The sequence below is a fragment of the Culex pipiens genome, chromosome 2 (genome assembly GCF_016801865.2).
Source record: "Culex pipiens pallens isolate TS chromosome 2, TS_CPP_V2, whole genome shotgun sequence".
Classification (NCBI taxonomy): domain Eukaryota; kingdom Metazoa; phylum Arthropoda; class Insecta; order Diptera; family Culicidae; genus Culex; species Culex pipiens.
The window spans coordinates 34,383,532-34,455,620 of NC_068938.1; the positions used below are offsets into that span (position 1 = coordinate 34,383,532).

Here is a 72,089-nt window from a genome sequence, read left to right on the forward strand (position 1 = left end):
ACTTTCTAGAACACGAAAAAATTCCAAAAAATATTCCTGAAAAGTGAGATTTTCAAAATAATTCTAACCATAATTTTCAACCAAAACAAAAAATGCCCCTATTCATTTGCAAGAACTCTTCTGAAGACATCGAAGCAACAAAACTTCACCATTTTTCGTAAAATTCATTTTCCACTTAATTTTGCGATCTGGACCACTGTGCAATGAACAATCTCTAAATAACATTTATGCCAATTTTTGAACACCACTTAATTGTTTTCAAACCAATATTTCAAGTTTGATAGTTGTCTTTGAAATTACTCCACAGGTTAATGATTTTTTAAATAAAATAAAAAACTTTTAACTGCACAACTGATTGTAAAGATACATTAGAGTGTAACCCGAATACTAATTTTCCTAACTTGGAAAATTTTACCAAAAAACTACTAAATAGCCCATGCGATTTCAGAAAATAAAATCCTCGTACCCGATTAAACTATGGCATTTATAAGCTTTATCTATTACATCAGAATGTAGAAAAGAGTTTGCAGAATTTTTTCTCGAAATAAAATAGGTATCCATTGTTTGATGTTGGCAGAATTCAACGCAATTTCGTAAAACTAGTTATTAATAAAACTTAAAAAAAAAAAAATATTTCTCTAAATTCCTAGATTTAAGTTTCAATGCACTCAAAATCCTTTCATTCAAATATTTAGGTTCAGGTAAAATCTTGACATAGACCAGGGGTGCCCAAAGCATGGCCCGCGGGCCAAACGTGGCCCGCGATGTGATATTTTGTGGCCCGCGGACCCATTTTTAATGATCATGTAAAATGGCCCGTTGACCACTTGTAAAGTGATTTTATACTTTTTTCAAAATTATGGTTTATTTTAAGTTTTTATATGCTAATCTTTTTTATTTTTTTGTTAATAAAAAGAAACTTATGGTTTATCAATATTTTGATCCCCACTTAAGGATACAAATAATTTGTTCAAAATATTTTATAATTAAAAAAAATTCACACGTTTCAATATGAGTGAAACTAGTAAATATCGTCAAAACTTTCATCAAACATTTTTAGAAATATTAAAAAAACGTTTAAGTTTGACTTAGGTAGAATTCTGTAATAGTTGCAAAAATAAAAGTTTTCTTTATTAATTAACAAGTCACCCTCAAACTTACATTGCACTTCCTTAGGGATTCGAGCTCATTACAGTTAGATAACGAATCTGATTGACTATCAACTGATTCAGGCAGACAAGCAGACGGACAAGTTTGCAGCAATTATTTTACAAAGCTTTCGTCGATCAACCCACCCTCCACCATTATTAAAAAAATGACTCAAAAAACCAGGAGCATAAATGTATTTTCAAAAAAACTTAAAAAAAATGAAATTTAAGTGCATTTAGCTGAAATTAATTAAATATGCATTCCCTTGCATTTAAAATCATTTGAGCATGTTTGGGTTTATTAAAAATAATTTGAATTTTAGTGAATTTTCGATTAAATAAATAAATGTTGATTCGCTTTTTTTTGAAAAAAATGATTGCAGGTTAACTATACGGAAGCTTAAAACATTTTCTAAAAGTTGTTTTTCATTGAAATGTTCAAATTCTGGATCTCAACGATTGTTCATTAGCCACACTTAACTTATAGAAGAATTGTTCAACATGTTATGTCACAACAATTTTCGAAATATAAAAACAAAACTTTATTTTTTTTTTGAAAACACAAGTACATTCAGCTAAAAACTTTTTTTTTCAAATACCAGAAACAACAATACCGATAGTAACTCGCTATTTTGTGGTTTCTATTATTTTGAAAAGACATTACAGAAATGTAATCTTTTACATTAAAATAACGTAATTTATTTTTTTAACAACCTTTTTTTGTAAATTTGGCCCGCAAGCTCATTTGAGCTTCAAATTTGGCCCGGCCTTCAAAAACTTTGAGCACCCCTGACATAGACCCTATGGTTGTTAGGCGAATCTTCTAGTTTTTATTTTCGTTAGTCCAATAAAAAACTCAAAAAACACACCAGAATCTCTATTTTTTTTCTTCAAAAGAAGCTCATTTTAAATAGCAAGCAAAAATGAGCGTCTCCTAAAAAAGAGTGATTCATACATGATGTTTGCAAATTAAAATACTCAAAATGAATCAAAAACAACAGAGCAGTTCTCTACGGAATCGGTCTTTTTTCTTTAATTTTAATTTTTGTATTTTTTAATCCGGCTGAAACTTTTTTGGTGCCTTCGGTATGCCCAAAAAAATCCATTTTGCATCATTAGTTTGTCCATATAATTTTCCATACAAATTTGGCAGCTGTCCATACAAAAATGTTATGTGAAAATTCAAAAATCTGTATCTTTTGAAGGAATTTTTCGATCGATTTGGTGTCTTTGGCAAAGTTGTAGGTATGGATATGGACTACCATGAAAAAAAATGAAACACAATAAAAAAAATTTGGTGATTTTTAATTTAACTTTTTGTCACAAAAACTTGATTTGCAAAAAAACATTATTTTTAATTTTTTTATTTTTTGATATGTTTTAGAGGACATCAAATGCCAACTTTACAGAAATTTCCAGAATGGGCAAAAAATCTTTGACCGAGTTATGATTTTTTGAATCAATACAGATTTTTTCAAAAAATCGAAATATTGGTCGCAAAAATTTTTCAACTTCATTTTTCGATGTAAAATCGAATTTGCAATCAAAAAGTACTTTAGTAAATTTTTGATAAAGTGCACCGTTTCCAAGTTATAAACATTTTTAGGTAACTTTTTTGAAAAAAGTCGCAGTTTTTCATTTTTTTTAAATAGTGCCCATGTTTGCCCACCATTGAAAAAAATATTTTTGAAAAGCTGAGAAAATTCTCTATATTTTGCTTTTTCGGACTTTGTTGATACGACCCTTAGTTGCTGAGATATTGCCATGCAAAGGTTAAAAAAACAGGAAAATTGATGTTTTCTAAGTCTCACCCAAACAACCCACCATTTTCTAATGTCGATATCTCAGCAATTATAGGTCCGATTTACAATGTCCGGTCTTTTCTTAAAAAAAAAATAAAATGGGCGTAATATTGAATGTTTGGCCCGATTGAAATGTTAGTCTTGATATTAAATTTTTGAAAATATTTTTTTCGAAAAGACCGGACATTGTAAATCGGACCTATAATTGCTGAGATATCGACATTAGAAAATGGTGGGTTGTTTGGGTGAGACTTAGAAAACATCAATTTTCCTGTTTTTTTAACCTTTGCATGGCTATATCTCAGCAACTAAGGGTCGTACCAACAAAGTCCGAAAAAGCAAAATTTAGAAAAATTTCTCAGCTTTTCAAAAATATTTTTTTCAAAAGTGGGCAAACATGGGCACTATTTTTAAAAAATGAAAAACTGCGACTATTTTCAAAAAAGTTACCTAAAAATGGTTATAACTTGGAAACGGTGCACTTTATCAAAAATTTACTGAAGTACTTTTTGATTGCAAATTTGATTTTACATCGAAAAATGAAGTTGAAAAATTTTTGCGACCAATATTTCGATTTTTTGAAAAAATCTGTATTGATTCAAAAAGTCATAACTCGGTCAAAGATTTTTTGCCCATTCTGGAAATTTCTGAAAATTTGGTATTTTATGTCCTATAAAACATATCAAAAAATAAAAAAATTAAAAGTAGTGTTTTTTTGCAAATCAAGTTTTAGTGACAAAAAGTTAAATTAAAAATCACCAATTTTTTTTACCGTGTATCATTTTTTTCAGTGTAGTCCATATCCATACCTACAACTTTGCCGAAGACACCAAATCGATCAAAAAATTCCTTCAAAAGATACAGATTTTTGAATTTTCACATAACATTTCTGTATGTACAGCTGCCAAATTTGTATGGAAAATTATATGGACAAACTAATGATGCAAAATGGCTTCTTTGGGCATACCGAAGGCACCAAAAAAGTTTCAGCCGGATTAAAAAATACAAAAAAAAATCGAATGACCGAAATCTCAGAGAATCGCTCAACATAGAACACGATACGTATTTTTTCTTTGTAAAACAATAGTTGCTCAAAATATCCTCATGAACACGGGAAAATGAAAATTCTAAAAAAATGGGCATAAGAAGGTTAAATTTTATAGGATTTAATGAACTTTACTTTAAATACCAATCATTTGAAAATCAACCAAATCTCATGGGTCAAATGAAACTAAAATAATGCCCAAAACAAAGAAAGAGTCAAAACAAGTCATCCGACAGCGTTACTTGCTCGAAGGAATCAAACTGACATGCAACAATTGTGGAAGTGGACATTTTTAAACATGAAGGTACTTTTCGAGTTTCAAAAAATATTTAAAATAATGATTTTATTTTAAAGTTACTTTTTGCGTTTCTCTTTGTTTCGTCGTTCGTGTCTATCGCAGGTGGCGATGAACGGCTATGAACGAGGACGATCATTTTTTTCAAAACATTTTTTCATAAAATCGCGATACTCGTGATGTTTATAAGCAAACCCCTTATGTTTATAAATAAAAATTATGGTAATTGTCTGCTCTACAACTTTGAACAACACTGTTGCACTCTAAAAAAGAACCCTTCAAAGTCATAAAAAACAAGAAATTTTAAAATGAAAAATTGTGTTCTAAATGAAAAATGGCCTTTCTGGGTTTTCCCTTAAAATAACATGTTCTAATTTTTTTTACAGTTGAGTAACGGAAAATGGCAGAGTATTTAAAACTTTTTAAGTATTTTTTTTAATGAAAAAAAAAAGGAATTCTGAGTAAGCCATCAAATCGGGCATCTGATTTTACATAAAAGTCCCTTTGACACCAAATTTGTATCTCATCACCGTTTCAGGCCGCAAATTATTGAAAAACACCTCTTTTTTTCGCACGTTCAAAAATGAAAGGGGTCATACCGCCCTTCGTCACGAGATATCAAAAAATGGAATTCGGATTCGTGATCAGGGACAGAAGTTACCCCTTAGGGCAGAGTTTCACGCAAATTTGCCGAGCTTCCGTGGCCGTGTGGTTACGGGTTTCGCCTTGTAAGCGGAAGGTGATGGGTTCGATTCCTGTCTGGCTCGGCAAAGTCAGATCCCTTCAAAGAGTAATTCTACTCACTGGGAATACTGACCGGTAGGGGATGGGTTTCGACTAGCGGCGTGCTGGGTTTCCAATCCAGAGGTCGTGAGTTCGATTCTCGTACCGCGATGATGAAGTTTTCAAATCGAAGAGGGGTCGGGGCAACTGCTGTGTGATTTATTTCCCATTACACATTGTTTTTGCCACGAAATCTGTCACCATTTTCTGATAAATCATTTTTTTTCTGTGAGATTTAGTGGCTTGTGGTTTTTAAACAACGATATCAAAACTAGATGAAACAAAAATTAAATTACGATCCACAATTTCACATCAAATTATTTACATCGCTTTGCGTAAGGCAACATTTTGTTTTATAATTCAAAGAGGTTTGATTCAAATTTCGTTTGCTTGACAGTTGAATTGCTTTAGTTTCACAAATCAAATAAATTTTACCTCATTGAAATGGGATACCAACGGAACAAACACAATTCACTTTTGTTATCTCGATTTCCCGAAACTCAACACTTTTTACCAGATTCAATTCCACGAAAAGAAAACAAATTCCACACCATCAAACAGCAACACGGTACTTGTGCTTCAAATTGAGTTTCTCTCCAGAGAAATTGCACACTTGGCCCATTTCTAACGAATTGAGACAAAGCTCAAAACGAGACAAAAAAAAGACTGCGGCCGACGCCGCCCGGCCTCCCCGTACAAAATACACATTTAACCAATGCTGACAGATTTGGCATTTGCCTGACAAGTTGCGATACGTCCTCCTCCTTCGACAGAACGACTCAAATGCCTTTGCTGCTGCCAACCACACTCTGCGGTTTGATACCTAATAAATCTTGTTTCGTTTGCGCTCTCCCAGGCTGTCAGAAGGAGGTGGCGGAATTTCATTTCCCTAGACACGTGAATGAAGGTTCCCTGACGGGCCTGTGCGACGCCCCTCCCTCGCAAAACGACGCCTCTACGACGACGTTTGACGCACACGGAAACCGATCGTTTGCCCTGGCCATTGCAATGGAGGTGGAGGCGGAATTCGGTAGTCACTTGGACCTGGCATGACATGACATGACGCGCCGTTGAGTGAGTGTGTATTGAGCTACTGAGGTGAAACTGCCGATGCTGTTTGACGAGACGGTTTATGACAAGTGACGACAATTAGGCGTATGGACCACGGTTATGAGTCAGCTAATGGTGTTAATTTTCCGCGGAGAGAGTGCCAAGTGGCCACATGGGTTCACTCGAGTATCGTTTGGAGGCAAATTGAACTAATTAGTACATATGAATGATGGGTTTGGGTAATTTTGGTGAAGAGGAAAACTATGCATCGACACACAGTAAATCAATGGATTTTCGAAGGTTGAGAATTTGAGGGTTGAATATTAGATACCTCTTTTTGTGTAATTTTACCCCAATTTATTTTTAAAAAGTTAATCAACAGAAAACGACGTAGACTTCAACAGAATTACTAAAATAAAGTTTTCAAATTATCTTAATTTGACAAGTATATCAACAAGAGATGTTTTAATGAGATATTGTTCGCCGATGGCAATTTTAAAGCTTGAAACAAATTCCATAAAAGACGAAAAGGCTGAAACTCACTCTCCAGCGATGCACCCACAAGTTCTCACATCTCTCGCACATCGTCACTGTCCCCAAACAGCTACAGATCGATTGTGTAACGGCGGACACAACAGCACAAATGCTGTGTACGGTAGATCAGCTCCTGAACTTCCTTGACAGCATTATTCATAGAGAATGGTGGGTGTGCCGCTGCTGGCGTTGCGTTTTCCACAGCTACGTTGTTTGCACTCTATGGTATCTCTTGCTTCTGTCTGTTCAGTGCCAATGAATGGGATGTTGCCATGGGAAAGGGGGGTCTCTCTCTAGTGCAGCCATCAGTAGTGCTTGTTCCCGGAAATAAGAGCAGAACATATTGGATGATTTATCTTGCTCCTGGTATCTCTGGTACAATGTTGCCAACATTCGCACCCACAACAACGGAGTCCTCACTCCCACAGAAATATATAGTGTCTCGCTAGTAGCATCAGCTTCAATGAGAAATTCTCCGGGAGTTTGGTACCTACTATATTTGACAACACACTTTAAAAAAAAAACCCTTGCTTATCACATGGATCTTGAGGAAACAAAAAACCATGAATTTCCATAGTAGTAATGCTTGTACTGAAAAAAATGTTGGAAAAGAGAAAAAAAAACATGATAGAAAATGCACTTTCCATAGAACATCACTATTGTAACATCATCACTTGATGCAGCTTGGAAGCCACGAGGGAATGTCATTATTCTTGTCCTTTGGTATACGAAGAAACGGTTATTGTTGATATTACGTGCAGAAATGTTCGTAACGAAGCCAGGAGGCTAACTAAATCATGTTCGAGTGTTTATAGATGGCAAATGCTTTAAAAGCTTAAACTTTAAAGCTAGTTTGTAACAAGTGTAACCACAACACCACAGTTGACACAGCCATTTAAAGGATGAATGTTTCCGGCCCTCATCCTCCGTTTCATCCCGGAATCACTTTTATGGTTCCCATAAATATTTCCAGCAACTTAACGGTGGCTCTCCTGACCTGGAAAACCAAATACCATAAATCAGCGGTTGAAGCCATAGCCGGGTGGGATCCTCGGCGATACAACCGACATAAAACTACCGTACACAAAACGAAAACAACATCGCTTTATGTGACAGTTGACTTTTCCCTTTTTTTCTGGAACCCTTGAAGCTTCCAGCGGGCACTTATCGGAGACATGTTGCTGGCGTTTCTTTTTCCCTTCATTTTTCCTTAAGAAAAGCGAATTTCAGTTTATTTGCGCCGTTTTGACTCGTTATCCTTTCGGCGTGGTCGGTCCAAACCAATAAACCGAAACGCACAATATCCCACCTACAATTGGCGCGCACACGGAAATGACGCTCTCGGGAGCTCAAAGGCAATTTCAACGGCTCAAGATAAATTGAACGGTTCGGAGTTGCCTGCTGCTTGCAGTCGAGGGTCCCACTGGGAATTGACCAGTGAGATTATCTTTATTGTTTAATTTAAGGAGGGGATGGGCGTTACCCCTTTTTTATCTCCTGAAAGGGACTACCACATTTAGAATAAAATTCAACAGGCAGAGGATTTTGTGTTAAAAATTGCAACTTTTTTCTCAAGCAATTTCTCGGACTTACATTAATTTCTCTACTAATACTCAACTTTTTTGAAAATATACAGCCTAATCTGCAGTTAGGAGCAAGGGTCCTGATTTTCAGTTCAAAGATCAGAAATCACTCACTCATCACCGAATGAATCTTTGCCGACTGGAGCAGGCAACCATTTGTGAGCGAACACTACCCGCTCTCTGCTAGCGGCTTGCTCAATCGCTTCACTCAGCAAAACAAATACTTCGTGAATTTCTTTTTCTACTCCGTCCGTCGACCCGAGTCATACACGAATGTGCTCAGAGAGGAGAGAGCCAAAAAATACTAGCGCGGTGCTCATTTGGCCTGCACTACCACAGTTTCCCGTCAATTAGAATTTGTTATGATGGAAATTGCTGCCAAATGTGTCTTTGATGTTGTGTAAACTACAAAATTGCTAAATATTATTGATATCACTGATTTTAAGCAATTTCTTAAATGATCAAAGCTAAGCCGATCGCAAAGTATTCTCAGTCAGCATTGAGCGACTTAACGAAATCGGTCTCTCCGAACCATTCGCTGTACTACCCGATTTGAATGAAAGGGAGAGCAAAGAGAGAGTGTTCGGTAGCGATTGGTTTGGAAGTGACAAACGGTAGAAATACATCAGAGCAGTTTTTCGTCGCTCTAGATTTGTGCTCGCGAGTGACTGAGTCTTTTTGTAGCAATCAGGACCCTTGGTAAGGAGTACTCAAGTAAAATTTATAATATCTTATTTTTGATAAAAAAAAATCGCTTATATATTTTGGTGCATAATTTTAATATGAAAAACCTAATGATTTTTTATTTTACTCTTTTCTCTAATCAAAATTTTCTAGCACTTGTTTAGCCCATACTGAACTTTTTATTGTGATTTTTTTTAAATATTTTGTGAGTTTTTAGCGCAAAAATTGTTCTTTAAAGAACATCACTTGTTTAGCTTTTTTGGTTTAATTTTATAGGTTTGCATTCATCTTTTGATTTTTATGTTTTTGTTTTTTTTTATTTCTTTAAAACGAGGGACACAAATTTGGAAGGTTCAAAAACGTCAAAAATCATTAAATGGTTGTAAATATCTTTGGCAAATTTTAATAAAATTTCAATATTCAACTTGCACGGAATTAAAAAAAATAACGAAATTAAAAAATGCAACAAAATTAGGGTTGAAGCATCCCAATTTTTTATCTCAAATTAAAATTTGTTCCATCCAGATATCATCCAGATTTGAACTGGAGCTTGTAGAGAACATCTGGGACTACCGTTTGAGACTTAGAACGCTTTGGGTAAGGCAGTTCACCATATAAAAAGACACTTTTTCAGTGAATTTTGAGTGTGTAAATTTTTGATCGGGTGTCCCCTTAGAACTAATTTTCTGGTAGAAATTTTGCCATATTCATGTTTCCGATTCAATTTCACTATACAAACATGCTTAAAAATATTTATTTTCATTATTTTAACCATTTAAAAAATGGAGGCAAAACAAATTTAGAGGTTTCTTTTTCTGGTGACATCGGATACTTGGAAACGAGCCAGATTTTCAATAATTGTGATTCGACGTTTTTTTACATTAATTTAGACTCACTCTCAGTTTCGTCGGAGAGTTATTCAATAGTTCTGGCACTAGTCATAATAATTTACCCTATATAGTTAATATTTTAAATTGAACCAAAACATAGTGTAGAGAAAACATCACAGCAAAGTCATTCAAAGTTGTTTCCAGGTCATTGATCTTTTATTTTTACTTTACAAATCGATTTTAATCCAAAGACCTTTAAAATAATTTAAAAAAAATAGTATTATATTAAACATTGTGAATTTATTGAAATGTTTAAGAAATTTTGACATTTTTCAGTTTTCCACAATATGGAATTAAAATTATCAACTCTTTTTATTAAATACCTTTATTAGGGTTGGCATTGGGTATGGGGGGTGAGATTGGATCATACAAAAATACTGAAATTTGTCTGACCGAATCTCACCCCAGCCCCAATGTCATGCAAAATGGACGGGTTTTGTATGTTCACTTCAGTTTTTTGATTTTTGCAATCAATTGCTCTAGCGCACAAGATGCTTTTTTTAGTCCTCTAAATCATACTCGAAAAATTAGTAAAAATTAACTTTTTACCATGTACCTATTTCATTTGAAAAAAATACCTACAACTTTGCTGGAAGCACACCAATCATGGATGGAACATTGTATAGAGAAACTGATGTTGCAAAATGGCTTCTTTTGAAATAGAGAATGCATGGACAAAGTTTCAAATATAAGTTGATAAGTGAAAACGTAGTGCATTCCTTAATTAATAACATATTTATGTGTCGTTTTCAATTTTCCATTGTTAAATTAGACATTAATATTTTTTTACACTTTTTCAAAACCACAAGCAAACTGATTGGCCTGAAAATGTTGACAAATTTTCAGCTCAACAACAACAATGTCGGTGCTAATCTACACAACATACAAGCAATCACTTATCATTTGATCCCAAAACACAGACCTTGTTTGGTGAATGATGACATGCACAGTGACGTTGTATTTTTCAGTATTATTATTATTTTTTATTATTCGCCTAAACATTTCTACATAGAATTGTTGCATTTTGCTCTCATTTTTACATATTTTATTGTATCATGTAAAAAATATATAAAACAAAATACGTGTTTACCCTACTCACCAACACCTATGGAGTCATCTCCCGGGGTGGCATCACATCCTTCGTTGAAGAGGGGTTTCCACAAATTAACCTATTTATCGCTTCCCTTGTGGGACGTACATCTCTTTTTTTTTTTGGAGACATACAAGAAGTGCGTGTGGAAAATGGAACGTCATCATCATCAGGAAGAGACAACATATATACAGACACTGTAGGAAATTTTTGGTTTATCGAGTAATTGTAATTTTTTTTTTTATTTTTGATCTTGTCGAAATTTAGTATTTTACTATATCGTTTTAAAAATAAACATGTATTTTTTTAGAGTTAACCATATTTCATATTATCACCAACCTTTCAGAACGCACCCACCCACAATTGGGACCAAAGTCGGGGTACTTCAACAAAAAGAGTGAAAGAAAAAAATCTGTTTCACCAGCAGGTGTGTGTGCTGAGGTGAAACATCGATTTTCGCTTCAATTGGGTTTGATTCACCCCGAATCAGGCAGGGTCTGTCACCAGCCAAACAATGGAGCCCTAATCACGGTCCTCCCTGCTAACCCCGGGGGTTTCTCCATATATTCTGGACTATTTACTGCTAGATTGGTCGCCAGTATTTATGAGATTCCTTTGTGTTGATACTCACTTGATGGAGCAAATGAATTTACGACCTAGGTCATAGATTCAGGAAGAACTCTCTTGGAGACGTTTGGAAAGGCATTTATTTGAGCTTTTTTGCTACCGTTGTCCGATTTTTATGGTTTTATCTTCACCTAATCAATCTATTTTACTATTGCGAAAAAGCTCGTGAAATGTTTGAAGTCTTCATTCTAGAGATTGATCTTCATTTTTCTTGTTGAGTTGAGTAAAACAATAAACTGGTTTATAATCACTTCAATTATTTTGATGCGTCTCAACTGAATTGATTAAGTCACTTTTTATACTAACAAAAATATGAATATGTCTATGAAAAAAAACAAAGCATAAATCATAGAATTTTCATTTTTTGAGGAAGAATTACTTTCACCTTGTATTGTATACAGATATGGTTACTTAAAACTTAACCAAATTAGAGACAACATTAGTTTGCAGGTAATTGATTCAAGGATTATGACAGATTGTGAGAAGGATCAAGAAGGATATCAAAGCTTGATTCAGAGTAAGCCTGTCACAGCCGTTTCTCTTCATAATCCGAGCCAATAAAAATTAATTAAAATTTTCCTAATCCCTGAAATCGTTTCATCTTACATCGAAATTGTGTCTAACAAAAATGGCCTGAGGCAAACTCTGGAAAGGGGGCAAAACTTTGTTTGCCTTCACAAAGACACATACCAGGAAAATTGGCTCCGGTTATGTTGCTCGGGATAAAAGGGGAGGAAAACTTCTTGGTGAGTGAGCGCTGGATGTCTGGAGGGCCCTTTCGCTTACAACAGAGTTGAGCATGCTGCTCAAGAAACTACTTTTTAATGGTGTTGTTCACTTTGCGTTATAATCCCTAAGAAGATGATGACATTTCAAGGGAAGTCTCTTCTTTTTCAACTCCGGAATAAATGACAAATATAACAATGTGTCTCTCGGTAACGATCTTACTAGAACAAAGAGCCATCCTCCCTGCCGTGTTTAATTTTGACGTTATCCCCGAAAACGTGGCCCGGGGTATCCGATTTCCAGGAAAATTGTCGCACCATGAAACGAAACTTTTCCGCCGCAATGGGCTATGGACGATTATTACTGCCGTATCATTTGGGGACTATCCCGCTGAGTTCGACAGAATTTGGTCACCACCGGCAGACAGGGCAAAGTTTTGAATTTACCCAGGCCAGGCCAGGCCGTCTTCCTCATTGGTATTTGCTCGGGAAAGTTTAATTGAAGCATCGATTCGGGGGGGCGAGGGTCATAACCATTGGGATAATCATTTTATGAACTGGAAGTTTTTAGCCTCTAATTAATGGTATCGATTCTAGAGCTCGTAATTGATTCGCGTGAATAATCCAAAATTTACTGTTAATTTGCTTTTTGGAAGAACTTCGGTTGAAGTTTTGAACACCTTTTGAAAATTAGAAGGGTCACAATCTCATATTTAATTCAAATTCTATTTAACTTGGAGATATTTGTTGCTATAAGATTGATTGAAATCAATCATTTTTGTCCAGATTCCAACTTAGTGTGAAATTTAAAATCAGATAGCATCTCAAACTTTAAAATCATGAAATATTCTAATATTGATCGAAAAAAAATTACCACAATTTCAAGAACATCAGAACACAATAAAAAGATGATAAAAGATAATTACATTTTAAAAGTAGAATAGTATTTGTAATAGAAAAGTGCTTCATAAAAATTTTGGTACAGTGAACCGTTTTCGGCAAAAAGCGCAACGAAAAAATAATTTTCTTAAAACTTTAAAATTTTTATCTATTCTCGTTCGAAATAAAAAAAAATAAAGTAAGGTATATTTTTGATAACATTTTTTAAAAATTGGTTCTATTTGGATTTTAGTAAAAAAAAACGTTACTTAATCCACCATTAGCCACCTTCCTGTCATTTATAGAGTGATTCAAACCCTCATAAAGTGTCCACATGGTCCATGGATCTCCTCTACCGTGATCGAATGAAAAAAAAATATGAAGGTAGGTTTAGGAGGTCTAAATCAAATTCAAAAAAATCAAATTATTCGCTCAACAGCAATATATTGGAGGTCTAATTAAAAAGTTCATTTTTCAAGTGATTTTATGGCTTTTCCTTGGTAAGGTGTGGAAGGCAAAAAACAATGTTTTTTTTTTCAGAGAGATATAGCAATTTCAGAATTAAGCCATTTATTGACTTAAAAACTAACTTAATCCACCTATGTGGTTGGTGCCTTCCTCACTCTTTTCCAACAATGGGTGATATGTAATATGATGGGTTTGGACACAAATTTGGTCCAAAAAAACACACATATCACTCAAGGGCTCATAAGTGGCATCATAAGTGGTCAGAACTCTAGACAGGGTTGCCAGATATTTAATGTTTTGGACTCGTTGGATAGGTCTTTCGATTACCTAACCAACGATGGGTCGGATGATGGATCTGGACATCGTTAACATACATTTAAGAGGCAGTATTTGTAGATTCTGCTCGGTTTGTTCTAGAGGTCGTATCGAGGTGCTCCGATTTGGATGAAACTTTCAGGGTTTGTTTGTCTATACATGAGATGAACTCATGTCAAATATACACCTCAATCTAATGTAAAATTTTCTGAGGATTCCGAATATGTCAAAATTGAGACCAAAAAGTGCCGCTGTGGAGGCCTACAGGACAAAAACTAACGTTGTAAAATGTTTGTTCTAGAAAAATAGTAAAACTATGAGAAAAACTGCGATTGGCCAAAAAGTTAATACCGTAGGCTTATAGTCCATGAAATCCCCTAACTTTTGACCTATGGGAGTATGGGTGTTGGAGGCTGTTGCCAAAAGTTATTAAGGTTTTAAAAAAATCAATTTTTAACAGTAATTTGCAAAAGCTATGAGAAAAAATCAAACCAATCCTGGATGTCTATAGCACATTTTGAAGGGCTTCAAAAGACCATTCGAATGCATCTACGAGAGTTGGAATTGATAAAGTTTTACGGAAATGCGAGCAATTTTAAGATTTTTCATATGTTTTGGACCTCAAACTTCAATGGCCGTTTTACCCCACTTCCCTTTGTCGTAGAGGGCTCATATTTGGCATGAGTTCATCTCATGTATAGACAAACAAACCCTGAAAGTTTCATCTAAATCGGAGTACCTCAATACGACCTGTTTCACATCGGTGAAAAACTCGCTCTTAAGTGAGATCCGGCTTCAAAAAAGTACATAAATATCACTTAAGTGGTCAGAACTCTAGACAGGGTTGCCAGATATTTAATGTTTTGGACTCGTTGGATAGGTCTTTCGATTACCTAACCAACGATGGGTCGGATGATGGATCTGGACATCGTTAACATACATTTAAGTGAGATCCGGCTTCAAAAAAGTACATAAATATCACTTAAGTGGTCAGAACTCGAGACAGGGTTGCCAGATCTTCAATGTTGTGGACTCGTAGGAAAGGTCTTTCGATTACCTAACCAACGATGGGTCGGATGATGGATCCGGACATTGTTTACATACATTTAAGTGAGATCCGGTTACAAAAAAGTACATAAATATCACTTAAGTGGTCAGAACTCGAGACAGGGTTGCCAGATCTTCAATGTTGTGGACTCGTTGGAAAGGTCTCTCGATTACCTAATCAACGATGGGTCGGATGATGGGTCCGGACATTGTTTACATACATTTAAATGAGATCCGACTACGAAAAAGTACATAAATATCACTTAAGTGGTTATAACTCGAGACAGGGTTGCCAGATCTTCAATGTTATAGATTCGTTGGAAAGGTCTTTCGATTACCTAACCAACGATGGGTCGGATGATGGATCCGGACATTGTTTACATACATTTAAATAAGATCCGGCTACAAAAAAGTACATAAATATCACTTAAGTGGTTATAACTCGAGACAGGATTGCCAGATCTTCAATGTTGTGGACTCGTTAGAAAGGTCTTTCAATTACCTAACTAACGATGTATAACATGATGATGTTTGGTTCAGTTTACTGCCATTTATTTATCTTCCGAAAATATGCGAAAACACATTTTTATACATAACTTTTGAACTACTTATCGAAACTTCAAACAATTCAATAGCACCGTATGGGACCCTAAACCAAGTCAAATGCGACTGGGAAAACTGAGTGACATTATTGGTCACATACACACACACACACCCACACACATACACACACACATACACACAGACATTTGTTCAGTTTTCGATTCTGAGTCGATATGTATACATCAAGGTGGGTTTTCGAGCTTTAAATAAAAAGTTCAATTTTAGAGCAGGATTATAGCCTTACCTCAGTGAGGAAGGCAAAAAAATAGTTTTTTATTAGTTGCAAATGTTTTATCCATTGCGTACCGTCGTCAGGGGAGACATTGGGTGCACATTAGGATGTAACAAAAATGACTTTTTGGCGGGCATTAAGGGGTTTGTTCCGGTGGGCACACTGAGCCCATATCCCAAATATGAGCTTGATTGGACGTAACAGAAGCTGGCGCTTTGCACTTGAATTTTAAATGGAATTTAACACTTTAAAGAGATTTTTTCAAAAATGACAATTTTTGAGGCACTTTGGCTGATTCAGCTTTGGTATATATAACATTCATGTTTGGAGCACCCTGGAGCTCGGTACAGTCCTTCAAAGTTCGGCATTTTTTTTCGAAAAATCGGCCCAGCAAAATCAAATGGCGTCTCGGGCGTCGCGAGGTGCGACGCATACCTTTTTTGCCGTGGTTGATTCATCGAAATAATGCCAAACTTTGAATGTCTGTACCGAGCTTCAGGGTGCTTCAAACTTCAATGTTATATATACAAAAAAGATGCGCAAGGATCTGGCCTATAATTAACGCTTTAGTGGCCAAAGTGCCTTAAAAATTTACGTTTTTGAAAAAATCTCTTTTTATGAGTTAAATCCCATTTAAAATTCAAATGCAAATCGCCAGCTCCTGTATGCCAATCAAGCTCATATTTGGAATTTGGGCTCAGTATGTCCACCGGAAAAGACCTCTGAAAGCCCACCAAAAAGTCATTTTTGTTCCACTCTAGTGCACATTTTTTGGACATAAGTTTTTTTCTTCACGTTGTAATACATTCACAAAATTAAATTAAGACGTGACAATCACTCATAATGTTACAATTGATTTCCAAATTCTCCCTATAATACAAACAGATGTGTGGAGACCATAAATTACATTTTTGAGATTTTCAATGTGCAAATCAATCAAAATAAATAGGGTTTTCTTTTATTCATAAGACTAAATAAAACATGCATATATTTGAACATAATGAGCTATAGTTAATGAAATCTTGAAATAACATTACCAGATAATATGGAATTTTTAATGTTATTAAAATTAATGTCATTTGAAGTATATTCCCGATTATTTTATTTAACAATTTTCGTTCCCGATTCCGTGGGCATTTTATTTGTCAATTTAACATAAATAGAAAAAAAATGTTTATGTTTTAATCGTTCAAATCGCGTTTATTGTTGTCCACATAATTCAATTGCTGGACTCTGTCAGCTATTTGTCTAATTGATCATTTTGAAGGTCTTTAACTTCAAACATAATTTATCGCAAACGTCTCGTTAGTAATATTGACCGAAGCACCCTTCCCTTGAACAAAGAAGAAAAATTGCCCTTTGCGAGGAATTTTCATTCATCAACCTTTTCAGAAAAAAAACGTTCCAAACCACCTACTCTCTCCCAAACAAGGATACCCACAAAGAAAGGTCACATTGACTCCCCTTCGTCTCCCCCTGGAAAAATCTCGACATTGACCGCAGCTCCCGGCAGCTGCAACGGCGGCCAAGGTTGAATATTGGCAACGAAATGGACCGTCTCGTCGTCGTCCTAAAAATAGCCCCCGAAATCGACTTTTGCCTCAAGGGCTTTGGGGTGGTCATTTCAGCTAGGGGCAAAACCGCACTTTTCTTTTCGCTCTCTCCAGTTATGTAAAGCTGGGAAAGTCCATTCTCAACTCTTCAATACCTGGAGGGGTAAAGGGAGGCATTCGCCGTCCGTTTTTATTTGGCTGATTCAGCTTAGAGATTTTTGCTTATGCTCAATTCAACTTTTTTTTCTTTGAAGAGCATTGACAAGGCTGCTTTGATAAGTTCTCTGTGAAATTATAATTTATATTTTTATCAATTGTGTAATTTTAAATTGGTCTCTTTACGATTTCATACTTTTTGGTAGTTATTAACTCAAATAGAAAATAACATTTTCCCAGAGATTTTTAAGGTTTTTCCTAGTGCTAACCTTCTTGTTGAGTGGGCAGCAAAAATTTCACCCGACGTAACTTGAATGGCACCAGAGGGAAGCTGGAAAGCTCACTAAAAAAACTCAAGTCTCGCGCAAGTTTCATAAAATGATAAAACTTTTTCCATCTATTTTGGCCCGGGACCGACACTCAACACCACTCATGGCTTGTTATCGATTTTATTGCACTGTCCGGCTGGGGTAGGGGAGAATTTAACGTTGATTAAATTTTGAACACACAATTGGAGGGCACGTTTTAATGTGATAAATGTTTGGCGGAGGGATCAAGTGCAACAAGCTGAACGGGACACACTGCAAGTGTAATCAAATGATAATTTATTAAAATTTGGATTGGAATTATGGAGATCGAAAATTTGTACATTTACATAACGTTCTACATTTAGAGGATGCTGGAGCGAAACAGTGAGAATAAGTTCATTTATATAAAAGCATATTAATTTTTAAGTTTGCACTCAACAACTCGCTTAAGCAAAATCAATATCCTACTGAATTCAAAGTTTCAAATTCAAACTCAAGTTACCGAAACTGCTATATACAAATAGAATTGTCGTTTCAGCTGTACTACCAATCAGCCATGCGTTGGTGTGGAACATTACGGCCTCCACCAAACCAGTAATGAAATTAATTCAGAAACATCAGAAACAGCTGCGTAGCCGGGCTTGAGCCAAACATAAAGTGCAGAGATCGAAAGCTCATTGCAATATTCAGCCCGGGGTGGAAGTTCCACCTCCTTCCCCTCTACCGTGACTGTAAACGTAATTAAAAGCAAATATCACGTGTCAAGTGCCACCCACTCTGTGGTAATTGTTGTTTGTGAGTGCCACGTGGCTTACGCTGAATGGAAATGGAAATGGCAAATCAAAGGATCAAGTGGATTATCCGGTAATTGTTTTAATCGCTGACTAACCAAAGAAGGGGGATTGGCGTGGGGTGCTACAAACGACAGCTGGACATAATTCGATTAAATTCGTGGAGTTCATGTTTTTTTTCTACATGTTCTGTAAAATGTAATTTGAACATTCCTTCTTTCAGCAAATTGCTTCTTCGTAAATTCATCCCTTTTCAGCAAATGACTAACATCAATTTATCAAGCTGCTACCACCAGAGTCGACCGTCCATTGAAGGAGGAAGATTTTCACACCTCATAACTCAACGGCAGGCTGCTTGCCCTAGACAAAACCCCTTTAAAGGAACTGGATCCTCTTCCAGAGGGGCATTAAAAGTGAGTAATCGCTCAAAGTTTCCGATTTTCGAGGTCTCTTTGTCGACTCGGGAGGTTGTGAACTTGAAAGGAACACCATAATTAATGTCCCATACCCAAATTCTACACAAATATGCTTTCCCTGCAGTAAACAGATTTTGACCCAAGTAGCAAGAAAAACATCGCTATTTATTATTTTGTTGAACAATTGCTGCACAAGCGTTTTTATACGTTAATTATTGAACAAGTGTCATAACAATTGGTAAATTGTTCAAATTTTGATCAAAAAACCATTGTAAAACATGGTTGTGTAACATAAATGCAAAATCTAGCAACGGATTACGAAAAGTTCATTTTGAAGTTTATTCTGACATAAATGAAACATGCTTGTAGAACTCGGAGAGCAAAATTACATTTGCAGACATGATGTTTCATTTCAGTTTGCTAAACAGGATAATGTAGTAGATTTGACCTTTGGCTTCGGCTGGGATTCCTCGCACACAAGTTGTTTATGTGTAGTTTGCTTTCGTGTTTTAAAACCCAAGAAAGAACATGTTGACGAAACAAGCACAGATAGTTCTAAAAATAGAAACAGCTTATGTTCAAGGGAAGTTTTAGCAAACTGTTAGTGAACTTGGTAAAAGCTAGATGACCGCAGACTTCTAATTGACGTTCAGGCCTGCTCATTCAACATAACCCTTCGTGGAAAGATGCAGACGCGCGCCTGGACTTGACATTTGGAGTGATCGAGGGTTCGATGCTTGCAGTGAGGATTCTTCATCAAAAAGGGAAACTGAAATTGCAGCCACCGGGGAGAACCAGCAGCAGAGTATATAGCATCAAGCGATGTTGATTAGTACTCACAAATTGAAAAAAAAATATCTCCAAAAGCATAATACATTTACATGTATTTACATTTTTATTATTCATCGTATCCCTGTCAAAACTGATAAATCACATTACTCAGAAATAAAGTTTAAAATAAAGAAAAATATATTTACAGCGAAAACATGGGACGTATATTATGAAAAGTCTCTTTAAATTTCTTGTCTGCCACGATATGTTCTTGGACGGTTCTCAAAACGTTTTCCTAACTCACTTCTGAATCTTAAAGGCAGGATGTTGTTAAAGGGTTCTGACAACGTTCACCTAACCCAATTCAGAATCTTATAGTCAAGAGTTCTTATGACATGTTTAACAAACGTTCTCTATGCAAGGATGATTTGCATTTGCAAAATTAACTTAAACCACGCTCATTTCTGACGGATGAAGAGATGTTCAACAACAGAAAAACGTGCGCTTTTTCCAGCGTTCAAGAGTCCTCAGGGACGTTGGGAAAACATAGTAAACGAGTTCAACAAGCAGTTCGGAAATCTCTTAGCGAATAAAGTGTGCTACTTGGGGATGCTGTTTCCAGTGGAGTGCTTGAAAATGACAAATGTTTTTATTTTTGAAATTTTGCAAATTATTGGAAATTGAAAGCAAAAAAGCAAAAAAGCAAAAAAGCAAAAAAGCAAAAAAGCAAAAAAGCAAAAAAGCAAAAAAGCAAAAAAGCAAAAAAGCAAAAAAGCAAAAAAGCAAAAAAGCAAAAAAGCAAAAAAGCAAAAAAGCAAAAAAGCAAAAAAGCAAAAAAGCAAAAAAGCAAAAAAGCAAAAAAGCAAAAAAGCAAAAAAGGAAAAAAGCAAAAAAGCAAAAAAGCAAAAAAGCAAAAAAGCAAAAAAGCAAAAAAGCAAAAAAGCAAAAAAGCAAAAAAGCAAAAAAGCAAAAAAGCAAAAAAGCAAAAAAGCAAAAAAGCAAAAAAGCAAAAAAGCAAAAAAGCTAAAAAGCAAAAAAGGAAAAAAGCAAAAAAGCAAAAAAAAAAAGCAAAAAAAAAAAGCAAAAAAGCAAAAAATCTAATCTAATCTAATCTAATCTAACCCTAGCGCAGCCAGTCTTTCGACGGCATCCTGGAAAATGCCTTAGGTTGATTAACGCCTAGCATCCTCTTGTCATTATTAACGATTGCAGTGCCCAATGCAATAAATTGCTTTGAAACATCACCAACGTTAAAGCGGCCAGGCCAACTGCGTAAAGTTTACCGCAAAGATGATTCTTTGAATTGGATTGAGTTTGAACACGAATGTTCAAACAACAACACATTTCTGAATCGACAGGGGAGGAAGAAACGTGGGGATCCCCCGCTCACGTTCCTGTTTGTAGGAGCAATAAATCGTTGGGAGCCACCAGCTAAGAAGTTTTGGTGCTCCGGGACCCTCGAGGATGGGACACTGTATTTCCACAAATGCCCTGGACACTATTTGCCGTGGTTATAGCGCCACAACTCGCTCACTGTTCGTGACAGAAAGAGCATTAATAAAACTCTTATAAACACAAGATTTCAATTGATGGGATGACAAGATCATCTCACAAAGACCCAGTGCATATTAAATATGAAATGGTTTATTTTGATTAGGATACATTATCGGATTGATCTCACCAAATTAAAACAGCCCTCTGAGAAATGTAACGCCTCGATCAGTCTGATGGCTGATTCGCAAAAAACCAAAAAAGCAAAAAAGCAAAAAAGCAAAAAAAGCAAAAAAGCAAAAAAGCAAAAAAGCAAAAAAGCAAAAAAAGCAAAAAAAGCAAAAACGCAAAAAAGCAAAAAAGCAAAACAGCAAAAACGCAAAAAAAAAACAAAGGGCAAAAAAGCAAAACATTAAAAAAACGAATCAGTTCAAGTGTAGGAGTCGTTTTCATGAAAAAGGTGAGCAGTTCTCTAGGATTTCGGTCATTCGATTTTTTTGTATTTTTTAATCCGACTGAAACTTTTTTGGTTCCTTCGGTATGCCCAAAGAAGCCATTTTGCATCATTAGTTTGGCCATATAATTTTCCATACAAATTTCGCAGCTGTCCATACAAAAATGATGTATGAAAATTCAAAAATCTGTATCTTTTGAAGGAATTTTTTGATCGATTTGGTGTCTTCGGCAAAGTTGTAGGTATGGATACGGATTACACTGAAAAAAAAATGATACACGGTAAAAAAAATTTGGTGATTTTTTTATTTAACTTTTTATCACAAAAACTTGATTTGCAAAAAAACACTATTTTTAGTTTTTTTTATTTTTTGATATGTTTTAGAGGACATAAAATGCCAACTTTTCAGAAATTTCCAGGTTGTGCAAAAAATCATTGACCGAGTTATGAATTTTTTAATCAATACTTATTTTTTCAAAAAATCGAAATATTGGTCGCAAATTTTTTTCAACTAAATTTTTTGATGTAAAATCAAATTTGCAATCAAAAAGTACTTTAGTAAAATTTTGATAAAGTGCACCGTTTTCAAGTAAAATCCATATTAAGGTAACTTTTTTGAAAATAGTCGCAGTTTTTCATTTTTTTAAATTAGTGCACATGTTTGCACACTTTTGGAAAAAAATATTTTTGAAAAGCTGAGAAAATTTCACGTTTTGCAACGAGTTCCATGCAACATTTTTTGCAATTCCGAAAAACACCCATTGAGTGAATTTTAAGTCAAATTTTCATGTATTTTGTCAATGAATCGTTTAAATCAAAATTTTTTTGAAAAGTGTTACTTTTCGAAACAAGTGCTGAAAAGTTCAACTTTTCAGCACCCATTTCAGTGCTGAAAAGTAGAACTTTTCAGCATTTATTTTGAAAAGTGTTGCTATTCGATTCTTTTATTTTTGGTACAGAAAAGTAGGCTATTTCGTCGTTCAAGAATGACAAGAAAAGTAAGTAGTTTCACGACGGAATTGCAAAAAAATTTTTTCGACCATTATTTCGATTTTTTGAAAAAATCAGAATTGATTAAAAAAATCATAACTCGGTCAATTATTTTGTGCACAACCTGGAAATTCCTGAAAAGTTGGCATTTTATGTCCATATCAAAAAAAAAAAAATTAAAAATAGTGTTTTTTGCAAATCAAGTTTTAGTGATAAAAAGTTAAATAAAAAAATCACCAATTTTTTTTACCGTGTATCATTTTTTTCCAGTCCGTATCCATACCTACAACTTTGCCGAAGACACCAAATCGATCAAAAAATTCCTTCAAATGATACAGATTTTTGAATTTTCATACATTATTTTTGTATGGACAGCTGCGAAATTTGTATGGAAAGTTATATGGACAAACTAATGATGCAAAATGGCTTCTTTGGGCATACCGAAGGCACTAAAAAAGTTTTAGTCGGATTAAAAAATACAAAAATTAAAATTGAAGAAAAAAGACCGATTTCGTAGAGAATTGCTCAGGTATAAATCTGCTTTGGTAGAGTCGCTGGCCGGCAGTTGGCCTCACAATCTAATAGTCTTCAGTTTGAATCCCGGGGTGGATGGGTTTATACAAAGTTTTGGGTTGCCCCCCGTTTCATGCCTTCAGTGTTGAAAAGGAATCTTGCAATGGAGCACGCCAAGGTCATGCTTTAGAGCGAATAATTTGATTTAATATGAATTACTATCACATTTTCCACTGATATAGATGTTTTTTGTTACATTTTTTTCTATCAGCTTTTGATATTTTGAATGGAAAAATGAATTTAACTTACTCAAAAATTCATCGAAATAAGTTTTGAAAAAAATCTTTTGCAAGAACAATTGTTTAAAGTTATTAAGAGCAACATGATCTACCAATTCAACTTTTCAAGCTATTCATCTGTTTTAAATTATGTAACGCCAATGGAATCTTCACTATGAAATTAATGTCCATTTCGATTGCCAAACCGCAGTCGTTCTCTCATTTCAAATTGAATTTTATGCATTTTGGCAGAATAGTATCACAATGTTAAATACACTCTGCGTACAATTTATACATTCGACTTGTTTTGCATTAAATAGACATTGGTCGCAGCGGAATGCGATTGAGTGTGTGTGTGTGTGTGTGTGTGTGAGTGTTTTTGTTCATGAATTAATAAGTTGGGCAAACAGAACGAATAATTGAAGTGGGTGCCATTTCGCACAAACACAACTCAACGAGCACTAAATGTGCAGCATAATTTAATATGGTAATTCGGCTTAATCGCGTGTGTACTGTTATGTTCTGTTCTGAAGCAAACACAGAGGGGTAATCAATCTTGCTAGTATTGTCCCCTTTTAGAATTAATTTGCATTGAAAACTTTTGTTTTCAATTCTACTGAGCGTAGAAAAAAGACTTAATTAGGATTTATATGGATTTCAAACTTTGTTCTAAATGAGGTCTTTTTTATAGAAAAGAGTAAAAAACTAGTAAGTACAAATTTAAATATAAATATTTAAAGCAGTTTGATACCTACACTGATTTGCAGTGATTGCTAACTGAGGTGTGAAATTGGATTACAAATTGTTTGCACACACAAAAGCTCCACCAGTTCAAAGGGTGAATTCAAATCAAAGCATTTCCATCTTGGGCAATACTATCAACCAGCTATCCAGTTTATCTAATGATATAAACTTTTATCTACGAACCACTTGAGTTCGACGATACTGAACCGTTAGCAACCCTTCCAGAATTTACTCTCCGAAGAAGCTCGACAAGCTGTTTCCACCCAAATTGAATCGGCTGTCTGTCGATGAAATCAACCTGCCCACGCACTTTGTATTTACGATCGTGGGGGTGGGCCTAGATCACAGCTGGTGGCAATTCAATTAAGTGTGAACATACTTTTCCCCATTAAATCGAATCCTTCGCGGTTTACCATTTCGATTGTGTCAAGGATGATGGCAACAATGAAAGCTCTCCCTTACTCTTGAATGGCCACCATTATTCAAATGTTCAGGGGAAAAATCAATCATCGCGTCTTCCCTTCACCGAGTTGCCAATATTTTCGCTGAAATCCATTAATCAAACAAAAACCTCTTATCGAACATAAACACCTTTTTTGTCGAGCGAAACCGATTAGAAAGAAAAACATTTACAAAATAGAATTGAGGGGATGAATTTTGGGGGGTCTCTTTCTCGGAAGCCTTTGGTGAATTGAGAAAGCGATTTTCAATTTGGGGTGGAAGCTAATTCTTCGAAATAAAAATAATTTTGGTTCCTAATTCACCTTTAATACATCAATGAAATCATCATTACCTTATATAACCTGAAAGTGATCGAATTCCAGTAAAACTAGCTTTAAATTCTTCTGGAAGCATTCAAGGGTTTAGGTGAGAAATTCAATTTAAGAGCCATCAAAACCAGTGATTACTTCAACGTAATCCTCTTATATTTATTACAGAAAGCAATTATATCCTTGGTTTAATTACACTCCCAGCAACCAAAAACACTTTGTCGAACGACGGAGGATGCATGTTTCTCGTTATTGGTAAAACGCCGGATTAAAGGATCGCTATAGAATTGCACATTTTCTTGAAAAGCTCATCGTCGGCACCGTGTGCGAGCTGCACTCTGCGTGTCATAATGAGACGGTGATGCTCATGTTAGATGCCACCCACAAGCTCTCTGTGAGTGCCATTATTAAAAGCTTTTGTGTGTTGTGCTGCTATTTGAAATAATGGGATTTTGATTAAAATTTAATCCTTTTTGTTCGAGGAGGATTTAAAAGGAGCTATAAGAAGAATGAAATTGAAATTACTCAATCATGTTTAATACTTGGGTACTTCTCCGCCAACTCACACAGCAGTTGTCCCGACCCCTCTTCGATTTGCGTGAAACTTTGTCCTAAGGGGTAACTTTTGTCCCTGATCACGAATCCGAGGTCCGTTTTTTGATATCTCGTGACGGAGGGGCGGTACGACCCCTTCCATTTTTGAACATGCGAAAAAAGAGGTGTTTTTCAATAATTTGCAGCCTGAAACGGTGATGAGATAGAAATTTGGTGTCAAAGGGACTTTTATGTAAAATTAGACGCCCGATTTGATGGCGTACTCAGAATTCCGAAAAAAACGTATTTTTCATCGAAAAAAACACTAAAAAAGTTTTAAAAATTCTCCCATTTTCCGTTACTCGACTGTAAAAACTTTTGGAACATGTCATTTTATGGGAAATTTAATGTTCTATTCGAATCTACATTGACCCAGAAGGGTCATTTTTTAATTTAAAATAAAATTTTTCATTTTAAAATTTCGTGTTTTTTCTAACTTTGCAGGGTTATTTTTTAGAGTGTAACAATGTTCAACGAAGTTGTAGAACAGACAATTACAAAAATTTTGATCTATAGACATTAGGGGTTTGCTTATAAACATCACGAGTTATCGCGATTTTACAAAAAAAAGTTTTAAAAAAGTTAGTCGTCATCGACCATGGCCGTTCATGGTCACCCGCGACAGACACGGACGACAAAACAAAGAGAAACGCAAAAAGTAACTTTTTCAAAACTTTTTTTTCGTAAAATCGCGATAACTCGTGATGTTTATAAGCAAACCCCTTATGTCTATATATCAAAATTTTTGTAATTGTCTGATCTACAACTTTGTAGAACATTGTTACACTCTTAAAAAATAACCCTGCAAAGTTAGAAAAAACACGAAATTTTAAAATGAAAAATTTTGTTCTAAATGAAAAAATGACCCTTCTGGGTCAATGTAGATTCGAAAAGAACATTAAATTTCCCATTAAATGACATGTTCCAAAATTTTGTACAGTCGAGTAACGGAAAATGGGAGAATTTTTAAAACTTTTTTAGTGTTTTTTCGATGAAAAATACGTTTTTTCGGAATTCTGAGTACGCCATCAAATCGGGCGTCTAATTTTACATAAAAGTCCCTTTGACACCAAATTTCTATCTCATCACCGTTTCAGGCTGAAAATTATTGAAAAACACCTCTTTTTTCGCATGTTCAAAAATGGAAGGGGTCGTACCGCCCTTCCGTCACAAGATATCAAAAAACGGACCTCGGATTCGTGATCAAGGACAAAAGTTACCGCTTAGAACAAAGTTTCACGCAAATCGAAGAGGGGTCGGGGCAACTTTTCCCGATTTCGTGTGAGTTGGTAGAGAATTACCCACTTGGATTTCATGATTCCGTGTTTGTACGTCATCGTGGATATCTTTCCAGACGAAATGCTTAGTTAAGATTAGCCAGTATATGAGATTGTGAATGCAAGCATTTTAATGCATTTTTATTATAGCATTAATCTTGCAATAAATCTTGTATTTTTAATAAATGCAAATCTTGGAAGTTGAATTTATTGATGGTAAAAAACAATTTTTTCATGTAAATATCAGATAAATTTTTTCAAATATTATCTTTTTCTGAAAAAATATCAGTTTGTTCTGATCAGATCAATAAACTTGTCATTTTAACTTTTTATAAAAAAAACATGTATTTTTCCAACTTTGTCAAATCATACATGAGCAATTCCTGAGATTTCGGTCATTCGATTTATTATGTATTTCTAATCCAGCTGAAACTTTTTTTTGTGCCTTCGGTATGCCCAAGAAGCCATTTTGCATCATTAGTTTGTCCATATAATTTTCCATACAAATTTGGGAGCTGTCCATACAAAAATGATGAAAATTCAAAAATCTGAATCTTTTGAATCGACACCAATTGGGAAAAATTGTAGGTATGGATAAGGAAAAATGATACACGGTAAAAAATTTCTGGTGATTTTTTGTATCACTTTTTGCCACTTAAACTTAATTTCCAAAAAAAACACGAATTTTTATTTTTTTTTATTTTCTTATATGTTTTAGGGGACATCAAACGTCAATTTTTGAGAAATTTTCAAAACAGGCAAAACATCTTTGACCGAGTTATAATTTTTTGAATCACTACTGATTTTTTCAAAAAAAATCGAAGAAAAAAATTGTTTCAAAGGTGGGCACTAATTTAAAAAAAATTAAAGCTGCGACTATTTTCATAAACTTACCTAAAAATGGCTTGAACTTGAAAACAGTGCACTTTATCAAAAATTTACTTTTTTATTGAAAATTCGATTTTACATCAAAAAAATGAAGTTGAAATTTTTTGCGACAAATATTTCGATTTTTGGAAAAAATCAATATTGATTTAATAGTGTATAATTAGGTCGAAGATTTTTTGCATAACCTGTAAATTTCTGAGAAGTTGGCATATCAAAAAATATAAAAATAGTGTTTTTTTGCAAATCAAGTTATAGTGACAAAAAGTTAAATAAAAAATCTCCAAGTTTTTTTTACAACTTTGTCGAAGACACCAAATCGATCAAACAAATCCTTCAAAAGATACAAATTTTTGAATTATCATACAACATTTGTGTGTGGACAGCTGCCAAAATTGTATGGAAAATTATATGGACAAACTAATGATACAAAACGGTTTCTTTGGGCATACCGAAAGTACCAAAAAAGATTCAGCAGGATTAAAAAATGCAAAAATTTAAATTAAAAAAAAGGACCGAATTCGTAGAGAATTTGCAAAGTTATGATTAAAAGAAAAAAAAGTTTTTTAGAAAATCGTCAAAAAAGAGGGCGGTGCCAAAAATATAGGTATGGTCCAATCAGCACATAACTTGGGATTTCTGTTAACTATTGATAGATGAACGTTCCCTCCAAGTTTGGTCCAAATCGGTGAAAGTCGAGTCCAAAATTTTACTCAGTTGACATGGAATGACCCATATTGATTTTTTTTTCAGTTTACTACATTCAAGCAATGCTTGTGGAACGATAAAACTTCAAGTTGTCAATTTTTAGGTGCAATTTTGTGAAATTTACTTACAAACACACATAATGTCATACCTTTAATTTGTTTAATTTTTGTCTAGATTCGTCTTAATGTTGTATTGCCTAGAAAACAATGGGTTTCTCTACCTCGATGGATCTTTGGGAAGGTATCACAATTTTTTTTCTTGTGTGGCCTTTTTCTGTTCTACTGAATTTTAATGTATTCTAAAACATTTAAATTTTGTGTGCATGAAATGTTTTTTTACGTTTCGTAGAAAATTGTATCCATACAACTTAATTTATTTTATATTTCAGTAAAACGATAGAAGATCAATTTTAAATGTGTTCTTTTAGTCAAAACACAACATAAAATGAAAACTTATTTAAAATAACACATATGTTATAATATTTTAAAATGGGAGTCATCTATATTGTTATGAAGTTGTCATAATCATTCATAGAATTTTGCAAAATTAACGCTTCGTAAACTGCTCCAGGCTCCACCCTCCAAATAACCACCTTTGAATGGGTTTATAAAGTCCACTGGAAAATTACATCTTAAATTTATGGTTCTCGTATCATACACGATAAAATCTGCAAAATGTTTAATGTGTCTGGCGCTGCAGTTAACTGGCTGGACACCCCCCTTCTTCATTTGCTGTTCATAATCTCGGCTTCAAAAAACGCTTCAATTTATTGTTCAAATATATGTTGTTGGAATTTAACCCCGCAAAAAAAACAAATGTTTACGGCCAACCATTGTGTGTTGCTAGTCGAAAAAGGATACCGGTTTTAATCCCTTCGCCAGAACCATGACCCGGTTCACCCAAAACGGAGGAGTCCCAGGCACGTCGACCCCAGAAATACGAACTAACCCCACTCATCTGGGTGCCGGGAAAATTTGGGAAGACGAAACGGCGAAGGGAAAGGGGTTGTTTGTTTGCCAGCACGGCACGTCTCTGCCGAAATATATGTATACGAATCGTATGAAATAATCATAATCTCGCTCGAATAAATTTTAGATTTTATTATGTCTACAACAAGTTATTCTTCTGCAACCCCTCGCTGCTCTCGACTGGGTGGAAATTCCCAGCTCTGAAGCTGCTGAGCTGTGCTGCTCTGGATCACCTTTGTTGCAGTCAATAAAATTTCACCCACGCTTTCTCTTTCTTTATTTTTCATGCTTGGCGTTGGGAAAGTGCAAATAAACAAGTTTGCTGAGCCACCCCGATGAATCCAGGAGCAAGCGATTTTTTTTCTGGATCATCCAAGAACAAAGGAGAATATTTTCGGTGGTAATCCAATTGGTTTATTAATTTAAAATATTATTTCCGTGATTTTTTTTTTTTTTGAAAATTTGTGTGGATTAAATGTATTTTTTCATTGAATTACGAAAAGACAAACTTAAATACATTCACTCTCTTTGCTATCAGTTACAAGGTTTCAGATTCGCATCACGGAGGAACTCTAGAGTGTTGAGGAAAAGCTTTTCCCCACCCACCATGAACATCAATTTCAACTCCGAGACGGCGACGCGCTCGAAGATCACGGAGGTGTTGTAGAGGTGGCGCTGATGACGGTGACAAGTATCCATTGTTTATCACACTCCGTTGGTGGTGGAAAATCAACAACTTTTGCGATTTTGAAGTTCAAGTGCTTGGCACACTTTGAAAAGCAGGCAATTCAGTTTGAACTCATTTCTGCAAAATTGTAATTTAGAGTATTTTTTTTTTCAGTGTTAAAGTGTTAAATCGGGTTCTTAAAAAAAGCAATATCAGAATAAATATAAACTGTTCAAACATATTTTCTTACATTGCCATTCTCCTCCATATTGAACAATTTACAATCTCCAACAAAAAAAGCCGCACACCGGTTTGATGTTATTTCCTTTTTCCCGGACCTATTATGAAAAACGTGAAAACAGTTTATTTCGGTGGTTCGCCACAGGCGTTAGAAGATAACACAGAAAAAAAACAAGCAGATAAAGGAAAAACGTGACCCAAATATCAATTTCCACGGTGATGGCAGCGCAGCTCACCACCTAAAGCCCTCCTCCGAATTCAGCCACCCTCTATTATCGTTATTCTCTTGAAAATTTACCACATTTGTCGACGACAGCTTACTTTATTAAGGTGGCCATGCCACAAACTGGGTGGTGAACGAAATGAAAAATCTGCCCACGCCCCCGCAATTTCAATATGGCCTCTTGCCCGATGACAGGATGGGAGGAAAAATTAATAGATTTATTTATCATCTTGTTTCGGCCTTGTTTTTCTCGGCGATTTCATGCTATCCAGTAACTGTCGACAATGTAATGAAATGATGATTTAGTATTGCCTTTCGTCTATATTGATAATAGCAATGCTATTTGTTAAAAAATTAAATAAAAAAGGAAGACACTAGTGGTTGGTACTAGCAATCGTGGCCGACAGCTATAGAGTCAACTTCGTTTTTATGTAATTTGTTTGTCTGATTAAAATAATAGGGATACTGAGAATAGATACAATGTTCATAAATTTAATAGTTAAGTTGGTTCTAATTAACCTTACAATAAATTGCATGAATTTGTTTTTTATTTTTATTGCAACTAATTCAAAATACAAGGATAAGTGTGACAAATTTTAAGTCTCTAGAAGCCTTTGGGCTAAAGGTATGATATGTTTTATTTTTGTACTACGAAGTTTCAATAACCCGAAGTTCATTTATCCAAAGGTTTGTATAGGACTTCGTATAATCGGATAATCGAATCAACGATCACAAAAAATCGTTTTTTTATTTTCTTACTTTTAACATAAAATTCGTGTTCTGCAACCCCATTTTAGTAAATTTGAATGGTTGGTTTGGTATTAAATTGGAAAATGCATTTTTACAATATAATTTCATTGCCATTTTGACCGTCATCTCGGATTTTTTTTAAACAATGCAGCAATGATAAAGTTAATTATTTTTTTTCCATGCATCCACTTTTTCATAAAGTCCATAATAATACTTTTAACTTTACCGAAGACACCAAATCAATAAAAAAAAATCTCGACAGAGACAGATTTTTGGATATTTGGTGCAATTTTTGAATTATATTATATTAACATTTCACAAAATATTGTTGTTAACTATGCTGCCCATAATTGAAAATTCGGCTATTATGCCAAATCAAGTATTCCGAGAAAACGCGTTTTAGTGTTTGTCACAAAATCTCTGTCAAGGCAATTTCCCATAAGAGTGGCATATTAGCCGTTTGGTTTTTCGCATCGGCAGCCAAGTCTAAACACTATTTCAGTGAAATTCAAGTTCCAGAAGATGCGTTGGAACATCCTCTCAAACCTGGTGCTAATATCTCGTTTTTGCCAAAAGTGGATATTAGCAGTTTTTTCAATGGTGGGCAGTATGGCTATACCTACGAATTACTGAATAGTAGTTTCAGAGATATCGTCTGTAGAAAACTTAAAACTTTTCAAAAATTGTTTTGTCATAGTGATTCTATGCCAATATCCGTATATCCCATATCTCAGAAAAAAAAACGCTATCCAGAAAAGACGCTTTCCGTAATGGACACTACTTATTCTTGTTACACAGCAAAAAATCCGATGGTAAAATCGCATGCAAAAGCATGCACATCACCTTCGTCAAAATAAACACTTAATATTACACACTGCATGTACATTTTTTGCAAACACAAAAAAAAGTTGCAACCGACGGGATTCAAACCCAGCACCAATTGTAAGGACTGGCGCCTTAGCCCACTCGGCCATCAGACCGATGTAAAGCTGTAAGGATAAACGCATATATGAGCTTGACATTTCGGTCAAGTAGGTTTCCTATACTGATGGGCTACATATTTCAGGGTGTAAAATCACATAAAATTGCATAAAATAATGCAATATTTATTTTACACCCAGGCCTCTTACACGCAGCTGGTTTACTACTTTTTTAGCTGTGTAGTTATTCTCAGAAAAAATCTTTCAACTATTTTTTCAACTTTATTTAATTTTCTGGGAAATAAGTTAGGCTTGTGTAGTTTCATTTTAAGAGATTCTTCTTTTTTTAATTCTGTAAAGATGACCAAATTTGTTGTTTTGAAAACATGGATTTCGCTCTATTTTCAAAGAAGAGAAAATCTTAGCAAATTGTGCAATTTTTTATTTGTGTGATTTGAGTAATTTAAAACTTTAAAAAATCTCTTATTTTTACACTACCGCAGTAAAATTTAAAATACCATTACCATGGGTGACATACTGAAATTCGTTTGACCCAATCTCACCCCCCCAGACCCAATGTCACCCCTGATGACGGTTCTTTTACACATCTATTATTAATTCTATAAAAACCTTTAAAAACATCTTAGAAGGCAGTATTATTTGGGTAATTCTCTGCCAACTCACACAGCAGTTGCCCCGACCCCTATTCGATTTTCGTAAAACTTTGTCCTAAGGGGTAACTTTTGTCCCTGATCACGAATCCGAGGTCCGTTTTTTGATATCTCGTGACGGAGGGGCGGTACGACCCCTTCCATTTTTGAACATGTGAAAAAAGAGGTATTTTTCAACAATTTGCAGCCTGAAACGGTGATGAGATAGAAATTTTGTGTCAAAAGGACTTTTGTGTAAAATTAGACGCCCGATTTGATGGCGTACTCAGAATTCCAAATAAACGTATTTTTCATCGAAAAAAACACTAAAAAAGTTTTAAAAATTCTCCCATTTTCCGTTACTCGACTGTAAAAAAATTTGGAACATGTCATTTTATGGAAAATTTAATGTACTTTTCGAATCTACATTGTCCCAGAAGGGTCATTTTTTCATTTAGAACAAAAATTTTCATTTTAAAATTTCGCGTTTTTTCTAACTTTGCAGGGGTTTTTTTTAGAGTGTAACAATGTTCTACAAAGTTGTAAAGCAGACAATTACAAAAATTTTGATATATAGACATAAGGGGTTTGCTTATAAACATCACGAGTTATCGCGATTTTACGAAAAAAAGTTTTGAAAAAGTTTTTTGCATTCGTTGGAAATCGATGGGTTCATGTTTCAAATTTCTTACGAATGTGCCTCAAGTGACCGAATAAAAATCTTTTCTTTGTACGATTTGTCTTAAAATACAGCAACAGATGGCCCGGATACAAATTCGAGCTTAAACCATTGCTAAACTTAGAGTATTTCATTTAAAAGCTATTTATTACCCAAAAACGTTCCCAACATTATTTTTTCAATCCTCTGCCATACAACACTAAAATATTTAAAAACATTTTCGATTCAATCACATTGTAGAGAATAGTATTCTGAACAATTTCTATAAAAAAGTATCAATTTTGGTTCAATATAAGCAGAGATATACCCAATTTCGTGACTTTTTCCATTTTGTGGATTTGATTCCCATCCAAACGATGAACACCGCCTACTATGATATTTTAAAGGATGAAAACATTTTGCTTGGACATAAAACTTATGTAAATTTATTGTAATTGTTTTATTAGAATTATTAAAAAAAACTCAGCAGACGGTGTTCATTGTTTGAGGGTTATTTCAAAGAATGGTAAATTTGGGTTGGAAACTTTTGATTTGAGGGCAAATATGTTATTTAGAGTCGCTTGAGGCACATTCATAAGAAATTTGATGGATATGAACATGAATCCATCGATTTTAATCAACTTTTCTGAAGTAAAATTTTATAAAAATGAAAAAAAAACCATCAAAAAAAAAAGTTGCTCTAGATCCCCCGACAAAATATTTCGCCGGACCCCGCAAAATGTCCGGAAAGAGCCCTTCTTTCATGGTGCCAATTATCAGACTTGCCGAATTTTTTATCTTAAATTTGTTCTAGGAAACACACCGTGTGAGTGTGTTCTAACTTCAAAATAACCCAAAATACGAAATGTTGAATCATTCAAAATAACAAACTTGATTTTTAAAGTGTTGAAACAGCTTGCTTACGTTCAAATCCCTCCGAACCCATGAATGTATCTTATTACTGGAAAATCCCTCTCGGCTTCAAGTTTCCCTCTAATGGCTTATCACCCACGAAACCACGCAAGCTTAAACGATCGTTCGCTAATTACCTCAAACCTTCGGGCACACAGTTGCTGCCATTAGTGGCATCTAGCGCGCTTCCCTCATCAGTGGTTTGTGGTTTTGCTCCATCTCCGTCCCTTTCTCTCAAGGGACAAAACCCGGAAGCTGGATAGTTCACCCAATTGAGCTTGGAGTAGATAAGACGATGTCAATAAATCACTCATCCACATGATGATGACGGCGGTGTGGTTTTCGGGGTACGACACATGATTAATTATACCTCTGAAACGTGTCGAATGCAGCCGCGTGTGTTGATTACCCTCCGTTGGAAAATGCTGGAAAAGCTCAGTGAACCAGGAAATTGCTGGTGAAATCGTTGAAGGGATAAAACTTTAAAATCACTTCCTCCCGTTGCCTCGCGTAAAAACCACACTCGAGGCACGAACTGGTCGCGTGAAAATTTAATTCGCTACAATCTGCATAAATCGTGTCATCAGGACCGTTTTTGCCCTACTTGTCCGCATGCAAGAACCTGCAAGTTCTCACGTTTTTTTCCAGTGTGCTGGAGGAACCACCCAACAACAAGTGTGCTTTACTTTTACCGCCACCATCAGTGACGGCACCCTCGAGACTTGCCTCTCTCGCTCCTTCAAAGAACTGCAAGTCTCGATGCAACTCTGCCAGCTGGTGACGACCAGGGCGAGGAATGAATATTAATGCTTTTGCCTGCTCGCCCGCGGGATGATGCTGCAGAAGCGCATCATGTGTCACTCAACCTTGGCACACTCCCCTGGACCACACTTTGGCTTGGGGCCAAGTGGGGAGGAGAGAGGGAGAGGGCAAAAAGTTTTCCACCAGTACTTACAGCAAAAATGTGCATTGCTTTTTGTTATCATCTGGTTTGTTGGAAGGGACTAGCAGGGGTTCTATCATTTTAGAGGACTCATTTTATCCGTTAACTCTGCCCACATTTTTTCTTATTTTTCGCGTTTTGAGGAGATTATTTTGAAAAACTTTTGATGTACGAAGGTCTTATGATTCTTGTTAAAACAAGTTTTTTTTTATTCATACATTAAATTTTTAACTGTTTTATTGAAGGCTGTTTTAAATATTTAACTTTTATAAAAGGCTGGTTCAAATTTTATTAAAAGTTTTTGCAACCTTCCCTGCAGAGTCAGCCCAAAAAATCAGGGGACAAAAAAACTTAAAAAAAAGGTTAAATTTTCAATGGAAATTTTAGTGTAACCAACTGAAATTAATCCGAAATGCATTTCCCTGCGTTAAGAACCATTTTAAGCATGTTTGAGCCAATTCAAAACTCGATTGAATTTTTGATAAAAAAGACCGCAAATCGTGTATTCTTGCAAAAAGAATTTTCATATATTCCAATGTTTACTCATTGAAATGTTGAAATCCTGGCTTCTTATTTCAATTAGTGTTATAATCTTTCTTGATTTATGATTTCGATTTTTTTTCGTAATGTTTTAATTTTTACTTTTTTAATTTGAAACTCTATGCATCATTCCATCATTTTGCATCATTAATTTTTTAAACAAGTATCGATACAATTTCAAGAAAGTCATACAAAATTAGTATGAAATTGAGTACTTTAATTTAACCTAAAGTGATAAAAAGCTTCATCCAGATAAAAAAAAATAGAAAAAAGAAATAGAAATAATAAAATATGATTATATGAATCTTTTTCATCCAAATCCTTATGGTAACAAAATGAATTTGGCATCATTGGTTTCTTCAATCTGTGTTCAATTGTGGTATTTGAAATACAATAGCTTTATTTAAATATTCGAAAATGTTATAAATTTTATAATGCAAGAACAACCATCACGAGTTATCGCGATTTTACGAAAAAATACTTTTTGAAAAAGTTACTTTCGTCGTCCATGTCTGCCCAAGTAACATTTTTTCCAGGAGTTCTACAAGAGCTCTTCAAGATAGCTACAGCACCGCGGACCGCGGTAGGATAAAACTCACTTCAAGTACTCTTCCAAACTCCTGAAGAAGTTTTGAAGAAAATTTTATCCTGCCGCGGTCCAAACTGCTATACTGTAGCTATCTTGAAGAGCTCTTGTAGAACTCCTGGAAAAAATGTTACTTGGGTGTCGCGGGTGACCATGATCGGCCATGATTAACGACGACCAACTTTTATAAAACTTTTTTTTCGTAAAATCGCACAAACCAAGTTGTTTATAAGCAAACTCTTTATGTTTATAAATCATTTTTTTAATTGTCTGCTCTACAACTTTGTAGAAGATTGTAACACTCTAAAAAATAACCCTGCAAAGATAGAAAAAAACACGAAATTTAAAAATTGAAAATTATTATTCTAAAAGAAAAAATGACCCTTCTGGGTTAATGTAGATTGAAAAGTACATTAAATTTCCCTTAAAACGACATGTTCCAAAAAATTTCATAGTTGAGTAATGGAAAATAGTAGAGTTTTGAAAACTGAATATTGAGTGAGCCATCAAATCGGGCGTCCAATTTTAAATAAAAGTTCCTTTGACACCAAATTTCCATCTCATCACCGTTTCACCGCTGCAAATTATTGAAAAACACCTCTATTTTCGCCTGTTCAAAAATGGAAGGGGTCGTACCGCCCCTCCGTCACGAGATATCAAAAAAAGGGATCTCGGATTCGTGATCAGGAACAAAAGTTATCCCTTACGACAAAGTTTCACGAAAATCGAAGAGGGGTCGGGCCAACTGCTGTGTGAGTTGGTGGAGAATTACCCATATGCGATACCATAGGAGGAGGCGCATGGTGGCTCAAGTAAATTTTAATAATTTGTTAATTAGCTTTATTACATGTCGTGTTACAAAATGTTTTTCATTTTTTTTTACCTTTGATAAGCATAAACTTAAGACATAAGGTCAAGCTCTGCAAATGATGAAAACTTGGTTTATCTAAGTGTTTGCTCATTTAAGTTCGGTTTTTTTGTAATCTCTTTAAAATCAAAATAAAAATTAAATTAAAGTCAGTAAATTACAATCAATAAACGATTTGACACAAATATATAATTAAAATTAAACATGTTTAAGAATCCCTGCCAACCATTTCTAAGAATGTCTGCCGGCCAGGAAGCAAAACATGTCACGAGCTGACGTGACGACGGATAGAGATTCAGAAAATGAGAGCTGCACTTGCACTGCTGGTCCAGCCAAGAAGCCCTTTGGATAAGTTACAAAAAGATAGCAAGTACTTTTTGTTGGTTTCTCCCTGCTAGATTTTGTATCATCACCAATTCAAAGCTAACTGCGGTACGTGAATTTGGTAAGAGAATGGAGTAAACTTTTGTTAATGCTTGTAGGTAAAACGGAACAGTTTAATTTTCACTGTCATAAAAAGAATGTAGAAAGTTTTGATGATAATTATCAAACGTTTTGATGCTACGAACGTGAACTGTAATTTAATTAGTGGAAAATATACCCTCTTTTTGAATACACTAAACCAAAGTCAGCACTTGGGTACAAGAATAATCACTAAGATCATCAACCCTCCTCCACTATCCTCACTAATGTCGCGATGTATGTCTATCATTCGCAGCTCGTAAAACGACGACTATTACTACAAGACAAGCAAGACGACTGGCTCGTTCTCAACAAGTGAACTCTACAAAATAATCATGCCCTGGCAAAAGCTCTACCCGCTAACGGAGAACGATGAAAACGCTTTAGCTGCCTGAAATCCCCCGAAGTTTATGCAACACTTTTCGCTCGTTGTCAGCGCTTCGTCAAGAATTCGTAATGCCTTGGTGCAATAAAACTGCTGTTGCTCATGACTTGGTCGGGTTTCTACGGGCAAAGCTCGCGTTTCGCTGCAATGCTTCTGCTTGAACCAGAACCATGCTGTGCGTTGAACTGGCTGGTATACGGTATGGCAGCATTGTCGTAAATTGAGATAACAGAATAATTGCAGTGCCAAAACAGCTTGAATCGCTAGAAGCTCTTTGGCTGTTATCTTTACGTATATTTGCGTTTTGAAGTAAAGTGTTTAACTTAGAGAAGATTGCTTGGGATTAACGACATTATCCATGATAATATCGCACCTTAATGCAATTTGATATTTATGTATGTTATTTAAAGCCATACCACAGTGTTTCATGCTATGCTAAACGTGTTGCCCCAATTCTTCAAATTTGTTTCTGTTTCAGAATTTTTGTTCCCATCAAACGTCTCCAGCACATAATTCTGTAAGCATGAAATTGATGGAGACGCATAGTCGATCAACTTTTTTTCATAAAATTATTTTTATTAGGTCCTTTTCGGTACTGGGACCTGGTTAGGACCGAGTCGGCTTTTGTAATTACATTGTTCTTAATGTTAAGAGTAATTACAGAGGATCTTTTGTGTAAATGTTAGTGGGAGAGGAGCCGATTACCCGCGGCCTACTCGGGGTTAGTAGGGAAGGGATTGATGTTAAAAGACAAGTCGTGGGAAGGGAAGGGGGATTGTGTAGGAGTCTTGGTTGGCTCTGCTGGCCTTTGCTTTTGTCCTCAGCCACAACTCGGTGTCCAGCTGCTGGGGCGATAGAATATTTTATGACTATTTTATGGTTTATCAGGTTTGTTTCTTTTTGATCAAGAAAATCCCCACATTCAAGCAGTGCACGAGTCACAACAAACGTCGAAATTGCGTCTAAAAGGTCATGTTTATGCATTTTTATGCAAAACTTGCTAAACTTTTTGAAAAAAAAATACTTTCAAAGACACACGATTCGCGATTAAAAGCTCCATAAATCCGACAGATGGCGCAAAGCATCGAAGAATGACGATTCAAATTTTCGCTGTTCGATTATATAGGAATGCAAACTTAAAATTGCATTTACAGCTCTTAGAACAACTTTTCAGAAAAAAATCAAGTAGTACGAGTGTAAACTTTTTAACGCAATGAAAAAAAATAATTTTGAAAAAAAATATTGTTTAAAATGATAGAGCATCAAATGTTAACAAAGTATCAGCTCGAATTTTTGCTCAAAAGTTGTTTTGAACGCTGGAATTTAACAAAACAGAATTCGCATACATAACCTCAACGGGCAAAAATTTCAATCGACATCCTTCGCTCTGTTCTGCTACTCAACACTAGAAGTCGCATGTTGTTTAGCTTATGAATGCCAATTGAATTTTAGGGCTGAACACTTCGAAAAACTGATCAAAAATGGTCAAAATCATCACTTTTTCATAAAACTCTTTTGTATGATTTATGTTTTAATCTTGTTTTAAACATGTTCAAATGATGATTTTAAAGAATATTTAAAAAAAAAATGCACGGTTAGTTTTAAACTTTGATAATCCCCATCTAACGTTAAAAAACGCTGCCTACCTTCACAACTTCCACTACCATCCACCAGAGTGCACCACACTCCATCCTGCCGGTCACTAGTCAAATCAAAAGTCAAATTATCCCGCTCTCTTTTCACTGATAATCTCCCTGCTCTCTCACGCCACAATTTCTACTCCCAAACTACCCGCGAGACTCTCTTTTCCGCATTCCAATGCTTTGGTTTCATTTTGAGCAGGCCCTCTCTCTCTCTCTCTTTCCATCTCATCATTTCCATCCTGCTCACTCTCCCGCGCGCTACTTTGTTTATCCGCCAACTCGCCGGAACTGGCCGCCGTGCGGTGATTGCGGAAAATGATCCAAATTATGTGCATCGTGTTATTAAAGTTTATTAAAATTAAATGGCAAGAGGATTATTTAATTTCTTTTTGCCCATTTTTGATGCTGTGGGTACGCTCTCTCTTGCAATCAGCGGGAGAGAGAGAGAGATAGAAGGCACGATTATTGGGACATTTGCATTCAAACTGCGTGCGACTTTGATGAGTCGGATTGCCATGGCCACGATTGTATACAAACAAAAACCGAAAATGGTAATTTTGGCTTCGAAGAACAGCAACAAAATCAACACAAAACGAGTTTTTTTTTTGCGTCAAGTTGCGAAAGGAAGTTATCGAAAAGTTGAAGGTATTTTTTATTTTGGCAGCAGAAGATAGAATTAAGAGCAACACGAATTTGGACTTCGGATTGACTGTTGAAACACAGGAAATTGCATCACACGAAGAAATCTGTAGCCTGACAGGAGGGAATTGGACTATTTGCGCACTCCGGATTGACGGCGGAAGGAAATTAAGTCAAAAGGAAAAATCAAATAACGACTTTAAAACGACGAGCAAAACAGGAAAATAATGCTGCCAAAGAGGTGTTCCTCGAATTAATTCATCGCCCATCCGTTCGCTGGGATGTGTTGCTGGCTGGACGAAACGGACATCGACAACAACAACAACGTCCAAAAATAACACAACAGAGAATGAACAAGTTGCAAATTTAAAACATCTACATTTTTGCTTTACGTCCATTTGTGCTGGAAGAAGTTGTGCGGACCCCGAACACAAAAAGTGGTTCGACCAGGCTCAAAAGTATTCCATTCCATAATAAAAGATTGCGCGAGAGATTGCCAAGGCCCGGAGTTCGAAAAGCGAAGAATTTACAACGAAATTAAGCGAAACGGACTCGCCGGAGCCTTCGCCGGGAAGACCTCGGAGCCAAGAAGACCACAACAGCCTCGCCTCGCCGGGAAGAAAATTGCATAATGGACAAATTTTTTGCAGCTGTATCATTATTCCGTCGTCGGAAATATGATGAGTGCATCGAGGTGTGCAACGAGCTGCTGCAGCACAACGCTGCCCTTCATCAAGGTCCTTGGGAGCTGAAGATGCGATCTATGACCCAGCGAGTGTACATCGACGATATCGAGGCCGACGACGACGTGGCCGGTGAGTCCTTGTCCAGAGCACTGGAGTCGCTGTGTGTAAGCTCGGTGGCAACAACCCAACCCACTTCTGATTTACACCCCTTGATGCAGGAATTGCAACATGCAACCAGCACCCAGCACTATCTGCACTTTCGTATCGGAAATTTATTTATGCGCACTCCTCATCTGCTGCTGCAGACTCTCGTTTTATCTTGATTATTATTATACATATTTTTTGGTGCTTCTCATTTTTGTTACGCGAACGAAGGTGAACGCCGAGGGATTTCGTATCGTATCGTGTTGTGTTGTGAGCATCGGTTCGATTCGTCTGTTGTGTGATCAGCCAGCTTATAATTTATTCATGTAAATTTTTATTTTTATTGAACTGATAAACATGGCATCTTTACGGAATGACCTGAAAACGATATCGATCTGCGTTTTCGTTTAAACTGGCTTGTTGTTATTTCATTCAACTTTTCCATAGATCTAGAGATACTCCTATTCGAGCTTTTTAAAAGTTACATGGTTCAAATTGAAAACTTACTTACGCTCTAGAAAATATAGGTGTGCAATCATTTTTTGAACCTGTGCACCAAAAATCAAGCCCTCTGCCACTGTTTCTTTCCTAATCATATACCTACTTTTCTATGCCTCTGTGTTCTTTTGAACTAACCAGTTAGGAATCCCAGCAATCTTTTAGTTGTCGTTTTAAAAAGGTCTTTTCTTTGTGTTTTCCATGCTTTGTTCACTCTTTGAGATGTTTTCCGTAATCCCTCATATTCGGAACAGTTTTGTGTCAGTGTCAGTCAGTGATTCGCTTTCACCTTCATTTGAAAGATTTTCGAATCTGTATCAAACAACTGCAAATTTTTACTTTAATATTAAGTTTTTGAAGAAAAACTTTGTCCCTTTAAATCAACAAATTTGGAATACTTATTTTTTACGAATGTAAACAAACTTGAGTACATATTTTTTTACAAAATAATGACTTCACTCTCTGTAACCAACGAAATTCAAGCTTAGTTATATTTTATGCATGGTCTGATAACTTTTTTTGAGAAAATATCAGTTAAATTCAGGTGTTCCACAATTGTGGACAAGCACAGTAACATTCCACAATTATGGAACATGCAATTTAAAGGCAGTGTTTTGCTGCTCTGATTGAAATAGTCTTGAGATGCAGTTTTTTGTTTTAAAAGTACTACTGTTACTAGTGAAATAGCAAGAGAATGTCCAAATAAAGCTCCCAAAAATAATAGGGTCGACAGAAAAGATGCATTTGGCATGTTATTGACAAATTATCACAAAAGTGTTCCGAATATTTGGGATGACTGTACTTATCCTCGATTTTCCGAAGCCTGGATTATCCGAAGCAAGATAATTACCAAAACATATATATATATTTTTGTTCATTTTTTTCGAATTTTTCCAACATTATTTTAGAGAAATTGTGTTTTCAGAAGTTGCATTGAAATATTCTTCAGCAACCACCTGATAATTTAATTTTGTTAAGATTATCACAAAAAAACTAACTTTATCCACCTATGCGTTTGATGCTTTTCTCTTCTTTCTTTTCGAGCACACAAAAAATCTGGAAATAATTTTCAGCTTCATCTTTATCACTAAATTGGTCTTAACTTGAAATAGAGTTGCAAATTTTTTTAATACAACTTCAAAACTTTTGAAAGTGAAATGAATAAAAAAGAATAAAAAACTTGTAAAAAAAAGATAAATACAAATCAAAAACACAAATCTGCGCCAAATTTAAGCATCTTAAGTCAAGGGGAAGTTTGGCAAAACAACACTGATAGAAAATCTGAATGCAAATCCGATAACTCTATGTTGTCCAATTTGTAAACATTAATGTTTCAAATATCGTCAACATTTTTTTGTTGATTCGTTGTAAATGTTCTCAATAATGACACCATTGCCAATAACAAATTCGGAAAAATATCGACGATTTTGGAAACATTATATATCATATCTGAAAAATAGGAAATAAAAATGAAATTCATAATAAGCGAATTTCTAGGACCACCATTTTGTCTTGGAAATCGGCGACTTGTTTTTTTACTTATTTGAATGTTTTGAAAAAAAATCCCATTTAAAGTTTTTAATTTCGCTCAAAAAAAAATTTACCAGTCTAATTTAAGATTTTTTAAGCTGTTGAAAATATTATTAGAGGTTCTCGTCACCCCTCCTCGGCCCGAATAATCAGGGGAAAGATTTTTTTTTCCAAAAAACTTCATAATTTCTGGAAATTAGGCGCATATTACTGGAATTTATAATGCATTCCTCTGTGCTTAGAATCACTTTTTTGAATGTCCGGGCTTATTCAAAAATCTCTTTAAATTTCTTCCTGCCAAATCGTAATGATTTAAAAATCAATCTTGTTTAACAAAAATCACTGATTTTTTTTAAAGTACTGTTATGATATTTTCAAACAAACGATTTTTTTTTTTGATTTTTACAAATAAGAAAAAAATCATTGATAAGAAAACCAATAACACATGCTTTTTTTTTGCAATGCAGACCAGTTTCTTGAAGCATCAAATTTGTTGATATTTCCATGTTTTCAATAGCATGTTTTTTTATTTCCAATTAATGTTTTATTTTAATTAATAACATTTATATAGATATGATGCATTTGTCTGCACCAGTTTCTCATGACTCCAACTCCTATTGGCAGTGATTGCCCCGGTTCGCCTCCACTCTAGAGTCACTTCCTTCATTTGTATTTTTCATTTATCTTCTTTTTCTCCCATTTTTACTTTCTTCACCCCATCCAAACTCACGGTTGCATTGCCCTTTTTGCATCCAATTTTTTATGATTATTTCTTCCTCATCACATCGAGCGAGCGAGCGAGCCGTTTGTGCAATTCGCCCGTTCCGTCCATCATCGAGGGCTATCTGCCTTCTCTCTGCGCGCGAGAAAACGCGAAAATGCATTTTAGTAAATTACACCTCAAATTATACACATTCTTTCATGCTTCCCCCCGATGGCAGAGGATATTTTGGACACGCAGACCATCGCAACGGCCCCGCGGCCGGGCACCTCGATCCGGACGACCGCAGCAGCTTCTGCCGCAGGAAAGGCCACGGCAGCTGGTGCACGGCCCCGGACTGGCACCGGCAGACCAATTACCGGCATTGTAATCAAAATCATATTAATAGGCTTTTAAAAATGATCTACTGATGTGAGGTTTTTCGTTTCCTTTTCCTTGATATCTGGCAGTCCCGTCCGGGGACGCTTTCGCTGCAACGGCCGGGATCCACTTTGGGCAATAAAACCGCGCTGAAAACCGCAAGAACCGCAGGATCCGCGCGGAACATACGGCTCGGATCGGCCTCGATGTTTGCCGTGGGCGATCCAACCGGGCCACTGTTTCACATCTCACGCCTCCATCCGGACAAGTACGCCGACAAGGATGCCATCTCGAAGCCACTGTTTCAGTATCTGTACTACCACGAGGGGGAGATCCGCAAGGCGATGGCCCTGTGCGATGCGGTGTTGAACCTTAAGCGAACTAATGGGGAAGGTTTGTGGTGGTGGAACGCCCAGAAAGGACGCTGCCTCATTGCTACCGGTAGTCCGCGCGAGGCGGAACACTACCTGCGGGCGGCCCTCAACGAGCTGTACCATCCGGATACGGTGCTGCTGTTGGCGCGGATCTACATCAAGATCGATCAACCGACGGCGGCGCTGGAGGTGTGCAAAAATGGGCTGGAGAAACTGCCAGGTAGGGTGTATTTTTACTAATTTGCATAACATCTCTTGCTTGTTACGACGGTGGACCACGGGTCTTAACTCCAGCGAGTTCTTGAAATTAGGATGCTATTCATTAGGACCTCATTTTTCCATTGAATAGGAAAGTATTTAATCACACAATTTTCCCTCCAACTCCCAGGTGACATCACCCTAATGACCCAGCAAGCCCGCGTCCTTGAGCTGGTCGGAAACCTTTCGGCCTCGGTTCGCCGCTACCGCCACATTTCCCAGCTGGACTCGATGAACACGGAGGCACTCGCGTGCATCGCCGTCAGTTACTTCTACGGGAACCAGCCGGAAACGGCTCTGCTCTACTATCGGCGCATCCTCTCGATGGGAGCCCACAGTGCGGAGTTGTACTGCAACATTGGACTGTGCTGCCTTTACGGGGGTCAGCTGGATTTGGTATTTCCTTGCTTTCAACGAGCGATCCGAATGGCAACTACCGCCGAGCTGAAGGCCGATGTGTGGTACAATTTGAGCTTTGTGGCGATGGTGAGTTCTTGTCAAGGCAAAATTTCAAACTGTAATGTAAAACCTTCTCCGTATTCCGTTCACAGACTACCGGAGACGTCCACCTGGCCCGGCGCTGCCTGCGGTTGGCCATCGCCTCCAACGGCTCGCACGGCTCGGCCCTGAACAACATGGCCGTGATGGTGGCCCGCCAGAAGCAGTACGCCAAAGCCAAATCCTACCTGGTTGCCGCGAAGGCCGCCCTGCCGAACTGCGACGAGATTAAAAATAATTTAGAATTCATAGAAAACTTTGAATAAAATGCTCATTAAAGCTGCGGTGGTGTGTCACTTAATCGGCTTTTTCGGGATTCTTCTCCGCTGCAAAAGAGTCACATTTACTCCCTGGCGGGATCAGTTCCACATGGAAAGGTGGAAACGATCGTGTCCCCAAAAATGTGATCCTTCGGACAAAGACCCAAGCCTCTTGAAATATTCTTCACTGCTATCGTTCGCCATTTTTTTTTTTCTCAACTTCAATTCTCCGAACAACACCTGGACATTTTTTTAAATGCAGATCATAAATTAAAGATTTATTTTTAGCAATTTGTTGTGTTCAACCTTTCCGCACAAGGGGATTCCAGCCGACGAATCGTGTCGCGCCCAAACGTCGCGACGACCCCCGAACCTCCACCGCCACCAAAAGTGGTCACCCCCCGATCGAGCCCAACGCGCCGAAGCCCTTTTCTCGTCCACGCGATCGAATGACAGGAATTTCTTACCTGTTTCGCCAATCCGTCCGTTCGATCGATCGATTCCAATCGTGCGATTGGAAGATATTTTTGGATAACCAGTCCACGGTTCCGTCCCCTCCGCATGCACGCACGCATAGTTTTCGGCGGTATCGGGTCACAGGAATCTCAAAAAGGTAGGAGACGCAAAAAAATAAACACCTGAGGCGAAAAAGTGACCGAACGAAACAGGTTCTGGATGTTTTTTTTTTATTTTTGTATGCTGTTTACAGAGCAGCGACTAGAATAGCGACCGTAGCAATTTTTTAATTTATTAGATTTGAAACGATATATTCTTTCATAATTCCATAAAAAAATTAAATTAAATATATTCAGTTGTTTTGCAATCATTAGTTTCAAATAATTCAAGATTTAAGCAAAAAAAATTGCGGTAGAAGATTTTTAAATCAACCCAAACATGCTCAAAATTGTTCTAAACGCAGGGGAATGCATTTTAAATTGATTTCAGCTAATTGCACTTATACTTCCATTGAAATTATGAACTTTTTGGAAAAAAATATTTGTGCTGCCCCCTGATTTTTCGGGTCAATTTTGAAGGAATAGGGGGGGGGGGGTCTTTTCATGGCCCTTCATCGTCACTCGTGACAGACACGGACGACGAAACAAAGAGAAACACAAAAAGTAACTTTTTCAAAACTTTTTTTTGTAAAATCGCGATACTTTGTTAATTTTATGAGCAAACTCCTTATGTACATGTATCAAAATTTGTGTAATTGTCTGCTTTACCACTTTGAAGAACATTATTACCCTCTAAAAAATAACCCTGAAAAGTTACAAAAACACGAAATTTTAAAATAAAAAATTTGTTTCTAAATGAAAAATGACCTTTCTGGGTAGATTTGAAAAGGAAGGAAATGGAAAAAGTTTAAAAACTTTTTTAGTGTTTTTTTCGATGAAAAATACGTTTTTTTCGGAATTTTGAGTACGCCATTAAGGCGTCCAAATTTCCCGGGTTCTGAATTTCCCGGGAAACGGGAAAAATATTTTTGAAATCCCGGGAATTTCCGGGATCCCGGGAAATTTATGAAACAGTAATACAATCTATGCTTTTTATTGTATTTGTTATGTTTTTTAAGCTTTAAATCAAAGGATTAGCTCAATCATATTAATTGGTGATAATCTACTCTTCAATCTAAACAAGGACGACAAGTTTTAAATTGCTTGAAGAGAGTTTTTTTGTTCTTTGTTGTGATTTGAATTGGAAATGAACTACAAAGTGATTCATATTAAATCAACTTATCTTTTTTATATGACATGATCAGAAAAGCCTTAAAAAAATTATTTGAAAATATCTTTTAAAAACAAGAGGCGAAAACAAATAAAATGACAACAGTCAATGTAAAATTTTAGATAGGTTTTGAATTTGAGTAAACGACTTTTGAATTGATTTTTTCCATGTGTAAAATAAATTCACTTGTATTGAAAAGTTCAACTTTCCCAAAAAGAACTTTTGCAAAAAACATTTTTTACAAATTATCTTTGAAATACTACCGGAATACAGTCTGAATAGGTAAGTAGATTTTAGAGTAAAAAATTTAAAAATCGGTGTTCTGTGAAATTGTTTTGTTCTGTTCCTGTTTTAACCAATAACCAAAACATCATGCAAAAAATGGCTAAATAGGTGTCTTAATCCGTTTCATTTGTTCTGATTTGCCCCACATGGCAGTGTTTGATGAAAAATAATTTGATTCGATTTTTATTTTAAATCATAAATATACCTAGATATCTCAATCTTTGGTTAAAGCGCTAGGCAAATTGCAGAAAATTTCAACAGTTTTCCCTAATACACCAAATCATGCTGATATATCCCGGGCAGACGGTAATAACAAAATTCATGCCATTTCAATAACACATATTGTTAAAATAACAAAAAGTGTTATGGAATCTTCTTGAAAAATCCAATTTTGCACAACGGTTTAATAACAGTTTATGTTATCATAGAGCAGTTCTCTACAAAATCGGTCTTTTTTCTTCAATTTTAGTTTTTGTATTTTTTAATCCGACTGAAACTTTTTTGGTGCCTTCGGTATGCCCAAAGAAGCCATTTTGCATCATTAGTTTGTCCATAAAATTTTCCATACAAATTTGGCAGCTGTCCATACAAAAATGATGCATGAAAATTCAAAAATCTGTATCTTTTGAAGGAATTTTTTGATCGATTTGGTGTCTTCGGCAAAGTTGTAGGTATGGATACAGACTACACTGAAAAAAATGATACACTTTAAAAAAAAATTTGTTGATTTTTTTATTTAACTTTTTATTACTAAAACTTGATTTGCACACTATTTTTATTTTATTTTTTGATATGTTTTAGAGGACATAAAATGCCAACTTTTCAGAAAATTCCAGGTTGTGCAAAAAATCTTTGACCGAGTTATGAATTTTTTAATAAATACTGATTTTTTCAAAAAATCGAAATATTGGTCGCAAAAAAATTTTAACTTCATTTTTCGATGTAAAATCAAATTTGCAATCAAAAAGTTCTTTAGTGAAATTTTGATAAAGTGCACCGTTTTCAAGATAAATCCATTTTTAGGGAACTTTTTTGAAAATAACAAATTTTGTTAAAAATAACGTAAAATGTTATTGGCCTAGTATTTTCAAATATCAAAAAATGTTATTCCCACGTTATTTCCGTCTGCTCAGGATGCTGAATACAAATTATAATGCTTTAACATTATTATCTACTCTGAAGTATTCAACTGTTAATCTATTTCCACAACCAAATCTAAATTTCCAGACTAAAAATTGTTTTCTTTTTAATTCGGGAATTCCCGGGACAAATTATCAAAAATCCCGGGATTCGGGAATTCCCTGTTTTGGAAAAAATCCGGGAATTTTGTACCGGGAGTTTCCGGGATTGACGCACTAATTTTACAAACATTGGTCATTGCTCTTAGTTCAAGACTTTTCAAACTGATATTGGTGACGGGTGATACTTTGGCAACCACAAATTTGCAGTGCAGCTGTCTCCACGAAAAAAAAACTCCAAAATAAATTGAGGCCACTGTCCAGCCCGACCAGCCCAGCGCCTGCACGAAAACATTGCCCAGTGCATATAATTTAAAATCCTTCCTGGACGTGGACGTGTGGTGGACGATTGCACCTTAATTTCTTCTTCCTTCCTTGGCTCGGTTTTCCTTTTTTTTGCGGCGTCAACCATCATCCGTGCGTGGACCCAAAGGACCACGCGAGCGGAAGGCCAGTAGCTGCCAGATCGGGGCTCCTGATCGTACGGTAGCACTTTATAATTAATTAAAACCTGCTTTTTTTTGGTGGTGAATTTATTCGTTTCGTGGACGTGACAGCTAACCAGGGCCAAGATGCGAAAGATGCAGCAGCAGGATCAAAACCAAGACGAAGCAGCTGCCATGGCAGGCTTGGCTGCAATTTCAGGTGGGGGGGAAATTTTGGGGACACGACACACGCGGGAACGCCGGGTGTGACCGGTGACCGGTGGTATGCAGAAGATAATCGATGGTCGCATGCAAATTGCCTTCGAAAGTCATGATAATGAATGGATTGAATGCTGATGCTGAACGCTGAGGAAGAAGAACTGGATGTGTTTTGAATGGAAATTTTGAGGATCGTTTTACCTAAGTAGAAACGGCGTTTGACGTAAAACATGCCTAAGAAAAATGTTTGTGTAAGTAAGGTTAACAAAAGTTCAGTTGACATAAAACAAATCAACTGAAAACTTAAATATTTCCTGGTAAAATTAAGTTTTAACGATATTCAGTAGAGCATAGAAGTAACTTCAAAAGTTATGATTGCTAATCGTCGCTTAACATTGCATTTTTTAAATGTTTCTACAGTCATCCCACATATTCGGAACACCCACAAATTCGGAACACTTTTGTGATAATTTGTCAATAACATGCCAAATGCAGCTTTTCTCTTGACCCTACTATTTTTAGGTCCTTTATTTGGACATTCTCTTGCTATTTCACTAGTCAAAGTAGGACTTTTTGAACAAAAAACTTCATTTCAAGACTATTTTTTCCTTAGCAGCAAAAAACTGCCTTCAAATTGCGTGTTCCATGATTGTGGGATGTTATTGTGCCTCCCACAATTGTGGAACACCTGAATTTAACTGATATTTTCCCATCAAAAGTTATCAGACCATTCCTTAAACATTACTAAGCATGTGTTTTATTGGTTTCAGAGTGTGAAGTCTTTATTTTGTTACAAATATGTACTCATGGAGAGATTCAAAGTTTGTTTACATCCGTAAGAAAAAAGTGTTCCGAATTTGTGGATTTCAAGGGTCAAAGTTTTTCTTCAAAAACTTGATATAAAAGTTAAAATTTGCAGTTGTTCGTTACAGCATTCGAAAGATCGCAAGAAAAGCTTTTAGATTAAGGTAAAAGCGAAACATTAAGTTCAATTATCGATTTGCTATGATTTTTTGAACATTGGCCGATCTATAAACTGTTCCGAATATGAGGGATGACTAATATTGAAAAATTGCATTTTTTTTTATTTTATAGACATCCAACCATTCAAATTTAAATGGGGTTGCAGATATCGCATTTGATGTGGATAGAAAGAAAATAAAAAAAGATGTTTTTATGTTTGTGATTCGAAACTTCGGATAATCGAGTGTGAACTGTAAAAAAACATTTTAATGGAAAAGTTTTTCTGCAAAAAAACTGAAAAGAATTTTACACAACAACATCAAAATTAAACCACAGGTTTCCCTGAAGAACCTCACGAGCCTCACGATCTTAAAAACACTTCGTGCTGATGGCCCTCATCATCTTCCATCCCAAGCATCAGTATCTAATGGTACCACATCGACTGGATTCTTCAAACATATTTTTTTTTTACTCAACAATCACGTAGAATGTTTCCTCATGCTGTTTTTCTCAGTACGCACGCAGCGAGGCAAAAACAGGCAGGCAGCTTTTTTGGCAACAACAAGCGCGATGCTGGGCAACTGGGATGGCAACACCAGAGCCGAAGAACAGGTCTTTGACCTGGCAAGCCAAAACAAAAAAGCGGCAAAGAAAATTCCCCGCTGGCAGCACTGGCTGGAACCCAGATTGGTGGGGCTCGTTGGCGCGCTTTTTGGGCATGCTGGGCTGGCGTGGCCCGGAGTTGAAACGATGGGCAATGCCAAAACAACCCGGAGGAGAAAGGCCGGGTGCGACCGAAAGCGATTTGTGGCCTTCATGTTGGCGCGGATTTTTCGGGCGGGGACGCTAGGGATGGTCACATTGGTCAATCATTTGTATCAGAGTAAGTTCAACGATGATAAAAACAATTTGTGTTTCATCGTTTGTTTAAACAATTAATTGAAGTTTAAGTAAATTTCAGAATATTTAAAAAAAAATAGTAAAAATAAATAATTTCTTGAAATTATCATCTCAAAAACTTTTCTTTTTAATGATCACCCCCAAACCTGCCAATTCTTCACCCGTATCCACGCCACGCCAAATATGTGCTTCTCGATAAAATAAATAAAAGATGATAAATTTGCTTTTCTTGATATCGTTGATGTGGTGGCCTGGACCCGAGCGACAAGCGGACCAGGGAGGGCCAAGGTGGCAAGTGGAATTCAGCAACCTCAGAACACCAGCCAAAAGAAGGAACATCATCAAATCTTGTCTTGGCCCAACTCCAAGAAATTGAAGAGGAGAGGTGAAAAAATGTGCTGCCTTCGTGGTCCGGTGGAGCAAGGTGTACAATTTATTCCACTCATTTTGCGGTCCAGGTTCAGAAAATACGCGGCAGAGATCTGGCCTAGCCATCAAACAAAAAAAAACGTGGTCAGGTCCAGATTTGGGGGCAACAAAAAAGGGTGAAATGAAGGAGCAAAGAGCAGAAGCAGCGCACGAAACTAGGTATTTGAAAAGTATCATAACACAACAGTCCGAAATGATGAATGTTATTACCACTCAACTGTTGATGGGCTCAGAAATTCCAGCCCGTCTGATGGGGAAGTGTGTAATTTTGGATGGACCCCTAATTTTTGGGATCACTCTTTTTAGAACACTTCGATTACTTTGGCTGGTTCGATGTTCTGGTGTAACATTCTGAGGCTAAGACGAAAAATGATGAATGATTTATTTTCGTCTTAAGAATACTTTTTGGTATCCAAGTATCCCCAAAAATTCTTCAACATTCCAAAAGGTGTGTCGCTCTCCAGCCGTGTGCAACATTGTTCCGCCTCAGCTTGGTAATTCCCTCGCGGTCATGAACTCGCGACAGATTGCCACACCGATGTCCGATTCCCCCGTCCCCACCAGGGGGACCCCTGGCTTTATGAATGACGTCTCATTTGGTGCAACATGGCTGCTCGCAGAGATGCTGCACCACGGAACAAGAATCCCATCCGATCCCAGCGTCATCTTCCGAGCAAAAGGGCAACCTTCACGCTGCCTTGCCACGGATTGGGGTCTCTCTCTCTCTTCACTTTGGCTTCGGTTTCGTCTTCGTCATGGCCCGGAGGCAAAAAGCGCGCCCTGGAATGCCACGGCCAGAAAGATTTATTTGTTCAACTTTTGCAGAACAAGCTTTTCCCTCCGTCATCCAAGCTTCGAGCTTCAAGTTGTTGTTGCTGCTGCTGGGCCTGTGTGATGTTGCACATTCCAGGCAGTGAATAAAATAAAATGTAATAAGGACTCTGCGTGTTTTCGCTCGATGCACGCGGCCACGGCGACGGCCCTACCCTCAGTGGTTTCGATCGGCCGAGGCCAAGCCAACCCGGGCCAGGTCCGGAACGGCCAACGGCAGCGTGGTCAGCGTGATTGGTACGGTGGGAAGGTTTTGGGGGTTTTCTGGTCAATAAAATAAATCTTCACTCAAAAATTGTGAATGGCACGCAAAAATTGCTAGCTTGTTGAATATTAACTAATTTCAACAAAAGGTAAGAAGGTAAGTAGAAGCTTCAAAACGTATCATTGATTTTGAATTGGTTTGTTAAATGTGTCCGCAATATTGGTAGGTCTGTTTTGAAGGTTTTAAAAGTTGATAAAAAAATGTAGAGCTTTTTTTTAAAGTTCCTATAAACTATTGTTTTTCATGTCTTTATAGGACCGACTAAAAAAACTGTAGAAATGTGATTTTTTTCAATCCATCAACTTGATTTGGAATCTTCGGTAAAATGGTGAGGGCAAATGATAAGGAATTTTCAGAAAAAGGTAGGTCCATGACACTTTGCTCTAAGGAGTAATTTTGGTCCGTAATTACCAATCCGAGGTTCACTTTCCGATATCTCGTGACGGTAAGGCAGTACGTCCACTTTCATGTTTCTGGATTTTTACTAAGACTCGTTTTTCATTGAATTGTAGCTCAAAACCAAGAAGAGTTTACACTCTAAAATTAAATATAATTTTAAGTGCACCCATCCCGAGAATTCCGGGGATTTTTTTTTTCAAAACCGGGAATTCCAGAATCCCGGGAATTTTAAATATTTTGTCCCGGAAATTCCCAAAATAGAAAAAAACGAATTCCAATCCCAGGAACACGAAAATCTAAGAGTTGGTTGGGCAACTGCTGTATGAGTTGGCGGAGAATGAACCAACTAAAAGATGAAATATAAAAATATGTATTTTTTATTTTCCGAAATTGTATTATGCTTGGCAAGTAATAATTCTTCCTGATAGCCGCAATACTATTTGCGTAATATTAAATGTATGACCCCTTGAAATTTTAGTCTTGATTTAAAAAAGTTAAAATATTGTTTTCGAAAAGATCAAAAATTTCACGAATGTTTCATATTTTAACATTAAAAATCGGACCATCAGTTGCTGAGATATCGACATTAGAAAATAGTGTGTTGGTTGAGTGTGACTTAGAAAACATCAATTTTCCTGTTTTCAAATCTTTGCATAGCAATATCTCAGCAACTAAGGGTCGTATAAACAAAGTTCAGAAAAGGAAAATAAAGAGAATTTCCTCATCCATTCAAAAATATTTTATATAAAGGTGGGTAAACATGGGCACTAATTGAAAAAAAATAACTGTGACTATTTAAAAAAAAGTTACCTAAACTGGCTATAAATTGAAAACGGTGTACATGATGAAAATTTCACTAGGGTACTTTATGATTGCAAATTCCATTTTACATCGCAAAATGAAGTTGAAAAAAGTATTTCAATTATTTGAAAAAATCGGTATTGATTCAAAAATTTATAACTCGGTCAAAACCCGTACTGGAAATTTCTGAACAGTTGGCATTTGATGTCCTCTAAACATATCAGGGAATAAAAAAAATAGTGTTTTTTGCAAATCATGTTTAAGTGACAAAAAGTGAAATTTAAAATCACCAAAATTGTTTATACTCTTCACCCAGAACTGGGCATCGGTATACGAGAGGATAAAGAGCACGATTCGGTAGTAAAATGGTGCTGTGTGCGGACGGAGAGGATAAATCCCGAAATTATCGAGAGTACTTTACTCATGGGTTCATTTTCAAAAAAAGTTCATCCATCAAAAAAAAAGTACCGGTACCGAGAATCGAACCCAAGACCTTCGGCATATTGAACCGTGCCTTTGCCGTATAGGCCACCATGGTTCGGTTACTAAGTGGCGATCATTTGACCATATAAGCCACTCAATAGGATGAACTGTTCCAATGAACGAATGAACACGCGAGAGGACTATACTCTCGCAAAATAGCACTTTCCTCACGTTTCTTTTCGTGAGGGCTATCCCCTCGTTCTTTAAATTTGGGTGTATGGCTTTCACTAAAAATATGGTTAATTTTAATGTTTGTTTGTAATTACAATGTAATTACAAAAGCTGACTCGGTAATATCAGCTCCCAGTACCGAAAAGGACATAATAAAAATGAAGGTATTAAAAAAACGTTTGTTTTCTGACATTGAATTTAGGGGAACTATACACCCAAAGTTAAAGAACGAGGGGATAGTCCTCACGAAAAGAAACGTGAGGAAAGTGCTATTTTGCGAGAGAATAGTCCTCTCGTGTATTCATTCGTTTATTGGAACAGTTCATCCTATTGAGTGGCTTATATGGACAAATGATCACCACTTAGTCACCGAACCATGGTGGCCCATACGGCAAAGGCACGGTTCAATATGCCGAAAGTCTTGGGTTCGAGTCTCGGTACCGGTACTTTTTTTTTGATAGATGAACTTTTTTTGAAGATGAACCATGAGTAAAGTACTCGCGGTAATTTCGGGATTTATCATCTCCGTCCGCACACAGTACCATTTTACTACCGAATCGTGCTCTTTATCCTCTCGTATGCCAATATCCAGTTTTGGGTGTACCCTTTCTCAGCCCTTTTTTATTATCGGCCTATCAGTACTTTGATAATGAATTACGGCTTAAATAAAGTGTTTTTGACTGTTCGAAAGTGAGCAAGCAACTCTTCATTGTTGATACATCTGAAAATGTTGATTTAATAGCAGAATACGGCAAAAGTGATGAGAATTGGTTGAACGGCTTAGAGTGATTAAAATGGGTATATTTCCCCTAACACCTACATAAAGTTTCAATTATGTTATTAGAAACTATTTTTTCACTTTATCTGAACCCACTGTGCCCCAAAGTGCACACACCATGGCCCCCAAGAGGACGCAAACAACAATGAAAGAAAAGCGCATAAAAAATTAAAAGCAATAAGAAGGTGAAAAGGCAAAAACATACAAAATGCCCCAACCAATTTAGCTACTGGTTCTTTCGGGCACATCAAGCACGTGAGGCTGGCAAGCTGAAGGGAGCATAAAAAAATGAGCGCCCAAAAAAAAGGTCCAGCAAATAAGTGCATTCGGGACTTCTCCGTAGGATGCAAAAATGATGGCAGCATCTTTTGGCGAGGGTTTGCTTGCACACAACAAAAAAGTTATAACAACAGTGTAGCACACTGTTGTTATACAGGGGGTCATCGCATGACTGTTGAGACCCTCGAAGAACGCCTACATTTTGCCATTAAGCTGGGTGATGGAATTTTTTGGGGTGCCTTTCCGAGGTCCAGACAGTCATCAAAAATCGTGGAATTCGTAGAAGTTTGTGCGCTTAATTTTTTTTGAAAATTTTAGCATGGATTTGTATTGTAACGCTTTTGTTCGATTTAATTTTTAATATTACAATTGCAATGAGTTAGTTTATTGGTTTATTTTTATATTTATTTTATTAATTTGTTTATTTTATGTCGTGTTAGTTTCTCAAACTGTTTAAAAAAATTCAATCAATTTATGAACACAAACAAACCTTGTTTACCCGTGACATATCCTGCGGTATCCACTCTCCAAGGGGGAGAAAGTTTTCTCCCTTTGAGTAATAATTGACAATTTAATTTCAATTAAGCAAACGCAGCCAGCGCCGTGTCTCATGCCAGTCTAGGCCCAATGAAGCCACAGCACAGCCACACTTCCATTCACCGTCACTAGCCTTTAGTGATCCATCAATCAGCCGTCCGGCTGGGCAAAATCGTCCCCTCATTCAAATGTCCAACGCTGGGAGTGCATTACAATGTTGCAAAACGCGCGCGAGCTTCGACTGCAAAGGTGAGGGCAGTTGTTTTTCAAGACATTAGAGTGGCAGGTTGGAAAACGGGGCTTATTATCTCCTAGGCAGGCTGGAGCTGACGGTGAAATGGTGGTACATCTGGCTGGCCATTTGAAGTCCACGAATCCTGAGGGGATATCCTGGCAGCCAGGTTGGGGATGGAAAAGCAGGATGATTAGTGGTGCTGTAGATCGGGGTCAGCATATTGGAGGAAAATGCTTTGAGTTCGCTCTTGACTTAATCATTTTCTTGGAAGCAATTAATCCTCAATTGCTGAAACAAATTGTCTTGTTTTCAATGTCCAAGTACATGGTAATTATCAATTATTATTAAAAAAAACGTTACCTAATCCACCTTTAGGTGGTTGATGCCTTCCTCACATTCATAAAGTCAATACATTCGTTAAAATAGCAAAATTCTCCCATAACATGTTTAACAAATTAATTTTATTAGTCATTTCTTTTGATAGGATTCGCAGACCTTCAATATTTCTGGCTCATCGGCAAGGTCTGATAAAAAAAACTATCCAACGATAGTTCGCATGGAAGATTCAGACAATATTTCTATCACAATATCTGAAATCCGGCCTCCAAAAAGTGTATAAATAACACTTAAGTGCTAATAACTTTTGATAGGGTTGTCAGATCTTCGATGTTTTAGGCTCATTTGAAAGGTATTTCAATTATCTAACTAACGACGGGTCGCATTAGGGACCCGGATATCATTTTCATCAAAATATCTGAGATCCGGCCTCCAAAAAGTGTATAAATAACACATAAGTGCTAATAACTTTTAATAGGGTTGTCAGATCTTCGATGTTTTAGGCTCATTTGAAAGATATTTCAATTATCTAACTAACGACGGGTTGGCCTTTTTACAATCTTCCGGACAAACTCCAAAATCGTTTTTTAGCATAACTTTTTAAGCACTTAACTAAACTTGCTGATTTTAAATAGAGACCTATGGGACCCCAAGACGGAACGAATAAGACTAATACGGCCAAAATCCGTTCATCCAGTCCGGAGATAATCGAGTGACAATTTTTGTTGTCCACCCACCTACACACATCCACACAGACATTTGCTCAGAACATGATTCTGAGTCGATATGTATACGTGAAGGTGGGTCTACGAGGTCAAATTAATAAGTTCATTTTTCGAGTGATTTTATAGCCTTTCCTCAGTAAGGTGAGGAAGGCAAAAATTTGCAAACTTAAAGTCAACAAGGTATTTCAAGCAAAACAATATAAAAGGCCGAAGTGTAAACATTGAGTCTATCCGGCGCACGTCAGTTGATGTTTACTTTAGGAACGAGGAGAATAGACTGTTTGTTTACTCTTCGGTTTCTCAAACTAAAATTCATATTTAAATCTTGAAATTCTGTACTCGCATCCTCCTTCCATTTAGATGATAAATGCGAAAAGTGTGCAACGTATGGATTTGTTTTTTTTTTCTTCTGAATTTCTCTAAATTTTATTTTTTAGTGTAATCTCCTGAAAAAAGATACATTTCCGCCTGCACTGCACCAACTCGAAAGTTGTGGGTGTAACGCTGACGGGACGGCTCGATATCCAGTAGACTTCCACTGAACTTGGTGCTGGGTCGGGCCAGAAATCATTCGCTGCTGTCCGCACCGGGTAATGGTAACACGGAAAGGTATGCACGAAAGCTGCCACATTCCTCGCCAGCGCAACTTTGTAGGCACTGTCTCTCTCCTACCTCCTCCTCCTCCTCTTTGACCCAGCCAGTCGCTCCAAGGAAGAAACGGCAGATGATTGATGAAGCTTTCGCGCAGATCTGTACGGCCGAGTGTTGCTCGCAGGGTCTTAAGCTAGAGTTGTTGAAATGATCCCGTAATGTCAATTCTCGTACCCCACCACCACCACCACCAGATAAATTGCGATCCTTGGCCGTCGAAATGGAACCATTTTTCCTCTGGATATTGTACCATTACGAGATCGGTTGATCGGTTCAAATTCCACGGCATCGACGAAGAGACTTGTCTGGACCAAGCGACGAACTTCTTCTTTCCACTCAACTCTGAAAAAAGTATAAAAATAAAAATAAAACGCTAATGACGCTAATTCGATATGAAAATGATGCTTTCTATACGACGGGGGAAACTAAAACCAAGAAAACGACCCCAAGAAGCCGAGAGACCCCATTGGACTTATCGGCCATCGTGCCGTGCCGGGTTGGGGTCTTTGGGATTCGTTTGGAATTTTTGCATGCTGTTTTACACGAGTGTGTTTGTGGGATGAGAGAGAAAAGTTTGTTGACTCTCGAGGGCGATACGATTCGTTTGGTTTCCTTTTGCCACCCGCACCAACGTCCTCCGCCGCCAAGCTAGGGGTCCCAAATTCATTTGGCTGGATCGCGACTTTGTATCATATTTTACGAGAGATTGTATTAATTTCATTCTCGAATGCCTTATGGGTTGGGGTGTGAGTCGAGGGATAGAGGGCGTCGGAGTCGGGACATTGGTATGCGGGAACGGCAGTGTGCTGCTCAAATTTGGAGGCCATAAAACTTGAACTTTGATGGTAGTATTTTATCTTTACGGTTGATCTTATAATTAGTCATTTTTCAGATATAATTTAATACTATCGTTATTTTCGATCAGAGAAAAAAAGATCGTAAACAAAATCTTCAAAATGAGTTTGACAAACTTTTCACAAAAAACAGCATTCTAGTATTATTACTCAGTTCATTCAAAACTACCAGCTTGATTTGTAGGAATTTTAACCACGAACATTTTTCTCTAGGAGGATTGGGAATTTCAACACTTTAGAGCCAAGATGTTTAAGTTTTATTGGAAAAAGTGCAAATTTTCAAAAATTTCTCAGAATTTGCAGGTTTGGCCTAAAAATAACACGAGATTCCAAGCTTAACGGTGCAAATCAACCAAAGCATTCGCACCCAAATTTTTGTTACCGACATTTAACTATCTTCAAAACTACGGGTACTACGTTAATATGATTTAATTCATCCCCTAAAGTACTGCCCACAAAGTAAATAGCAACAAAGTTTGACAAATTGTACAATCCCGTTGTTACAGTTTGACAATTTTGAAATAAGAAGACAACAACTTTCTTGGTTTTTGTGCACCTTTAAAGACCAGTAGAGCGCAATTCCAGCTAAAACACTAAATTATCATGTACTGAGATTTTCCCACCAGAGATCTCCACCGGATTTCCCGCAAGATTAACTTTAACCGCATTTGCACATATTGGCATGATGACAACAGCTCATTTATGTTGCATGCCAAGGACAGCAGAATATTTTTTTCAGTGTTATTAGCTGGATTGACAAAATCTGTTTAGCAAACGATCTGAAATCAACAACCCAATACTTCTAATAACAATGCAATAGTGTGCAATCTTATGAGAAATTTGGCGCGATATCCGATGAAAATAATTTCAACAGTGAAAAATCCAGTTTTACATTTTAAAAGGGTCAAAAATTACCAAAAAAAATGGGCAAAAATAACGTTTTTACAAAACAAATATTTCTAGATCTGCTGTATCTTTGAAAAAAGTAAGACTTAAGACAATGGTCAATTCATGTAAAATTGTCTGGAGCAACGATTTGCTGGGTCAATTTATGAAAATTTTGACGATTTGGCCACTCAAAAAAAATTTTAAATAAGGATTTTATATTGTTTTAGGAGAGTTGCCTCGTGTTGCATTTTTCGTGAGGATCGTGACAAAACAATAAAAAAAGTGATAGAAATTTGCGTGTATTTTTTCAAGTGTGTTTTTTGTTCAAAAAGAAAGATTTATTATTTGGCACGAAATTGCTCTTATGGTTTCTTTTTGTAATGTTGAAATTACAAAATAATAATGTGAACTTAAAAATAAAAATGTGAATAGTGAAGATTGGAGCTACGCCCGTTTGTAATGTTATCTGCGGTAGTTAACTCCCTTTTGAATTGCTGGTCCCGCCCGTGTGGATCAATCGGACCGCGCACTGGACTCACAATCCAGAGGTGCCGGTTCGAATCCCGCGGCGGGCGCTCTAAAATTCTTTGTGTAAATATGGGTATTCGGCGCCGTCGCTCCGTGCCATACTTTCATACACTTAGGAGCCCAGGGCGGCGAAGTCCTTGTAGATAAAAGGAAGACACTAGTGGTTGGTACTAGCAATGGTGGCTGACAGCTATAAAGTCAACTTCGTTTTTTTTGAATTGCTGGCGAATTTGATCATGTCTCGGTTTTCATTCCACTTTGGTTGATATTTTGCTCACTAAACCATTTATGGAGTTAAAACATTCTCGGGAAACGGGAGACGGGTATCTAAATATCATTTATTTATGCGGAGATTATAGTAAGCGCGATTTAAATGAAAACGAAATTTGAACAAATTTCAGGAAAATGACTTAATGTGGACAAAAAAGTTTGTAATAGTCCCAAAAGACTTTTCAAATCATTTTCCATAAATATTTGACAAAATTATAAAGTTACTTATAAATTTCTTTAGCTTTCATACTTGCAAAGAATTTAAAGCTTTTCACCCCACGAAATTATAAATCGTGAATAAACCACGTGGCCTCCTAATTTGAAATTTCAAACATTGAAAAAACTCGCAAAATAAACCATAGAAAGAACCTTAGCTGCCAAAGAAAGCAGATCTCTTCTCACTCTCCGTACCACTCGCTGCCCATTTAACCCGTTTTCCTGAAGTTCTCCAGCCTGAAGGGTGGAAAATGAGCTGCGGAGGGGGAGGGAAGAAGAAAGCAAAGGCAAGGTGATGCTGGGCTTTTGATATTCACCAAAAATGCCCCGTACATATAAAACGTGTATATATAATAAAATAAAATGTTATAAAAGACGAAGAAAGAGGGAATATAAAAATTTATTTACGCTTAACCACTTATAACAACAAGAGCCAAAGAGAGAAAAAAAGAAATAAGCTGAAAGGCAAAAGCTGAAGAGAGAGAGAGAGAAGTAAGGAGATCGAAAGAAGAATGTGGCAACAACAGCAAGCTCAAGAAGCACAAAGAAGAAGTCAGAATGAGAGGTGCCCAAAGTGGAGGAAGATATTAAACAAGAGATGTTCGCTTTAAGGAATGTTTTGATGCTTTTTTTCTCTCTCTCTCTCTCTCTCTCTCTCTCTCTCTCTCTTTCACTCGTTTCTCCCCGCGATCGCGTCTTCTTGCTTGGTGAAGTTTTATTTTGTTTTTTTTTTCGTCTCTTTGTTTCTGAGCTTCCATCCACAGAGCGAGTTATTTTCTTTCCTCGTCTTTATTCAACTTTCTTCCTTGCGGACACGTTTTGGATCGAACGCTTTATTGGAGAGATATTAACTGGATACGTGTCCGCGCCGTGTGTGTGTGCGTGTTTGTGTGCATACAAAAATGCTGTATATCGAGTATGGCCCGACCAAATAAATTCCTAAAATTCCTCTCATTTTATGTTGTAGGGCATTGCACATACTTTACTGGGCTCCCCGGTTCACTGGTAAAGCAAAGGATTGCATATCCGCAGTCCAAGCCGGCCAAGCAATTGCTGAGCAGGATCTTGGCTGTATCTTGCTCGAAACTGTATGGAATTTTGAAATATTTTACGATATTTTCGATCGAACGACCGTGGCATCTCAACGATACTGGCTTCACATTTATTTCAGGTTATTTTTAGCCATGGATGCGAGGAAAGAGATATGACAAATGTATAAATTTCACAATAATATGAAATAAGGTCAAAGCTTTTAATGCGAATACTCAAAAATTTGATAAATAATTAATATTCATTCATTAAAAATCATACAATCAAGACTTTCTTTGTTAATCAAAAGACAAAAAAGGGACATTTATTAATGAATGTCATGTATAACACAACTTGTCAATTTTTAAGTTTATATCAGTAAACGCTTCACTTTTATCAAAATTATTTTGGCTCCCTAAACACGTTCCAATCGACAGAATTTAATTTTAACGAATTCCCTGCCAGTATATAAAATTGTAAATTGCGGGTATAAATGCTATGGATCGTCACCTCCTTTTTTGTAACTCCCACAGATAAACATGGATACGCATGGTTGCTTAAGATTATTCCATTTATATTTATATTTTATCTATCATACTTTGACGAAAATGAATCGTTTACTGACATAAACTTCAAAATTGTCAAGTTGTGTAATGAAAAAAAAAATGGTAAATGGGTTCTAGCTCTGCATCATTCGTAAAATCTGTTCACTAAAGATTATTCAACGTTACTTCTTAGTTTGGTATAATGGGGCAGAATAAGAGTCTCTACCATCATGAAATGTCAGTAAAAGACACACCCCATCCTGCCAAGTACCACAAACGATGCAAATGAGCAAGGACAAGCTCAAATTAATTCGACAAAAGACCCCCACAATTGGCATCGACGCGAGCACTGCTGACTACCGGTCACCAACAGCATCATCCCCGGTAGCTGGCCACAACAGGCTGAATCCCAAAAGGTGGGTACTTATCTTCTCAGAAATAATTATATTATTTAAATTTCATTTCACCCAACGCAAAACGGCCAGCAGAACCTCCGCCAGATGCCACAGGGTTGGGCCAGGCCCGGGTGTGCGAGAGCGGAAAAATTAAATAAATATTTTGGAATTCGCTCCGAGCTTTGTAAAAAGGTCAAAATTTCTTCTCTTTCTTCCCGAAAGCGGTCGGACGTCTCAAGTGGCTGCCGTTTCGTTTTGATCGAAAACAGCCGGCCAACCTGCGGCGGACCAAGCTCGAAAACTTGAAACGCGCGCGCACACCCCTTGCCACCGCCGTTGTAGTCCGTTCCGGAGTCCGGCACCCGACTTGGCGGATTAATTCACTTTTTAGAATTTATTCTAAAATTGTTAAACAGAGATTAGCTTTATGTTGAAAATTATTAGAACAATTTAGAAACATTAAAAAAAAACCAATAAACATAGTAACTTAAAATAAACAAGAGCACACACTTAAATTTTTAAATCTTTTCCAAATTTAAAAGGATAAAAAGCTCACAAACACCCGGCCAAACGTGATATTTTGCTGCTATCGCTTTTCAAGTTACAGCTTTTTGCGCGCTAATGTATGGAGATTTAAAACGCGCGAGATGTCGAGGAAAACAAAACCACGACAAATAAGAAGAGGCCAGGCCAGCCGTGTGGAGTATTCGTAAAGAAGAAAATCAAGAAGAACCACGATTGACTCACACACACGCACACATCTGAAAAGACCCCGAAGGCAAGCATTCCATTGATCGGAACACTGTTCCAAAATTTATGTAAAATCAATACTGAGGGTTTTATAACATTTTGATACATTTATTCGTTTGAACAATATTTCTATTTTTATTTAATTTTAAATTAAAATCAACAGTATTGTTTTCACTGTGCACTCGCCAACATTGGTCCACCATCATCAAATTCTGCCAAACTCCGCGAGCGCGAAAGCCACCGCATCCTTTGGTTGTGTTGGTCAATCTTTCTCTTCAGAGTGTTTTTGGCTCTCAAGTAACTGGCCAGACACTCTACCAGCTTGGACTCGCGGATCGCGAGCGCGCGGGCTATCATAAAATGCGAATGTTTTCTCCGCAGCTTCTCTGAAGCGTTCGCGCCCTTTTGAAACAAGCTGATGCCGGGACGAACTGGCCGGGTGTTTTGGTGCCAAGCACCAGGGCATTCCAGGTGAGTCAAATTGGGACTAGGGATGGGGTTACAATAAACTGAATTTGAACTGATTATTCTAGTAACATTTTTTGGACCTTCCGCAAGGCTTAGAAATTACATACAAACAAGTAATACTTAATTATTTGGTTCAAAATCTAATTTCTTATCATTTCTTTGAATTTCATCAAAATGAGCAATTCTCTGAGATTGCGGTCATTCGATTTTTTTTTTTTTTTTTAATCCAGCTGAAAATTTTTTGGTGCCTTTGGTTGCCCGGGTTAATAACAAAATTAATAATATTTCAATAACAAATCCTGTTAAAATAACAAAAAGTGTTATTATTTTATCCTGAAGTTCAACTTCAAGAAGAAAAAATAATAACAGTTTCTGATAAAATAACAAAATTTGGTATTGAAGTGATATTATATTGAAAATGTTTAATAACACGCTAATAAGAGGAAATATTATTCATTTCATAAACTCTCCTAATAACAAAATTTGTTATTCGTTTGGTATACTGACAATCCATAACACAATCTGTTATTATTTTTCTTTTGGTAAATATGTTAAGATCTTTGGGATAATTTTGTCTAATTTCGTCGGGGTCATTATTTTGGCCATGAAATGGGGTCCTTAAGCTAAAATTATTCTAAAAAGTTGAAATTTTGGAAGATGATTTTTTAAATTATTTGATACACCGCCTAAGGGACTTTGCTAAAATTGACTAGAACTATGGGATAATTTTGACCAATTTCAGCCGGATCATTATTTTGGGGGTCCTTAAGCTAAAATTATTCTGAAAAGTTTAAATTTTGATAGTTGATTTTTTTAATTATTTGATATACCCCCTCAAAGACTTTGCCTAAAATGGTAGAACTATGGGATAATTTTGACCAATTTCGTAAAGGTCATTATTTTGGCCATGAAATGGGGTCCTTAAGCTAAAATTATTCTAAAAAGTTGAAATTCTGAAAGTTGATTTTTTTAATTATTTGTTATACCCCCTAAGGGAATTTGCTAAAATTTGCTAGAACTATGGGATAATTTTGACCAATTTCGTCGAGGTCATTATTTTGGCCATGAAATGGGGTCCTTAAGCTAGAATTATTCTAAAAAGTTGAAATTTTGAAAAATGATTTTTTTAATTATTTGATATACCCCCTAAGGGATTTTACTAAAATTGGCTTGAACTATGAAATAACTTTGACCAATTTCATCGGGGTCATTTATTTCACCATGAAATGGGGTTTCAAGCTAAAATTAATACGATAAAATTAACTTTTGAGAGTTCATTTTTTTTTTAATTTTGTTATTTTCCCTAACGGAATTGATTTATTTATTGAGAATTTTTGAAGTGTAAATAACAAAAACTGTTATTATTTTCACAGAGCCAGGAAGTCGGAGCTGACGTTGAAGTTCGAGCTGGAGTGAGACCTCGGAGACTGCATCGGATTCAGCAAATTTTCAGCAACTTTTACTTGGAGTCGGAATCTGTGAAGTCGGGTATTTTTGGAGAGCTGAAGTCGTCGTTGACGTCATATCCTGCATCCAGAGTCGGAGTTGTCTTCAAACTATGGATTCAAAGTCGCTTGGAGGTACCCGACTCTGCAGCCCTGACTAGTACAGAGGAGTTATGGCAACTGCAGGTTTATTTGCAGATGGCAAATAAACCAAAACAATAACTTTTTTTGTTATGGAGGCATACCAGTTCAATAACATTTTTTGTTATTATGCTGCTCCACCTCTCCGCACAAAATAACAAATCTTGTTATTCCTTCATGATTCCTTCTGTGTATACCCGAGCAGACGGAAATAACTTGGGAAGGTCAGTTTTTGATATTGTGAGCAGATCGAAATATGTTATTGGGATGATCGGATTAGTTGTTAACATAACAAAAATCAATAACAAAGATTTGTTCGAAGAATAACTTAAACTGTTATTATGTTGTTATTGCAGTAACAAACCAATAACACAAACAAACAAACATGGGCACTTTCTTTAAAAAATTAAAAACTGCGACTCTGTTATTATTTTTCTTTTGGTAAATATGTTAAGATCTTTGGGATAATTTTGTCTAATTTCGTCGGGGTCATTATTTTGGCCATGAAATGGGGTCCTTAAGCTAAAATTATTCTAAAAAGTTGAAATTTTGGAAGATGATTTTTTAAATTATTTGATACACCGCCTAAGGGACTTTGCTAAAATTGACTAGAACTATGGGATAATTTTGACCAATTTCAGCCGGATCATTATTTTGGGGGTCCTTAAGCTAAAATTATTCTGAAAAGTTTAAATTTTGATAGTTGATTTTTTTAATTATTTGATATACCCCCTCAAAGACTTTGCCTAAAATGGTAGAACTATGGGATAATTTTGACCAATTTCGTAAAGGTCATTATTTTGGCCATGAAATGGGGTCCTTAAGCTAAAATTATTCTGAAAAGTTTAAATTTTGAAAGTTGATTTTTTTAATTATTTGATATACCCCCTAAAGGACTTTGCTTAAAATGGTAGAACTATGGGATAATTTTGACCAATTTCGCCAGAGTCATTTTTTTGGCCATGAAATGGGGTCCTTAAGCTAAAATTATTCTAAAAAGTTGAAATTCTGAAAGTTGATTTTTTTAATTATTTGATATACCCCCTAAGGGAATTTGCTAAAATTTGCTAGAACTATGGGATAATTTTGACCAATTTCGTCGAGGTCATTATTTTGGCCATGAAATGGGGTCCTTAAGCTAGAATTATTCTAAAAAGTTGAAATTTTGAAAAATGATTTTTTTAATTATTTGATATACCCCCTAAGGGATTTTACTAAAATTGGCTTGAACTATGAAATAACTTTGACCAATTTCATCGGGGTCATTTATTTCACCATGAAATGGGGTTTCAAGCTAAAATTAATACGATAAAATTAACTTTTGAGAGTTCATTTTTTTTTTTAATTTTGTTATTTTCCCTAACGGAATTGATTTATTTATTGAGAATTTTTGAAGTGTAAATAACAAAAACTGTTATTATTTTCACAGAGCCAGGAAGTCGGAGCTGACGTTGAAGTTCGAGCTGGAGTGAGACCTCGGAGACTGCATCGGATTCAGCAAATTTTCAGCAACTTTTACTTGGAGTCGGAATCTGTGAAGTCGGGTATTTTTGGAGAGCTGAAGTCGTCGTTGACGTCATATCCTGCATCCAGAGTCGGAGTTGTCTTCAAACTATGGATTCAAAGTCGCTTGGAGGTACCCGACTCTGCAGCCCTGACTAGTACAGAGGAGTTATGGCAACTGCAGGTTTATTTGCAGATGGCAAATAAACCAAAACAATAACTTTTTTTGTTATGGAGGCATACCAGTTCAATAACATTTTTTGTTATTATGCTGCTCCACCTCTCCGCACAAAATAACAAATCTTGTTATTCCTTCATGATTCCTTCTGTGTATACCCGAGCAGACGGAAATAACTTGGGAAGGTCAGTTTTTGATATTGTGAGCAGATCGAAATATGTTATTGGGATGATCGGATTAGTTGTTAACATAACAAAAATCAATAACAAAGATTTGTTCGAAGAATAACTTAAACTGTTATTATGTTGTTATTGCAGTAACAAACCAATAACACAAACAAACAAACATGGGCACTTTCTTTAAAAAATTAAAAACTGCGACTCTGTTATTATTTTTCTTTTGGTAAATATGTTAAGATCTTTGGGATAATTTTGTCTAATTTCGTCGGGGTCATTATTTTGGCCATGAAATGGGGTCCTTAAGCTAAAATTATTCTAAAAAGTTGAAATTTTGGAAGATGATTTTTTAAATTATTTGATACACCGCCTAAGGGACTTTGCTAAAATTGACTAGAACTATGGGATAATTTTGACCAATTTCAGCCGGATCATTATTTTGGGGGTCCTTAAGCTAAAATTATTCTGAAAAGTTTAAATTTTGATAGTTGATTTTTTTAATTATTTGATATACCCCCTCAAAGACTTTGCCTAAAATGGTAGAACTATGGGATAATTTTGACCAATTTCGTAAAGGTCATTATTTTGGCCATGAAATGGGGTCCTTAAGCTAAAATTATTCTGAAAAGTTTAAATTTTGAAAGTTGATTTTTTTAATTATTTGATATACCCCCTAAAGGACTTTGCTTAAAATGGTAGAACTATGGGATAATTTTGACCAATTTCGCCAGAGTCATTTTTTTGGCCATGAAATGGGGTCCTTAAGCTAAAATTATTCTAAAAAGTTGAAATTCTGAAAGTTGATTTTTTTAATTATTTGATATACCCCCTAAGGGAATTTGCTAAAATTTGCTAGAACTATGGGATAATTTTGACCAATTTCGTCGAGGTCATTATTTTGGCCATGAAATGGGGTCCTTAAGCTAGAATTATTCTAAAAAGTTGAAATTTTGAAAAATGATTTTTTTAATTATTTGATATACCCCCTAAGGGATTTTACTAAAATTGGCTTGAACTATGAAATAACTTTGACCAATTTCATCGGGGTCATTTATTTCACCATGAAATGGGGTTTCAAGCTAAAATTAATACGATAAAATTAACTTTTGAGAGTTCATTTTTTTTTTTAATTTTGTTATTTTCCCTAACGGAATTGATTTATTTATTGAGAATTTTTGAAGTGTAAATAACAAAAACTGTTATTATTTTCACAGAGCCAGGAAGTCGGAGCTGACGTTGAAGTTCGAGCTGGAGTGAGACCTCGGAGACTGCATCGGATTCAGCAAATTTTCAGCAACTTTTACTTGGAGTCGGAATCTGTGAAGTCGGGTATTTTTGGAGAGCTGAAGTCGTCGTTGACGTCATATCCTGCATCCAGAGTCGGAGTTGTCTTCAAACTATGGATTCAAAGTCGCTTGGAGGTACCCGACTCTGCAGCCCTGACTAGTACAGAGGAGTTATGGCAACTGCAGGTTTATTTGCAGATGGCAAATAAACCAAAACAATAACTTTTTTTGTTATGGAGGCATACCAGTTCAATAACATTTTTTGTTATTATGCTGCTCCACCTCTCCGCACAAAATAACAAATCTTGTTATTCCTTCATGATTCCTTCTGTGTATACCCGAGCAGACGGAAATAACTTGGGAAGGTCAGTTTTTGATATTGTGAGCAGATCGAAATATGTTATTGGGATGATCGGATTAGTTGTTAACATAACAAAAATCAATAACAAAGATTTGTTCGAAGAATAACTTAAACTGTTATTATGTTGTTATTGCAGTAACAAACCAATAACACAAACAAACAAACATGGGCACTTTCTTTAAAAAATTAAAAACTGCGACTATTATCATAAAAGTTACCTAAAAATGGCTTTCACTTGAAAAAGGTGCACTTTATCAAAAATTCACTTCAGTACTTTTTGATTGCAAATTCGATTTTACATCAAAAAATGAAGTTGAAAAATTTATGCGACCAATATCTCGATTTTTTGAAAAAAATCTGTATTGATTCAAAAATTCATAACTCGGTCAAAGATTTTTTGCCCATTCTGGATTTTTTTTGAAAAGTTGGCCTTTGATGTCCTCTAAAACATATCAAAAAATGGAAAAAATAAAAACAGTGTTTTTTTGCAAATCAAGTTTTAGTGACAAAAAGTGAAATTAAAAATCACCAATTTTTTTAACGTGTATCATTTTTTTCAGTGTAGTCCATATCCATACCTACAACTTTGGCGAAGACACCAAATCGATCAAAAAAATTCTTCAAAAGATACAGATTTTTGAATTTTCACATATCATTTTTGTATTAACAGCTGCCAAATTTGTATGGAAAATTATATGAACGAACTAATGATGCAAAATGGCTTCTTTGGGCATGCCGAAGGCACCAAAAAAGTTTCAGCCGGATTTAAAAATACAAAAATTAAAATTAAAGATAAAAAGACCGATTCCGTAGAGAACTGCTCAGATGTCAAGATGTGGTTTTATCTCACTCCCCAGAATTCCAATCCTCAGCATATAATTTCTCAGGTATCCATTCTCCACACTCACAGTCATTTAATAAGATTAAAATTTTCGAGAACTTTGAAATTCCACTTCTTTTTTAAGGTTTATTCTTAGTGAATTGAAGAAAATATCGAAAATCACTCATTTCAATTAAATCAAAGAGGAGTAAATGTTAAGGAGGACTATACAATTCATAAAGATTCGTACTTCTTTTATATATATTAACAAAATATCCTTCCAAGTTACATTAATCTCATGCAAAATTCAGCTTAGATTTCAAACTGCATGAATTCATAAAAAAATATTGGGTCCAATTTTTAACTTCAATTCTACAAAAACATATTTAAAGCCTATTACAAATAATAAAAGAAACAAAATTATATCTTTATTGAGATTCAGATAGAAATTTTGCCAAGCTGCATGTATAATGTTGGCAGTTGGGCGAGGTAATAATCGTTATTGTTTTTTTGACGGTCATTTTGCCGAATGTCGTTTCGCCGAATGGTACATTTCGCCGAAAGTCATTTCGCCGAATGGACGTTTCGCCGAATTCAATAAAAAATAACTTTTTTGTATAATTTATGCTATTTGTTTGCTGCAGTGCCATCTTGTAATTCGCTCATGCAAACTTGAGAAGGAGTGGCAAGATAATAATATAATAATTTAAAAAAGTAAAGAACGTCTCATGTTTCAAAGAATGCATAAACTCACAGAAATAATACAAATAATTTGCTTGAAAAAATTAAGAATGCAAAAACTAAAAATCAAAATAACTACTCATGTTTGAAAGAATGCAAAAACTCATAAAAATTATACAAGTAATTTGCTTAAAAACAAAGAATGCAAAAACTTACAGAAATTTTTCAAAATATTGTGCTAAAAATCAAAAGAACTGCTCTTGTTTGAAAGAATGCAAAACCTCCCAAAAATTATAGAAATAATATGCTTAAAAAACTAATAATGCATAAACTCACCGAAATGTTTGAAAAGTATGCCAAAAATATAGAATGCAAAAACTGACAACAATTTTGCAAAATGTTGTGCTGAAAACCAAAAGAACTTCTCATGTTTGAAAGAATGCAAAAACTCCCAAAAATTATGCTAATATGCTTGAAAAACAAAGAATGCAAAAAACAAACAGAAATAATCTAAATTATAAGCAACCAATTAAAAGAACTGAGCATGTTTGAAAAAATGCAAAAATTATATAAATAATTTGCTTAAAAAACAAAGAATGCAAAAACAAACAGAAATATTTAAAATTATAAGCAGAAAATAAAAGAACTGTTCATGTTTGAAAGAATGCAAAAACTCTCAAAATAATTTAAAAAATATGCTCAATAAACAAGGAATTCAAAAACTACCGGGATTTTTTTTTCAAAATGTTATGCTGAAAATCAAAAGAACTGCTCATGTTGGAAAGAATACAAAAACATACAAAAAATATACAAATAATATGCTTAAAAAGCAAAGAATGCAAAAACTAACAGAAATTTATCAAAATTATAAGCAGAAAATTAAAAGAACTGCGCATGGTTAACAGAACGCAAAAACTCACAGAAATAATTCAAATGATATATTGAAACAAGAATGCAAAAAACTAACAGAAATTAAAGCAAAAACTCACAGAAATTGT

General features: G+C 36.0%; 1 protein-coding gene across 1 annotated transcript; it reads left to right on the forward strand.

Annotated features, from left to right (window-relative positions):
- The first annotated feature begins 40,431 nt into the window (after positions 1–40,431).
- LOC120415725 (tetratricopeptide repeat protein 8) lies at positions 40,432–45,923 on the forward strand. Its single transcript, XM_039577321.2, has 5 exons — positions 40,432–41,368; positions 44,353–44,498; positions 44,582–45,086; positions 45,255–45,610; positions 45,676–45,923. The coding sequence occupies exons 1-5, from the start codon at positions 41,185–41,187 to the stop codon at positions 45,886–45,888; spliced, it is 1,404 nt and encodes a 467-aa protein (XP_039433255.1). The 5' UTR covers positions 40,432–41,184; the 3' UTR covers positions 45,889–45,923.
- The last annotated feature ends 26,166 nt before the right edge of the window (positions 45,924–72,089 follow it).

Coding starts and splice junctions, on each gene's coding strand:
- LOC120415725 (XM_039577321.2), top strand. CDS start 41,185: ATGGACAAATTTTTTGCAGCTGTATCATTATTCCGTCGTCGGAAATAT. Junction 44,499..44,581: donor GCAGACCAATTACCGGCATT/GTAATCAAAATC, acceptor GATATCTGGCAG/TCCCGTCCGGGGACGCTTTC. Junction 45,611..45,675: donor ATTTGAGCTTTGTGGCGATG/GTGAGTTCTTGT, acceptor TTCCGTTCACAG/ACTACCGGAGACGTCCACCT.